We start from the raw sequence: 72,089 nt of genomic DNA, 5'->3' as shown, positions 1-72,089 counted from the left end.
TGCTTGGACCAATTTCCTATTTTGTACTTTGTAATGAAATTTGGAATAAATAAAGGCACACTGCAGTTCCAAATTTGTGACCCTCCCACCTTCCACTGCCTTTTTGGAGCTGTGACTTCAGTAGTCCAAAATAAAAGCTTGAAGAAACACCAATACCAGTGAAAAAAACAGTTGGGTCCAGCTGCTAACCTGAAGGGATAAGAATATCAGATGAAACAAGGCAGAACAAGTTCTGAGTAAGTTTGAAGAGATCAAGCATCTAGGCATTGGGCTGGAACATTGGCTGATGCTAACATTGACTACAAGGAATTCTACTTTACGATACGTGAATCAGAAATATTTTTAAAATAAGAAAGTGCAACAAATCCTTTCTATTTAGCCAATTCTCTTTACCATCTGTTAATTAGTCATATTCTTCCATTATAAAAACTGTATGGAAAGATTTTATATTCGAAAGATGAAATTGTCACATAGAAGAGCATATTAATACTCCAAAGAGACACCAGGGTACATTTTATGAGGCCATTAAAGGATGGCTTGTGCAGCTGAAGGCAGTTGGCAGGACCTAGAGAGTAGGTATTAACAGCCCCTAAACCACGCCCTGGCCTCTCTCGTGTCTTTGGGAACTGGAGATAAAAAAGTTATCACTAGATGAGATCATGCAAAGTCCTGCATCACTCCTTTACAGACATATATGTTAATTCTGAGAAGAAAACACTTGGAAAAGAGTGGATGTTTTTTGTTCTGGGATTTTGCTTTGTTTTTTGTTTTTGTTTTTTTTTTTTCCAATTGATTAAATTGATTTTAAAAAACCTCCACTCCCACACATCAAATTACACACACTACCTTCTACAGCAATGCAACACAAAGGGCCTGCCTGCATTAACAATTCCTGGAAATGTGATAGACTAGAAAAAAAGGGTAGGAGGAATAAGAAGAGTCATTGCTTTTAATCTAAATTTTTTTTTTAAAAATTACACAAGATGACCTGAAGGCATTTTGCTTCTCTTTCAGTTTGTGTTCTTGTCTTTATGGTGGCCCCCCTCTCCTCCACAAGAGACCATCTCTTTGTTCGGTCTGAGGGACTATTAGCTGACAGGGTAAGATTTCTTTTCACAACCCCTAACCAAAACATGTTCTTGTCAGAACTGCTAAACCTCAGGCAATGAAATGTCCATGGGAAAGTTGCTTGGGGCATTACTTTCATTCAGATTGAATCCTGCTTCCAAGCAAGGCAGCCATAAGAGAAACCAGGCACTGACATTCTGCTCCAGATGATTGCCAAAACAGCTCCCCTACCTCATATAATCTGTGTTACTGGTAGGTTTCCCTTTTCAACATAACATGATGTAGAAATGATTGTTGGACACTTAAAAACCAAAAATACCACCCCAAAACTGCTAGTCAGCGCTTTTCTGTTTAGGGATATAATTCATAACACATTCTTTTTTTTTTCTCATTTTATGGTTGCCATTTCCCAGGCTTTTACCCCATACATTCTCTGTTTGGACCCTGATGGTTGTATGAAAGCGATTCAAAAATAAAACTATATTTCTAGTATCTTTATAAGCTATGTGCTAACATGCTTTATACCAGAAGGCACTCTCAGATATTACTATTTTCTTTTTTTCTCAGTATTATATGCTTTAGCGCAAAAACATAACATTGTAAAACTGTGATCCAGTCTTGTCTCTGTAATACAACTGGAGAGTGTGTAATCATCTCCAGCCACAGACAGAAAAGTGTATTTTTGTTGTTGTGGTTGTCAAGGTTATGTGATTGTCTGGTAGCACCGAAGACACCAAATTAATAGAAAGGCTACAGAATGATTTAATCTGAGAGCAGATGCCTCCTATAATGCAAGTTGCCTATAGCAATTTTTCAAGACAGCATCTGAGCAGGAAGGTAATGTTTGAGGATTAGTACTCTCACATTCAAAAAGGCCAGGATCCGGAAACCTGACGTGGATGTACTTGTCAATTAACTGATGCTACTTACTGCAACAATAAAAGCTTTTACACCGCCTTAGAACAAATTCAAAGAGGTGGTCCGGCAAATTTAGTGCTACCTGAAAACTTTCCTCTAAGTGTACCTTGGAAAAGTAAACTTAGACAACTGGCAAAAGCTTCTGAAGTTTTCAGACACTTACTGGCTTGAAAAAATAGTGTCTCACTCATATTATTTCTGTTGGTTCAATTTTGGTGAATTCTTATCAAAGGAGTTAAAAGGTTGCCAGAAACAACTTGTTCCCTCTCTGCCTTCTGCTTTCTCACTAGACAAAACACGGGGTCAAAAGTGCAAGTGCTGCCTATCCAGCAATGGTGGTTCTGCACTTGCTGGTTGGAAGCTGATTGCTTTATTGAAAGGAGAACATTTCTTTCTCATTTTACATTTAACTGTACCTATTGACTGGAGAGAAGAAATTTCATCACTTCTTGTGCTGGTCGTCTGTGAGGAGCAGACAGGGAGGGAAGGACCACAGCTTTTTACCCTCCTCTGTTTCTTCCACTATACCCCTATCAAACTGCTCTTTCCTCGTGTTACTTCTACTCAAAATGTTGCAATACGTACCTGATAGCAAAGATGATGTATGCACAGCCACCTGATCTAACTGAAATAACTACTGTGGGGATGAGCAAAAGGGAGGTGAGGATTCCCAAACATTGGAAATAAATCTGTTTTCAGACAGCTGCTGTTGCACTTGGGTAAATCATCTCTGTGGTTTTGTTTGAAATGCTTCACTTCAGTGCCACTATTACCTGGTTTGGGTTTTTTTCAGTGCCACGCAGTTTTTAAGGAACACATTAAGTGCAGTGTTTGTTTTACTTGTATGCAAGAATGAATATTGCCTTTAAGACTACTAATGTGTCTGGTGAAGCCTTTCAATCATAAAATGCTTTTTTTGTAGATATGGTCAAATTCAACCCTCCCCAAAATTGTAGTAGTATTTCAAATGCTCTTCATGATTCCTATGTTAATGAGACTGAGAAAGACTAAGGGACAAGAGAGGGGAAACAAAATGAGACTAACAGACGTTAACACCTAGCAAGGATCATCCTAGAAATAATTGTTACCAAGCACAACAACATCTGGAAAACTTCACAGTATCAAAAGCAAAGTCAACACATTAAACACTTTGAAAATCTATTTTCAGGTATTGAGCATAAACAGACGCTGGAGAGAAAACAGAGCAGCAGCAGTAGCAGAGATGTCTCTGCAGCAGGTTTGCAGTCCTGAGCCCTGTTTCAGGGGAGGAGGGAAACAGAGGGTGTGATTTTTGGGTCCTTGTCAGTTTGCAATATGCCATTTTGTGTTGAGCACAGATGATCTGCATGCAGCCTTCCCAAGCTGTAGCTAATAATCGCCAGCATCCCAGTTATCTGGAGGAAGCAAAAGAAGACTCCTAGCTGGGAAACACCTAATTGTCCACTCAGATATGTAAAATTAATTAATTATATAAACTTACATTACATTCCAGGGTCATGCCATCTTTCCTTCTGTTATATTTGTTAAAGAATTGTTAGAGATTATTTTACCTGATTTCTTCAAAACCAAAGTGTTTGAGTAAAAATTAATCTTTACCTCATTTCCATTGGCAAGTTTCTGTTTCTTTAAGGCATTTATGCAAAATATGGCTTTAAACAAAGCTAAAAACCTAAAAGAATTTTGGATTAATTATTAATAAGTATGCAAAATGTAAGGCAATGTGACAGTCCAAGCAAGACTGCATGTTAGGCCATGCAAAAGAAGCACAAAGATTTCAGCCAGACAATTTCAGGTTTCTCGACTTTAAGTTTGCTTCCTATTAGAATTCAGAATAAACAGAACGACAAAAGTAGGAAAGTATGTTAAATAGATGTGCAAAATGCATGACAGATGACTCTGATGTGGTAAATAAAATATAATATCCTCAATTGCTACAGATTACTCATTCCATGAATATATGAAATACAAAATGAGAGCAGTGAATAAAACAGAAAAAAAATCCCTTTTCAGAATGATATGCCTTTTATAAAATAACCATTAAAGGTTTGGGCAGGAAGGAAGAGGTTTATGTTACAACAGGAGCCTCTAAAGAAGAGGAGGTTCAACACATGGCTCTGAACTGATCATTTTACCGTTGCATCTTGTGTCATGTAGCAGCCAGTTCCGTGAAATCCCAGAACTGCCCAGGCTGAGAGGGACTTGTGGGGAAGCTCACCCAAACCATGGCAGGTGCAGCCAGAGCAGGTTTCTCAGGCTCTGCTTGGCCACATCTTGAATGCCTCCAAGGACAGAGAGTCCACAGTTTTGCTGGGCAGCCTGGGTGGAGGTGGCAAGGAGGAACAAGGGGTAGGAAGGGAGGAGGGAAGAAGAAAAAAAGGGGGAATGAGAAAGAATCCAAATAATTTCTCAAGGCTAGAGAGTGGTTTGTTTTATGCAGTTGTAACCTGGTAACTTTGCCTGATAGAGGACAAACCAACTCTACACAGACTGATGTACAGTTTTCTTTGATTCCATATTCCTTTTATATAAGGCTAGCAATATCTTACATTTACCTTAACCTACTTGTGCTACAACTAATTTTGTGGCTGACAAACCACCTGGCACTTTGTTTCCTTGGTGACTTTTTAAATCAGGGCATCAAAACATCCTTATTCTGCTCAGTATTTTGTACTAAGGCTAACAGAGTGATCCTTCACTGTGGCTGAAGAACCACTCAGACAGCTCTTTACTTGTGGAAGCGGCAGGTATTGAAGAAAATTTTCCAGAGATTAAAAATAGCAAAGTAGGTTCTCTATCACTGAAATGGCCCAGAAGAAACCTTGTACCATCATTCCTTACTAATCTCCTCTTTATATGAAACCAGCAAAAGCCAAGGCAGGAACTACAGAAACACAAGGATTTGAAGTCAAAAATGATGCAAGTGACCATAACTAGGATAATAAACAAGGGAAAAACAAATCAGTGATGGGAATGAAGTAAAACTGCAGAGAAAGTAGAGAAGGTACTTGGCACTGTAGTCCAGTCTGCAGTCATTCAGTATCTCCTGCTCCTGCAGCCAAGGCAGCAAACTGAAATGCATACCAGATCTGTACTAACTAGTACCTGACATTAAAGTGGACCTGCTCAGGAAATAAAAGTGATCACAAACTCACCATATGTAGTCCTTCTCAACCTGAGCTGGCTACAGACAGAAAATGAAATTAAATCCAATGTCTTGGTTTCTGCCATCAGGGTTCATAATAGACACAGGCCCCAGCACAAAATCATCCAAAGCAGTAGAAAGAACACTGCGATAATCAGTTAACATAGTCCAGCACTGTGATTTTCTCCACAATAAAGCCAAGGTTTATCTTTTGGCAGAGATATAAATCTGGGAAAACTGGGGGTCAAATCCATGAAATAAACTCCCTCATCAAATGAGAAGACCATTCTCCACAAAGACTCTTTCTTGGCTATGTTTTCTCTAACAAATACAAGCAAGGAGACACAGACCAGTTCTAAAGTCTAAACGGAGATATTTTTGCCATACACACTTTCACTGTGGGAAAGGAGTAAGAGAGCAAACAATGCCAGATGTTAGACACACTTGGAAAGTCCTCGGATACTTTGGTGATGAATGACTGTAACCACGTCTTTAGGACACGGCAGACTGTTTATGGCCTGAAGCACAAGATACGGTTCCCCTTTGGTAATGCTTGTGTACTGCACTATCATACCAATGAAGTAACAATAGGGGCATTGTTTACAAAATAATTTTCAAAAAGCTGTGAGATAAAAGATTATTCAGCATATCAGTGAGGGCATTATTTTGCATAGTTTATAAAATGCATAATTGTGCTAACATACCTAATTGTCAAGCCACTCTTTTGGCAAGCTAATGTGCGAGTGGGTGCCAAACAGCAGGGAATACAAAATGGAGTGAGAAAACAGTTGAGATTTTATGGTATTCTGCCTCGCATCAAAAGTGTTCTTCCATGAAAATGTATAAAATATGTATGAGCAAGCATTGTAACTAAGACACTGAGAAGCATTCATAAATCTATTTTTTATATTGTCTCTTCTTTTTCTGGAGTTACTATTAGGAAAAAATGCAATAGCAGGATTTGTTTAGCAGTGTTTCTTCATATTGAGCCAGATTTAGGAACATGGATTCGAAAACCTCAGAGGTTCTTCTAAATCTTCATCCAAGACAGTTGCTACATAATTTCTGTTTTACATTACATATATATGCAGGTTTGGTGTTACGCCTTTATTCTTGCGTGTACAGAGGTTAGTGACAGAGGTAAAAATCTGTGCCTTTGTCAGAAGCACAGCCAAGCCATCTGGATAGTCATATGTTAAGGCAGCCTATTATTTTAAAAGGGGTTGTCTATGGTTCTTAAAACACCTTACTGGAAACATCAAGCCAGGGTTTCTAGTCCTACTTTTTAAGGTTTGTTCATTTTTACTCTACCTCACTAACATGACAGACTCCTCTCTAGCCCTATTCTCTCCCTTTCGGCTCTTTCAATCAGCCCCATTACATCTACACAGGTAAACTGATCCCAACACCCATCAAAAACCCAGGCGCTACCTGGGAGATCAACAACTCCCATCTGCCAGAACCACTCCAAGAAATATGGCAATCTTTAGACAGTGTGGCTGGTCACAGGTTGGTTCAAACCTGTGTGTTTCCCATCTTAGCCATTAAGATGGATTTTGATGTCAAGGCTCTTGACCCTCAATCCAAATGTAACTGGTAGTCTGAAGCCCCACATAAATTTTGTAGATATTTAGTAAAAATGTAGCTAGCATACACATCAGTTGCTGTAGGCCCAGATGCACACGTGTGTGGGTGCTTACATATAGGCATAATGGAGCAGAAGCAGAGAGGTTTTGGAGACAGCCAATAGGACTTGTGAGTCACATATGCCATGACCTCTGGGCCTTGTAAATCCCTGGTAGCACAACAATTGAGACCCTGAGAGGAGAATGAGTGAACACGTGCACTTCCAGTCCCCACCTCTCCCATCAGAGATCATGGAACTCAGACAATTACAAATCTAGTTGGTTCAGCCAAGGTTAAAAGTTTTCTTCATGTCTCGTATGTGTGCAGCATGTATGTGTGTGTTTGCACATGTGTGAGTGAGCAGATACAAGGAGTGAGGACAAGGAAGCAGCTCTTCTCCTCTGTGTGTGTCCTCTGCAGACTCATTTCTGGCCCCCCAGAGCAACTCCCACTGCAGCAGTGCAGCTGTAAAATGCTGTGCTGAGCCAAATTCTCCTAACTGGCCAAATATTCTAGTTCTGTGCCAAAGATGCCCAGACAGTGAAACAACTCCCACCTATTTTAGCATTCTGTTTCCAGAAAAATGGCAGTTCACCCATTTTCAAAGTTTCAAATTCATTACTTGCTGAACACCCTGGTTTTTTATTATTATATAGCCACTGATACAGTAATTTGTTTATAATTCTGGAGAAAAAAATTCTCTCTCTCTCCCTTTAATCCTTTCACCTCCCACAATTCTAACAGATTTCCCTATCTTACTGCCCAAATTTCTGCTAAAACATAGTGACTAGCAAGCAGAAATACATTTTATATCTCAAACTTTTCAGAGATTATGTTTTTAAATATTTTTATTGAAGTATTAGAGAGGAATTGTATTAACGTTATGCTCGCATTCTTTGCAGCATTTTACAAGCGTATAAGCAAGTATACACAGAATTCATTTCTATCAAGAATACAACCTTACATACACAATTGCTGCCATTAGTAAACATTGGTTTACTAGGCAAAGGGTAGAGAAGCTGTTAAATATTGGGGTTTAGTGATATGGCTCAACATTGCTCGGACTGGATCAGTTAGGAATAGGCTGCTTTCTCTGTCTTCTCCCAGAACTTGCAGTTTGAATGGGTTCTGTTAATTACTTATTTAAACATGTACAAGAATCTCTTAGTTCTGTAAAACCACTTCACACATTTTACCTATAACTGGTAGTTGGTGTTACATCAGTTTCTCTTTATGAGCTTCTAGTGCCAGCAGTGCTGTAAAACTGACTGTGTCTCCCAGTTTCTGTGGGCTCTTTCAGGAAGTTTGGGTGGAGGGGTTTCCTAGTTCAGTCCTCCTAGTGCTTATGTAGTAATGCCAGGCTTGCTCAAGTATAAGCTTTAAAAGGCTTGAAACACATGTATGTTCATCACTTAAGTAATAATTTTTGAATCTATTATTTTGAAATTAAATTATAGTATATTACCAGCAGCTTTATTTTTGAACAAGCTACCAAATTCATGAAAGCAGAAAAACAACCTTCCTCCAATCCAGCTAACAGCAAAATGAACATATTCTGCCATAAAATATTTTGCTTCTATTTATAACTTGTGTAAAGAAGTGAAGCAAATCAGAGTACAGGACGAATTTGTCCAGAAGGACTGTTTTTTTTTTTTTTTTTAAACGAGCATAACAACCATGCTATGAGAAATAAACAATCATACCAAATGTTCCACTGGCAACCTGTGTGAATGCATCCCATCAGTCAGCTACTACAGAGCTGTTCGGTTTGATCTCTGCCCAAGCTCGTGCAGCATCTCAGTAACTGACTCTGTCTCCTAGAAAGTAATCCTGAGTCCTGAATAATCACCTCTGAGCCCTGTTAGCGGAAGGGTTGAGTTAAGCACAGCTTCAATTGCAAGCGCAAAAGGAAATCCCCAGAAAAGCTGCTAAGACAGCGGTGAGGCCCTCCAGGCAGAGGAAAGCCTCACGTACCCACTCCAGTGCCTGAATGAGCACTCTTGCCACTGGAGTATTACACGAAAGGAAAACCACTGCTCAACCTGACTCCTTTTCAGTGGAAAGAAAAAGCTGCCAGTGCATGTTGGGATTGGGTTTGATCTCACTGGTATGCCACGGGTGTGCTCCGAGAGCCCCTTCTGGACCTAGGAATCCTTAAGAAGCTTAGACAGAAACATATCTTGTGGGGGGGATTATAATTCAAGCAGACACAATGACCAGAGAGACTTGTTTAAAAAGAAGGTGGCTACTCCTGTAGGAGTTTGGGATCCTACAGACTCAGGTAGTAGGTGAGCAGGATTGTGCTGTCCTAACTTAGCTACTTTTTACCAGAATCCTTTCTATCTGTTTTTCCATAGTCATCCTTAAAGACACAGCTTTGATTATACAAGCGTAAAATCAACACATGCTTCTAACACAACAGAAAAAAGAATTGTTTTTTATCATCATCAACAAAAAATAATTCCCACAGTGCAGTTTAGCAGCTGACTGCAATCTTTAGGTTTACTATTATTGAATTGGAGAAAAGATACCAATGATTTTTCACACTTTCACTAGCATGGAAAAATAAAGCTTTTAAGAGAATCACCCTTCTAATCCTTACCACCACAGATGCAAGAGTTGTTATTTTTATTATAGTTAGTATATTTGTTAAAATATCACATTTCTAACTGTACATTTATATTTGGGAAATGTTTTGTTTTATTTCAATCAATACTCCTCAAGCTCTCTTATTGCACAAATCGACATGCTCTTTTCATAAACTTATTTAGTTCAAAATTTCTAATTGATCGTATCACCCAAAAATAACTGGCATCATACAAAACTGTATTCTAGTAGTCCTTAATTATTTTAACCAAGTTCAGAGTTGTACCTCACTATGGCAAGTGTGTACATCTGCTTTTAGCCACAAGAGTTAAAAATACACTGTGCTATTGCGCTTCAGGGCTTTAGCGACCAAAGCACTGGCATCCTCTGGCTCAGCTGGCCTTTGAAGATCCCTCCATGTTGGTACTATGAGGACAGTCCAGCCAACTCTTTAGGAATAAAGCTTCCTTTGGCAGCAACATAGCTAGGCTCATTTTGAAAAGTATAGTTCTGTTACAACTAAGAACATTACAAGATGCTCAAACAAAAGAAGTTCCTGAATTTTAAGTTAAATCATAATTAAGAGAGAACAGAGCTGGACTAAATGCTTTGGAGAGAATTTAAATTATGAGGTTTGTTGATTTGTTAGGAAAGTTACTGTTTCACTAATAAGAGGGTCCTCTCTGAAGAGGACTGATTTTGAAGCAAGAGGTGGACATCAATGTGTCTCCATTCAGTTGTTGGGGTCTCCTCCCCCGCCATGTAGTCCTGAGGGAGGCATGGGGTTTCCCTGCCCCTGCTCAGCCTCGTTCCCCATTGGTTGGTTTGTGTTCCCCTGCGCGGGCAAAGCAGCTCGGGTGCTGACTGTAGCAGAGTCTCTCGGCAGAGCCCCGGCCATGCGGCTGGGGAAATAAATGTCTCTCTGAAACATCTAGCAAGAATCCGTCCGTATATATTTGTTTTCCACGGGACTCCTGGTTTGATATAGGCGTGTTGCAGTATCCCCACTTCAACATTCAGTGAAGTGAAAACAACACAACACCTTCATCTCTTCCCCTGGTCTACATTATCCACTGTAGTGCAAAACCTTGGCAAGTGTCCATCCTGCAGCATGTTACTCCAAAGTTACCTGAAGGGAAGAGGGAACGCTTTTGTTAAAACATAGACAACTGCTCCCTAGAACAGTAATAGTCAGGAAAACCCTGTGGCAGGAGGAGATCACATACCTGCATCCCAGGAACATCAAGAAAAATAATGTGTATTTATAGGGGAACTTTTTTCCCTTTTACTTCAACCAACCAAGTCTTACACTCTTCAGAACTTCATTTTTGGAACACCAGCTTTCCTCTAGCCCTGAGTAGGAAACAATTGTTCATCATTTTACAGGACTTTCTTCTAAGCAAAGTCAGTGCTGAATCATACTGAAGGCGACACCTTTAAAAGTGGTTTGACTACACATGATTCCTGATGAATTGCTTTCTTTCATGGTGAGCTGAAAGCCAGGCTTTTGAACTGAGTTTCTAGCCATTTGCACACTTCAGGTTCTAAACTGCACAATTTTGCTGCTTTTGACTTAGAAATGGAACAGCAACAGCAAGGCAGACACCTCCATTGCAGGGTCACCTGTCACCCAGCATACCACGCTAACTCTTTTTGGTATCAAGTTATGAGTGTGAGGGGACTCTGTAAAAATAAAGTCTGACAAGTGGAGATGGGAGGGGAAAGTCCACCCAATACGTATTGACAGTTTCTGTTCATTTCCCCTTTTTGTCAGCATGTTTTGTAATACATAATCTTGCAACTGGCAAAGGAATTTTGTTGATGATTGCTATACATATCTCCAATCAATTTGCTTTAAATTGATCTTATCAGCTTACTGATTTGGCTATTTAAAATTTCTAAACCCATCTTATTTCTGAAGTTAAAAATTGGGACCTATGGCAGGTATTAAAAATGGATTACAAGCTTTGAAAGGGACGCTCCTATGGCACTGAGAAAAACAGGATGGACTTTGAGGAAAAAAGAGACTTCTACATTTGAGATTCCAAAACCTTTGAGGAAATCAAAACTCCTCTTTCCCATTCTCATGCCTTTTATTTTTTTTGGCCTATCCCTCTGTATTTACAATATTTAGCATGTGTTAAACATTTATCACAATCATTATAAGAACTATTTTTGTACTTATCTTTTGCAATTCAATGCTTAAGATTTTGTTTGTTTTGTTTTGTTTTAAAAGGTAGAGGATAAGAAAAAAAGAAAAAAATCTTTGCTTGATTTGCTTGGTAAGCATTGTATCTCATACATACATGATATATTTTTACAATTTAGAATAAGATATTTGTTATGAAAACACCCTGAAGGAAAGCAAATAATTGTTCTCTCTGAGAACACAGAAGCCATATGTAAAATCATGCCTCTTGTATGCAACAGAAATGACTGACATATCATCAAAATGAACCAATATATAGATGAAAAAAATCTTCCTCTGGAGATCAACCAGAGGCAAGTACATTAAAGACCTACTTTTTTTCTTTTTTTTCAAACAAAGTCTTTTTTTATTCCAATGGTTACTTAATATTAAAATGGAAGAGAAATTCACTTAAGAGGAACCAGAAATAATAGCTACTTTCCATCAGGCCACATTAATCTTTCATTCTCATCTCCTCAGTAGCAGAGGAAGAGAGAAAAATCCCTTTTGTAGGGATCATCACCATCCCTGTGGATGATGTTTATTGGTACACCCCTAGGAGATGCACATTTAAACACTCTCAGTTTCAAGCTGGGTCTCCCCTTCCAATCAAAGTCCTTTAACTCCTGTGCTGCTCCAAGCACAGGAGGTTAGGTTCCTCCCCCAACTTCAAAACAAAATTGCATAAGAAATCAGATTATCAGTCTGTAGTGGCCATATTTTGAACTTAGTCATCTGCTGGGGTCTCCAGGGGAGATCCAAGCATTACCCTGGCCATTTCCAAATTCTACCCTGAAGTCATAAATACATATGCAAAACTGTGGAGATGTCTCTTTCAATCATGAATTTAGGCATCTAGAGTCACCTTGGCTATTTTCTGAAGGCAGTTTTTGGGGCATTTCTGATTGATTGGCTGGAGTGTGTTGCAGGGGTGGTGGGGAGTTTTTAGTATAACACCATCATTGTTATCCCTTTTCTTTTCTCATCTGAAAATCCACCTATATTTGTTTTGTTTTTCAGACTATTCCAGCTCATTTGGAAGCACTTTCTGAAGTCTCGACTGCTTTTCTGGGACCTCACTGGCAATGTCAAGAAATATCAAGAAGCATAGACCTACACACCTATACCAGTCCAGTCACATGGTCTGTAGGTCCCCCACAGTAAAAGGAGGCCGTAGGCATGCTGGCAGCAAGCATAAAATGAGCAAACATTTCTGTAAGACACAACATTTCTGTAAGACACTACCCCTTAACTGCGAGTTAAGGGGTTTAGATATATTGTTAAGAGTACCATTGCACCACATGCATTCAGTTCTCTAAATGAGTGATGACAGTACACAGAGAACCAGGTATAGACAGATTACACACATAACCTCAACATATGTCGTTACCAGTTACTCTAAAAAAAAGTAATAACAATGAAGAAATACTTGAGCTGATAATTTTTGTGAAAGCTTTAGAAAGCTACAAACTAATAATTTAGGAAAAGTTACCTGTGAAACAGTCCCCACCTTACTTCCAAGCCTAACAGCACTGGGTACACAACTGCAATGCAGAGGGCAGAATGGACACACACCCCCTCCGGAAATGCTTTTCCAATGGCTGAAACACATGCAACACAGTCTGAAGTCAGAGCCTAAACTATGGCCCTTGATTAAAGCCTCAGAGTTTTAATCCACCTCCCAGATCCATATATTGTGCATCTATTCAACCCATCCGTATTTTTCTGAGGGATGTTCATGGTGCTTGGCAAAGGGAGACTTGCTTTCCATAAACCCATTGCATGTGTTCTGGTCTCCCTTAAGTTTACTGTTTTATATAGTATATATATATTTATATATATATTTATATTTATATACTGTAAAGTTGCACATTGTGAAAAATGTCTATTAATTATATTCACAGCACATCAGAAAACTTGGTGAAAGTCACACCTACACACAGCATGGCATGTCTCAAAAAAACGATGAAGAGGACTGAGCTTCACACACATTTAACGAAGGTTTCCTGACATCTTGGGGGAAGACTCCCCAAACAACTCTCGTGCCGAGTGCTTTCAACTCACGTGCAAGTCACAAGGACTTAAAGACCCCTCACAACAGTGCCAAGATCAACACACCAGAAAGCAAATAATCATTTCTTTTGCAGGGATAATTACCAGAAGGAACTGGCATTTAGAGCTGCTCTGTGGAGTCTTTTAGATACAGACTCTGATGTCAAGTTTTCTTCTCACTGAATAATGTCACTGTTAAGCAGACAGAGCCTTTGCTACAGCGTTAGGAAAGATTTGGACCTAAATATAATTTCAACAAGGCTACAGAATTTTGATAGCGACTAATATATGAATTTGATACATTTTCTATGACCCAAAAGAAACATATTTAATTCAGACTGTTTTAATAGCAACATTTGTATGCGATACACTATTTCTAATACATGGAGCAAAAGCAAGAAAAGGCAAGAGCAGCAATACCCAGTGATAAAATCCTCCAACAAATATGTTTAGCAATACTCAGAGCTGAATTACCAAGGTACTAGAATTTAGTAGAATTTAGTAGTACCTGACTAAACTGAGAATTCTTAAGAAATTTTGGGTTATTTGGTTATTTTTTATACACTAGCATAGAGTACATCCTTTCTTCAAAATGCCTCCCTGCAAATGTTTCATCAGATTCCACTTGGAGAACAACAAATTTCACAATTTCTTTGTGTTTACAAGGAACAGCAAATTTAATATGCAATCCTTAAACTGAAATAGAGAAACTTCATTCAGAAGGGGTCAAAGAAGAAAGATTTATATATTTAGTCTATAAGACATTCCTTTCCTCACGGAGAACTCTTTAGCAAAAAAACAAAAACCAAAAAGTGACTGTAAACCAAATCCATACCTGAGATTTAAATCTGTGCCTAGAACTTATCTGTGACTTTTTAGTATCGTTTATGTGGTTTTAATGAGATCACATTTAGGTAACTGATTAAAAAGTAAACAGGAGGAAGTACTGTTAGGTACTCTTAGCATTGTAATGAGGATCTTCTTGAGGCAGCTCCTTGGAGCAGAGGCTCGGAGATAGCTCAGTTAAACATCATTAATCATCTTTCTGTTGGGTTTGGGTGGGTTGCCACAGGGAGGTGATGCAAAAGCCACATCTTCATCCTCACTGAAATAGTAATTAGCCAACTTTAAAACATCTAACTGCTCAGGTAAAATACTTGTACTTTGCAATTACATCAAATCCCTCATCAACAAAGCCTCAGGAAGGTAAATTAACACCTTAGGCTTTTTAGTGAAATTGTTTCTGGAGATGCTTAGTACAAACCAAACCAAAGTCTGTGTGGAGCACTGAGTACCATATTTCCTGATACCTTCAATGCCTTGTAAGCATTTCATACTCAAAAACTTGGTGATGCACCGAACACCCCAAATAACTCAAACTGTAAATGATTAAGGAACTGATGCCCAAATTAAATTCAGTTACCTATGTCTGCAAGAGCCCAAAAGAAAGGAGAGCTATTTTTAAATGTGGGTGTATGTGAAAGACTGACATTTTGCACATTTTCCTAATAATTTTTTAATCCCATCTAGAAGAATAAAGCCCAGAAATTATAGAGAAAAAACTTACTTAAGATGTTTTATTTTTAAACTTAGTAAAGTTTCACCAGAATATGTAGGAGGGGAGGGGGAAAAAAACACCCAGAGAAGTACTTACTTTATTTTCCAAATATTTCTTATAAAATAAGCTGAAACATATGCTAGGTACTTAAATAGCCAAGAAATCAAAAAACACTTCTCACTTATCTTTCTAAAAATGCTGGTCACTGCTTAGGTCCTCATTTCCATTTGTGCAACAAGCCTGAGTGCCAATATAAAAAGTAATACCATATGTCAAAATAAAGCTTTAGAAATAAGGCAAGTAGAGGGGGATATCCTTCATTAATTTCAATTGCGCAGAAACTTTTCTTACATCTACTTGGATAATTATGAACATACCTTACCTGGCCAACAAAAAGATGAAGCAACATCTCAGGTAAATTCTTGAAGCCACAGTAATTTTTAATTGACTCTGGAATTCTATTAAATTCTGACACAAACAAAGAGTGTGTCCAAAAAGAAGTGAAGCACAAAAGGGGTGCTTACCTTCTCAGAATCTTTATCAAAATAAAACGCAAGTTGAGGATTTTTTTTTTTCTGAAGATGCAGACTACAAGAGACAATAATATTTGCAAAATAAAGTAGCTATTTCAAGCTTAGAACAAGGTAATAGTTTCAACAAATGTTTTCAACATCACATTTTATGAAAGTCAATACACTCCTAACAGCTAAATATTTTGATTTTCCTCACTGGACATAGCTATAAGATCACATCCAGTTAAAAAAAACAAACAGTGGGGTGGGGGATTTCACTCAGTGCATTTTATTTCCTGAAGTTTGAGACTATAAGACAATATTGCAACACCTGTGATAAAGTAGCAAATCCCAGCAAACCACTTCCTAGGAAAGGAAGGGGACTTCTTGTCTGAAAACAAAACTGATGTTGCACAACTGACTCTTATAACCAAGCACTCCCAAACACAAGGAGACGTGTCCCCACCTGCTCTGGCTGAGAGCCCAGATGCTCATACCCAAGAAACCCACACTTGCATGAAAAGGAACACAAAGGTGCTGGCACCCAGCTCTGCTTATGACCAACACCTGCAGGTCTGGGGGACTCTCTCTGTACTCTCTTGGAGCCCACTGGAATGACTCTCCTTCCTAAGGCCAAGGATTTCCTTGATATCTCCCTCCTGGGTATCCAGAAAGGCAGCACATGAGGCATGGGCAGTGCTCATGACTGATACTGTCCTGGTAGCTCCTGCCACCCCAACAGCCTCTCTCCAGTGTCTGCTTGTCCTGTGATTCTGCACCTGCCCAGAACCACCACCCCTGCCCTAGCACTCCTGTTAGCACTCTCTGTGAGACTCTTGAAATAAACTAGTGTAAACTCAAGGGTAGGCATTGATGCCCATTTTACCCATCCCTGTTATCCTACTAATGCATGCTATTATCTGGAAACATCTCAGTTTATAGATGAACAGCCTTGATCGAATTGGTACATCTGTTACCATTTTACTTGCAAGCACAAATGTGCACTTTAAAAAGTGTATTTAAATATCACACTCCAGCTCCTCTTTTCCCTCCTGGAAGCACACAAAGCTCCTTTTCTTAGTGTACACAGTTTCAATGATTGCTGCTTTTTTTCTCCACATACTTTTACATACACACGCCCCCTGCAAGGACTGTCAGTGTCTGTAGTTTAATAGTGTTCTGAGACAACTTTACATTTAGAATATGTACTGATACGCTTTTTTCCTTCCAGAGGTAACTTACAATAGGTGAAAAAGCAATATCATTTCATAAAAATAAAAAGAAATTATCTTACTGACCTCAGATCCTGCTGTATTGGCCAACAGGGAAAGACACCTCTGCTGCAGAGCAGTCCCAAGATCCAGCATGTGTGCTGGTCACTTCTCAGCTCATTGTCAGGACACACCCTGGACATTCACCAGCTCTCCTTTTCTGGAAGGGCAACAACATGTGAATGATGGAAAGAAACAACAAGAGGTCCTTTGTTTAAAATGACCAGTGTATGACAACACAGACTTCTCCATGGCTTGCACCTACCCTGAAGCCTTGGTGCCTTGGACTGCTCAACACAACATTCATCATGTTACTGTACCACTGCTGCACTGTGGTACAACCAACCCAGAAAAACTGACAAGAGGCACAGTTCATCTCAGCTGAGCTTCTGCATAGAAAATCCGCTGTTTGATTAGTTTTGTTTCTGTATTATCATTATATTAAACTTTAAGCCTTACAAAAATATATTCTTATTTCATATTGTAATCTTATTAATATCTCTAAATTTCAGTGATACCTAAGAAAACCCAGTAGTTACAAGTGTGACACATTCCTAAAGAATAATTTTGTCTTTTAGTATGGTCTATATTGTCACTTAATATTACCTAAGTTGTTCTATGCCTATGAAAACCACCTGAACACAGTCTTAATAGCTATTCAGTCCTTTTCAAACACAGCAAGAATTCAAGATGTTTGTATTTCTATGAGCGCTTAACTATGATATGTCTACCCTCAAGAAAAATATGCTGGGATAAAATTTGTTTCTTCCATTTTACTTCTAATACACACTCATCACCTAAGTTCTCAGATTTTACTTCCCTTGAACAAGAAGTAATACCATGACATGCTTTTTATTTTTACCTGTTCACTATTTCGGTACCTATAGTGAATAATTGCATCATGCATCTTCTCCTGTTTCTCTTTATATTTACAACCTCAGTAGACTAGAAAGACCAGTAGCATCAACATCTCTACAAAACAAATGTGTACACTGGTATATAGAGAATGTTTCAGCTGTTTACTGTTCTACTGTCTATTTCCAAATGTTGACAGCTTTATTTAGTTCTAACCATTTTTACTGACAAAGGGATCAGAAGAATAATATCTTCCAGGGGAACAAGTATTCCGCAGTTAAATACCTGAGGCGCTTTTTTTTTTCCCCACTTGAACTAAAATTATACAGCCAAAATTTCTAAAGAGTTAGAAGTCTGGCTTTGTTTGGAGGCTGTTTGCCTTTTTTTTGTTTTTTTCTTTTGCTAAAAGTGTCAGTTTGAAAGCAGGGCAGTGGAGCTGCCCGGAGGATCCCTTCTCAGGACACACCAGACTTGTGCTGTTGCCCTGTGAAAGTTCAGCAAAATAGTCAGTTTAAGCAAACAGCATCTTTTAAACATGAATTTTGGGAAGGGAAGTCCTTTGTTTTCTAAGTTATTGCCTTTTACAAAACTATTAACTAAGTAAGAGATTGTGGCTTTCTCACCTGTCCTACAATGATACAAAAAGACCTGCATCCAAAGATCTGGGCAACTTTTCCATAACATTAATAAAAAATAGGTTTGAAACACAGATGCAGTGTGGTTTATTTACATTTATAGGCAGCACCAGATGAATATTTATCCAAATGATTTGGCAGCTCTTCAGTTAAGGGACTATGGGCTTTGAGAGTAGGTTATTTCTATTCAAAAATCTTAATGACAACTGATATTTTTTTACTGTCTCTTCAGTCTTTTTCTTCTGCCAAGGATAGTTTCACTCTGAAATCCTTCATCAATTAATTTGTACTTCATTACATAACATTTCCCTTTGCCATATCCTCTTAAAAAGCCATACCTGTAAAATTCCTTGAGGGATGGTTTTCTGTTTGTCAATTTGGGTTCTTGTAGAATGATTGACATTTGTGTTTTTCTCTAATTCGCTACTGCTTTTGGTCCTTCATTTTCCAAGATTTACAAATCTCTACTGTTCTGTCCAGCCCATATTTCCTTCCAGCTTCCCATTCTTAAACCATTTTTTTCAAGTAAGATAGAAGCAGATTTAGAGATTATTTAGAATCATATATAGATAATTTAGAAATTAATGATTTATTCCCACTTCTGAAATAATGGGTATCTTGGGTATCTTCTCAGAACTTGGTGGATGGCATGGGCTGCTCTATTGTTTAGGGAAAACAGATTGAGAGAATTAAAATAACATTTTAAAAGGAAAGTAAAAGGTAGATCTAACGTATGGCTGTTGCTGGAAGCATCTGTGTTCCTCCCTAATGCATCTCAATAAGTATTTGTGTCTAGTTCAAAGATATTTTCCATGTTGCAGCAACATCTCCATAACCTAATTTACTAACACAGTGTTTTTGAAGCGACTGGTAAAAATAATGTTGCTAAAGGGAATTTTTCGTTTGTTCCAGTACTAAGAATCTCATTCATATTTTCTGTTTTCTTGGATATAGTATCAATCTGTTATTGCTTTACTTAAAAGACAGGCAAAAAGTATTAAATTTCACAGCATATCAGTCTTTCTGAATAAGAGTGAAGAACACACTAACTGTAATAACAAGTGTGCAGGATACAAAAAGAATCTCTGTTATTGTACTGAGGTAAGAATTCTTTTCTGAAAATACTTCAGTAATTTTGCTTCCTGTTACATGAGCCTTATGGTATATGAGGCTTTTCTACTAAAATACTTTTTTTTCTCTTTTATAAACATATTCTCTTGTTTCAGGAGAGTTAATAAAATATTGCCATATGCTTGCAATCACTGAATATATAACTAAGGAAATTTAAATACTGTGCAATATCTGGTACCCCATAAATTTCCCTCCCCGCCCCAACCATTACATGACCTTATCAAAGAGTTCAAGTTACAGAGCTCTTTGAAAGGTACTTATAATTTATACAATTCTGATTACCCTGACAGTGTCAAGAAACAGTTTTGGAAAGTCTGCAATTGCTTAAAGAAATGTCAACAGCTTTGCCTCATGGGAGAAGATTGTCTAAGCTTTGAAAAACAAACAGCAAAACACACTGAAAGAACCGTATAAAACATAAAATAAACTCATTGCACTAAATCAAGCAATGTTTGAGTTTGGCAAGTTCTCCTTCACTTATATATTACTGGAAAATCAAAGTCTAGCAATTGTCAGAAATGCATTTGAGTTTTCTGCATATTACTTAACTGTAATTGTGAAGAGACTCAAATTATCTTGATCACTTTTACACACAGACATAGACATAAATGAAGTGAATAAAAACCAGCACCCAGTGTTGCACAAACAACAAAGAAGGATCTTCCAGTTCACAACAGGAAATATTTGTAGAAATAGAATGGAGGAGAAATATTTCACATCAGTAATAGTGGATTTGTCACATCAATGTTTTTTAGCCTGGCAACAAAACAGTTATTAAATATTTTAGCTACAAAATGGTAATTCTTCATAAACAATCCCTGACTTCTGCCAACACATATGTACAGTGTGAGTGTTTGTGTTCTCACACATATTCAGCTATACATAGTTGTAAATTACTTTAATATAGGTCAGTTTAGTTCCTGACTGCAGCTGATATTTTGGAATATTTTTTTAGTACAAGCAATCACTCTACCAATGCAGGTCTGTCTGCTTTATTCACAAGTCATTTTAGTGACTATCCAGTAAGTATGTTATTGTTCAAAAACCAAAAAGCAAAGGGGATCCAGGAGTGGGTCACATTAAGAAGTAGGTGTGTCAAAAGACGCATTTTGAGGAGCAGGTTGTCTCAGTGTCTCTCCTTTGGTATTCAACCAACCCTGTTCTTCCTGATTACTCAGTGCCAGCTATCCACTGTCATTTAACCAGGTGGCAAACAACTTACCTTGTAATTAATGGAAGTTGTCTGTTTAATTGTAGTGAAGATCTGATTGAAATACAGGCAGGGAATGCTGAACTTTAAGATATGCTGGGAGGATTTCTCCTTGTTAGGTATGCTGATTTGACTTCATCATGCCACCTCCAGGGAACAAATGTCTCAGGTGACAGCAGCCAGTTTCTTGAGCAAGGTGACCAAGTGAGATAACACACTGCTAGATGTTAGGTTACCCCACACACATACTTCAGTCCCCTTGCCCTCAAGGAGGAGTAGAAGCTCAGAGTTGCAGATAGCACAAATCCATGCAGCAACACTGTTTTAGCCTGGATTTAGATTGATGATTTAGCTCAAATTTCTGTGAAAGACCATTTTTTTCCAAACCATAATTAATATAAAATATTTTCTGCTGTTGACAAAGGATTTTTCTTAAGAACTTCAGGAATACAGTAAAGGATGTTTTGGCTGATTCTGCTGTGATTTCATAACTGAGAGATATGTCAAATATGAAAAGTAGAGTTGAAGCAGTAGCTGTAATGTAAGTTTTTCAGGTATTTCCTGTCTCATCCTTGACTAAAAATAAATCATATTAGAGAATGGTATTCTGGGAATCATTCCTTTCCTGAGTACCTGATTAAGAAGGCAGATAAATTCACACCAGCAGGTTGTGTCTGGTATGAACTAGACCAGTTTAGCCGTTGTTCTCCATTCCTTGAAAATTTTTTAAGCCTTCCTGGTTTCATACAGAACCCTCTTCTTCCTGAGAGAATAGTTTAAAAAGCTAGTTAGATGGAAACACTATTAGAAAAGGAGAGATGAATTCCTAGAGCATTTTGTGTGAGTGTTGACATGTTTCATTTGGGTTTGATGATCAGTTACACATAAATAGATGGGAACACTTGCCATGAATCTCTCCTAATTTGTACATGAACACATTCAACCATCACGTGCCTCAGCATCTCAAATACAGAGCTCGTTTTCTAATACAAGGCTCACATTTGCTACAATATAATTGCAGGGGGATATGTGTCTACTTGGAGAACAACACAAACTGCTTTTCCTTGCCTTCATTTTAATAAACCAGAGTGAAATAGACACTGAGATGTCTTAAACACACTGACATTTACCTCATTAGGTCTGGGAAAACTATCTGCTGGGCATGGAAAGGTTTGGAAGGAAGGGAGATGCCAGAAGTAGCATGGGCAACACACAAAGAAAAAATGTGCCATAATTGACAAGCACATGAATAGATGCCTTTAATGGCCACGTGCAACATCAAGCGGCTGTACACAGCTTGGCATTTCTCTGGAGTAATCTACTAGTAGACCAAAGGATAGAAAAAAAAAATCACTGGTAATTTGTTTGGAGAGTATATTTGCAATATAGCAATTCTTTTGGCATACCACTGACACCAATAAATGTTTGTGGAGACAGAGAGAGAAAAAACACCAGTCCATAGCAGAAATAGAATGACAGGGGGAAATGGTAAAGTTTTGTTCATGCTTACATCAGTCAGGTACTAGAAAGGCTCAGAGTAGGATGAGTGTAGGACAAAACACAGATTTTTCAGACAACAGGAAGTTGTCTCAGGACTTCCACTGTTACTGGAAATTGGCATGACTTGCATAGCACTCCAAAGAGCTTTAGGGGAAAGTAATGAAACAGAAGAATAGGCAGAGGCTCAGTTATTTTTTTATACACTATTGCTAAATCTCACATAGAGAGCCAAAATCATATGTAAGATATCACAAACAGAAGGAATATCCAATGAGATAAATTAATGAAGTTTAGGAGTAGATAAGCTCTCTCCCTATTACTGTAAGTATAAATTTACATTACCATTATATCAATTTTTTTTCATTTCTTTTTCCTCAATCAGTTTCAAACCTGTCATTTAAAAGTGTGCAAATCTTTTTACAGAAACAAATTCAGTCCCACTCATGTCCTGCTTAAGTTGCTCATTTGCATAGCATGCTGTTTCGAATGTGATTTATTAGTAAAATACATGCTTTAATGACTTGCCTTGTTTCTTAATTTATAAGCCTGGGTTGATGGACGTTTTTCTCTGTTAAGGTTTTCCAGATCTTATTGCCTTGAATGAGCAAAACAGTGGCCATTAATCAATGCAGTTCTCTTAGTTACACTAAGAACTCCTAGTTGTCCCAGCATTTGGGCAGGCAGCAGCTTTTTAGGACCAGTCTTAGCTGCATGCTGCAGAACTGCACCCAAGATGATGTGAGACTCGTGTCACCCTCATCTCCTCCCATTCAGAGTGAACAATATGATAACAGGGCAGCACGGAACAGATGGACACACAAGTCCGAAAGGTTCAGAGGAGGGTAAGAGGAAGCAGACCCCATTTTCCATGCTCCAGAGGGGTTGTTCTCTCTCTCTGTAATTCTAATTTAAACCATGCCTTTTTATCTTGAATTCAGGGTTGTGGAAGCAGAAGGAAAAGCTCCCCGCCATCTCCCCCACCTCATACACTGGGACAATCTTAATGTTAAACCTGCTTTTACTGCACTGTCAGAACAGCTTTCTGAACCATATCAGCATTTTGCATGCATTGTAAACTCAGGGAAAAGAAAAATAAGTTAATTGAAAATGTGCTGCAGTTTGTGCCAGTCTTGCTCATGTCACCCTGAAAGAATTCCCACCCCTGACACACAGTCCTTCAAGTATTTACAATTTATCTGTGAGACTCAAGAATTTCCATTACATAGAAAGTGTCGTTTCTTTACAAATACATGGAAATCCAAAAATGCCCACTTTTTTTGTTACTGGAATAGGTTTGAAAACCAAGGAAGATGCTTATGAAGTAAAATTTAGATTAAATTAATTAAGATTAGTTTGTCACCTTGTGCAGAGGGGTACAACCAGGTGACATGTCTGAGTACAATAGCAAGAAAAATATTTTTGCTTAACAATTTGCAATTCAACTATTTTCCACTTAGTCAAATTAAAATTGCAGCTTCATTGCTGGACTGGTATTACAGTGGTTACTGATGAAGCACTAACAGAGGGTCTGTTGCACAACCTGCAGAACACTACAGAAGCCTTTCTGACAACTGGTGAACTGTAGTTCAGACATCTAACCTGTGTTACAGAAAAGATAAACAGTGCAATACAACTAAATAAGCCCCTCCAAAACATACTGGCCTTAACCATGAGTGCCCAAGGGACTGGGATTACTGGAAGCACCTCAAACAGCCATAGGTTTCCCCAGCAGTTATTATATCACCAGACATTAACCTGTCATCAATGGATCATAAAGCTCTGCCAACCTTCCTCTTCCTCTTTTACCCACTCCCAAGCACCAAACAAATCCTCTAGTGGGCTTTACTATTCGGAATTTCCCATTCCTTAAAATGAACCAACCAACCAATGATGGCAACAATCCTGTAATTAAATTCAGAAGATGGTACTAAAAGTTTTTTGCTGAAGGAATGCAATCTAAGAGGTTGTTCATACCAAAACCTCTCAGTAAACTATGAACTATTCTGCAGTTATGGTTGGTAGAACTTACCAATCTTCTTTTTAATGCTCCTCCTAGCCATATTGGAACATGAAAATATTGAAATATAAAAAGAACCTATATTAATATAAAGTTTTCCTGATGGGTCTCCAAACAGAAAGATGTCCAGAAAAATTAAAATTAAAAAATAAAAATTAAAAATCACGTGATTGATCTGGAGGATAAAATACCTAGAATTCCAAAATGGACTAACAGTTATCATTAACATTTATAGTCTTCCAACAATCAAGCGGAAAAGATTCACTGCTGAAACCACAAAAGACTACAGTATTTTAATGACTGCAGAATAATTACCCCACGTAAGTATATAACCAAACTTTGCTCATTTACAAATTGGAGAGCAGCAGAGAAAGATGAATGGTGGCCTCACTTCTACTTATTAAAGGCTTTTTTGTGTCAACGTGTCAAAGGCAAAGGAACTAAAATCCAGTAGATGTAGGTCTCCAGGGAACACAGCAAGTCAGGGATTTTCTGATGAAAGTTTTTTCCATAAAAATCGGATTGCCTGAAGGAATGTATGAACCAGTTTAGATGAGAAGACCCTTTCTGGTTCAAAGATGGAAAGGGGGGACAAAAGCCCATTTTCTCCTACCTCTAAATAAGTAAAATCTGTAAAAATTAGAGCACTTAAGTGGAACACAGAACACCTCACCCAACTTCATCCAAGAAATCTCTCCTAGCCATTAAGCTGCAAAGTAAGCTTGATAGGTTTTTTTGGAAAACGGAATTAAAACAAAGAGAAGCGAAGAAAGTAAGAGACATCTAATGAAACCAACTGACTGCTGGTCACTGTGCTCATCTTAGATGTGAAAAATTTTCTTGTACACCTAATCAAGACAGAGTCAGTCCTTTAAAGTTCAAGCAGGTACTCTGCTAGCTTCGGTCGTGACTAGCCGGATAAATATAAGAACTGGACAATTGCTTTGCATGAAAAAGTTTGAAGTTTCCTCAGTGCATAATAGTATAATGAGAGCAACAAAGTCTTGGAAAGCACCAGTAGACAGGAGCACCTAAAGGCTCACTTTTGCACCATCATTGATATGCATACCCAGCATGAGTCATACTAGAGACTGCACAAGTCCTACAAAATTCAAATTAGAGTGGCAATTAGGCTACAAGCTTCAAGGATGATTTTATGCCAGTTCTGGTTTCAGACAAAACTACTTTTGCTGTCATTTTACTTAGTAAGAAGGCAGAGAAAAACAGGACTGAGGCACCAAGGTAAGTATCTGCTGTGCAGAGCAACCCTCCACACATACCCCACTGGTGTCCCCTGCTGAGTCCATGGTCCATTAAGAAATTTTTAAAAAGTCCCCTTATTTCACTAATCCCAGATGCCTGTTTGCTTTTCTTTCACTCAGTGCAGAATACCAACACATGGAGTTGCTTTAAAACATTGCCCCCGTGATTTCATTCTTCCCAAATAGACTGAAACCACTGAAAGCCAAGCCACGGCTGCCTCCACATTGGAGTAAATAGAGAGCAACATCAGAGTAGTGAGAGGAGGTGCTTTAAATTTCAAATAGGCTCAGCTGAAGTAAGACCATCATCCTTAACTAGTCTAATTAGAGAATAGAATTCAATTTGGAAAGTATATTTTTGATAAACATATGTTGAGGTGCATTGCATTCTTCTTGAAAAGGCTTCAGATGTACGATTATGCTTTACAGATCTGTGAAAAAGAACAGATATGCCTCGTCTTTGGAATGGAGTTATGTAAAGTTTCTTTCTTTTCTAGACTAGCACAAACAACAAGATTAAAAGCGTTTCTGAAATAATCCAGTATGGGCACAGTGTTGTCATTTCTATAGCCAGTATCATGTTAAACCTCACCCAGCAAAATAATTAGCTGGGTTTTGTGTTTGTGTGTGTGTGTAGTGTTGGTTGTGGGTCTTTTTAAAAAAACACTTCAATATAGATCAACAGACCTGAAGAAGGACATAAGATGCTGATGATATTAGAGTAGCCACTTTGAATCATGCCTAATAAAAAGAGCTAAGCCTCAAACAGCTTGCAATTGCAAAGAGATTTCAACGTCTATGGAAAGACAGAATGACTGACGATGATCCAGAACTAATTGCAACTTCTTGTCACGACATGCCCTAAGTAGAGCACTAATACCAATAAACCTTTTCCTTTGTTGTACCGTATAAATGAGATTTACTGTTGTGCATACAAAAATCTTCAAGAAAAAACATCTGTCTGAGCAGTTTTTAATTTAATAGGCAAATATAGTGTTTTGTATAAATATTCTTCTCTTTTGACTTTACCCCCAACAGCTCAACCCACCAGAAGACTAACACACCAAAAATGCCCTTTTTTAGAGTGCTTGCTGACATGAACTAAATTGTCAAATTAACAGCAAAACCCATAGGGAACCAAAATCACTACATGGGAGCAATCCCTGTACAAAGAAGCTTTAGCTGAAGACCAAAGCAGTTCATATTACTTAGTAAACTATTAATGTTACAATTTTTAAAATATGTTCAGTACTATGGTATATTATACACATCTCCTTGCAAGAATTTCATCAAGCTGAGTTTTCTCTCATACTGGAACAGTACTTTGGTACTCTTTATCCTCTAGATAGATAGATAGATAGATAAATAAAGTGGAGCATTTCAACCTCCAGAGTCTTTAATTTTAAATAGATGCTTATATTTCACCAGATTAAAGTTGGAGATGAAACATACATAATGAGCTTACTTACTTTAGTCATCATACTTTATTAAGAATATTTAAAAATTCTCAAGGATCGCTGGATGTGGGGACCATTAATTTAGGACAAAAAGCAAAGATTAGATGTGTTCCATTTCAGAATATCTTGATTTTCCTTGGGAGTCAGTGTGAACAATACATTCAACAACAGGTTGAACATCGAGAGAATGAGGGAGGATGCAGTAACATTCACATAAATGCTAGAATTTTACTTTTGACTATTACCAATTTTTTCCAATTATAGTCCTTTAAAACAAAATATACCAAACCACAAACAAATAAATAAACAGAACCCCACCAAAAACCCCAAAACTCTTCCTCCCCTCTTTCTCTGTCTTACTCTGAAATTATCTGATTCATTAATATTTCCAGCTCTAGGTAAAATCCTTGTTAAACACTGAAGGGAATAATGAAACTACTTATTGTAAAATGTCTTTTTCACATTTTAAATTCTTTTGGCATTTACAAGCATGTAAAGTGTTCTTCATTATCCACTGTACAGTACTGGGAAGCTACCAAGATGATAATTTTGATAAAATGTACCAGGTTAAACTGAAGATGAGCATTTTGAAAGAGGAGTTTGGTTCTGCAGTTCTATGGGTAAAGCAGATGCACAAGTAGCAGGACTAAGGGAACCCTTTCATCTCACCTACCTTTCATGTATAATTGACAGTTGTAATTTGGTCTTGGGGATGATAGAAAGGCAGCTGAGACATTCTATGAGATGCCTCATAGTGTACAGAAAAGCAACATATGCTTGATACAAGCTGAAAGGAAAATACAAAGCCAGAGGAATCAGCGTTGCCAAGCACAGCACAGTGGTCAAACACAACAGGGCAGCCCACACAGACCTCACCGCTGCAGCTGTCCTTTGGTTGGGCTCTGGGTCAGTCCTTTTGCCCACACAAGGGAAAAGAAACGTATTATGTTGAGAAACACCCAGAAGCAGGGGAACAGAGACAGGTTTCTTTACAGAAAGCAGAGACAGAGCACAGAGAGGGCACAGCGGGAGAACACTGTATCCTGAGAAACACCAGCTGAATACCCAAATATTTGTTGTTGGTTGAGGGTTTTCGAAAGGGTAAGGAGAAAAGAGAAAGAAGTTTTAATCTAACGGATCTCATGGACGTTCTTCCAAGGCAGTAGGTCTGCTTTGATTCACCCCTGGCTGCTCGTGACGAGCACTGCGAGTCCCACAGGTCATGCAAACAAAGGGCTGGAGCATGAGGCGTGTGAGTTGGGTGTAGGAGAAAGATCCTCTGCTTTCACCTCCTCAGGCCCTTCTGGTTGCACTAGCCCACTGCTGCCTCACCTACTGCTCCAACAGACCTTTGAAACACCACAAAACAGGCTGTAGTGACAGTGGTATGGGAGGCAAAGCTTTAGGTTCAATTAAGATGTAATCACAGAATAATTTTTTTTTGGAAAGACATCTAAGGTCATAAAGTCCAACCATTAATGCAACACTGTCAAGCTCACCACTGAACCATGTTGTTAAGTGCCACATCATGTCTTTTTACATGCTTCCAGGGATGGGAATTCAAGGGCTTCCCTGGGCAGCCTGTTCCCCTGCTTGACCAATTTTTCTGTAAAGAATTTTCCCTAAGAGCCCATCTAACTATCCCCTGACACAGCCTGAGGCTGTTTCCTCTCATTCTATCACTTGTTACTTGGGAGAAGTGGCCAACCCCCACCTGGCTACAACCTCCTTTCAGGGAGCTGTAGAGAGTCAGAAGGTCCCCTCAAGCCTCCTTTTCACCAGGTTAAATAACACCAGCTCCCTCAGCTGCTCCTCATAATTTACAAATTAGAGCCTTTATTCATTCTCCAGCAAGACTAAAAAAAATGTAGAGGTGTTGACATTGGTCATTTAAGGGAGGAGTTAAGACACTGGCACTTTGACATTTTGGTTACAGGGGCTAAAACTCAACTCTCACATGCTTTTGAATAAAAAGTCACCTAAGCAGAAATGGGGAAAAGAGTTAAAAATTTGCTTATGTGCAGGCAAGTTAAAACTGTAATTAAGTTTTAGAGTGAGCACAGACAAAACATTCCCACAATGGGATCACTTCAGTACATCAAACATAGCACAAATCAAGACTTCAAAACACAGATGGGTCCAATTTGCTGCTTTTCTCAATTTGCATAGTTTTTTTGTCTCATAATAAAAGTCTTTAATGCAAGAGTTATTTCTACCATGATTAATTTCTGTTAATCCACACTGTTCATCTCTACTGATTTTCAAGTACCACCTTATGAGAATAGATATTATTATTACAGGTAAGAGAAAAAAAATAAACAACAAACTTTAATTTCCTGTTAAATACTGGCAAAAACTACTCAATAACAAAAAGGTGCCTAAATCCTGAACTTATTGGCAAAGGAACAGGAAAATACTCTAAGTAGTATATAGGGCCAGGGAAAAGCTGTCCTCCAAATCAGGAACCTGTGTGCTTAATCCTGGGGCAATGTGAAGCACGAGGCCTGAAGTCCTGGATGCCTCTTAATTTTCTTGACGTTTCTACAACAAAAGTTTTCCTCTTCATTTCAGAGGCTTAAGTGATTTTTTTTTTTTTCTGGACTTCATTTTATGGTAATATTTCCACACTGTTTTAATTGCTGCTAATTCTTTCTTCTGTTGGGATGTATAGCCCCAGGCAAACTCCAACAAGCCTAAGGTCTTTAGAAAGATATTAAAACTATTTTGTGTGAGCACAAGTTGCCTTGTGGGAGACGTACTCTGTGCCTGTGCACAATAAGCACAAGAAGCAAACCAGCAGACTCCTGCTTCTAGTGCAGAATGCTGGTTTACCCTCACTGGACAAGATTTACCCTATGTCTTTGCCCAGGCTACACTCTGGGGAAAGTCACTTGTGGCCACAACAGAATTTTATTCACGTTACAGTGTTCTGCATCCACAGACAACACAGCAATAGGAAAGGCACTGAGGTATGTGCTTGGGGAAAAAAGGGTTTTAAAATGAGAGCTATGTTGAAAGAAGACCATTAAAAAAGTTTTAAAGCTAAGCAAAGAGAAGAAGATGCATTAAAAATGTCAGACATGGGTAACAGTTGAAAACTGTCTCTCCTCTCTGTGCTGCCACAACAGACATGTGCAAATGACACTGAGTGATATCACATTACAGGCTCAGTTCACTGACCAGGGGTGTGACATCAGCCCAATATTTTGTGATGTCCTGTAAGCAGATTCATGAAACTTGTTTATCCTCAGTAAAGTCAGGTGTCAGGACATATGCAGCACAGGGATTTCTGCTAGCTCCAAAGCAGTTTTAAACCTCAAAATCCACAACATATACAATAAATCTGTAAGACAGATGGCCATAAATCCCTAATGAAGCACTGCCAATGTAAATATTGTAAAAAGGATAAATAGCACTTAATTACACAATTGGCAAGCATTGTTGGTTTTTTTTCCTCATCTTCATTCTGCTGTTCATCAGTTTTCCAGGCTCTCTCAAGCACACAGTGTGCACAGCATGGCTTAGTGGAGGCTCCCCACTCTTCCACTGCATGGCGTTTACTCTCCTACGCCTTTGCTTCTCTTTTTTTCTTATTCTAAAATAACAAAACACAGCATTGTTGAGTTGACCATATGTGGAAGGCACAGTTTTACACATAGAAATAGACAGAAAAGATGAAAAACTAGTAAGGGCAGGAAAAACCGACAAAGATAAACAAGCTACTGAGGTTAAAAGACCCAAAGTAGAAAAATCCCATGGTTATAAGCATGGGTAGGGAATGATTCTCTTTAAAAACCTTTCAGCTCTTTTCAAGGCTGTTCTCATGCTCTACTGCCGAAGACAGCATGTATGTGTTACCTTTCACTTGAGCTAGCCTGTCATATTTAGTCCTGGCTCAGAGTTACAGTTTAACTCATACCTTTTCAGCACTCTGCTATTCCTTAACCAGCTGACTAGCCATGTAGGAAATAGAACTGAAAGCTTTTTCCACCTCTTTTTGGGCTAGGGGAACCCTAAGAGCATTATGTAATCAGTAATAGATTTATTTCTCAAATAAAAAAGAAACTATATTCCAACAAACACCAAAAACAACAACAACAAAATCCCCGCCCACAATTTCGTATTTTTGGTAGTTAGGTTTTTCATTTATCTCTCACTCTTGCACAAACACCTTTGCCTATGAACCAGAAAATCTCCTTGTAATCTCAAGAAACCAGAGATACTACCTTGCCCAGTATGCAGGTAATTTCCAAATTCTCAGTCAGGTGACAAGTCCACAACTTCAATCTAGTAAAATGCCCCTCAGCATCCCCTGGCAGCACATTCAGATTGCTGTATTTAGTGATACTGAACTTCTTTCCTCTTCCCATAGAATATATAACCATTATTTCCTTTCCTTGAAAATCTGCAATTTATTTTAATACACATACCTATCATAGCAAGCTTCCTTTATTTCTAGAGATGTTTTTAAAAAGTTGCTTTGTTTTGAAAAAGAAAAAAATTCTCAATGCTGTAGTAGTAGAAAGGATGATTTTTTTTCTGCTTTTAAACTATATTTTAAACTACCCTACAGCTATTGTAAAGTATAAAATAGCAGGCACCTTGTAAATGCAATATTAAGCATCTTGCTCAGGTGCAGAGGACATACAACTTAGTATTTTCATATGGCATTATATATTGCCTTCAGTGATTTCATATAAATGTGAATATTGGTTTAGTTATAGTTGCCATGTGTGAATGAGCAATATTGTCATTCCTATACCTTTGAGGGAAAATTTCAATTCACTTGATTAAGCCAAAAGAGAATTGTGTTTTGAGGACTAGGCACAGCTGTAAGGTCTTAATTCACAGCAGCTTCAAACAGATGTAGAATCCTCACACTTTTTTACTTTTTCTCTGGAGTTTTCAGCAGTCTTGACCAAGAAACATTGGAAAAAATAAATAATAAAACAAGTGGAAGCTTGGTGATCTTGCTGAGCCCACAGTTGTTTGCTTAGACTTTTGCTTGGCTGAAGGTTGTCTCTAAATAGCCAGGGCACTAATGACTTCATTTAGCTGCTAGATAAATTTTCACTGTTGCTAAACAAAAACGTGAGAGACATGGCTGATTCTCAGAGCATTCAGACAGAGCATTCAAGGCTCAAAGTACAAATATGCGTATGTAACTCTAGAATTGCTCTCTCTGCTTTTATGAGAAAACAAAGAGAATAAGGGAGTGGGTTTTTCCTCAGGGGATTGCTATATTCCAGACCCAGCAGTCATAAAAGTGTTTTACAAATAAAGCAGAAAAAGACCTCCAGATCGCAGCAAGACCATTCACTTTGCATCAGTGCCATTGCATGCAAGTGGAGTTACTGAATCCCCTCGCTCGTGGTGCCTTGTGACACCTCAAGACTGTCCTGTTTCCCTATTCTAAAGAATAGTTTAGATCAAAGACCCTAAAGAGTACTGAAAACATGAAAATCAATTAACACAAACTTCAAAATCACCGGATTTGTTTGTAATTCTTTTAGTCATTATAGATTTGATGCACTTTTTTGCAAAGAGTACCAGAATGGAAGAACACAAACACAATAGTTTGGGTATTAGGGAAAAATTTTTCACCAAAATGGTTGTCAGGGATCAGAATAGGCTGGCCAGGGAAATGGTGGAGTCACCATCCCTGAGGTATTTAAAAGATGTGTGGATGTCATACTTAGGGACAGGGTTCAGTGGTGAACATGACAGGGCTGGGTTAACAGCTGGATTCAATCTTCAAGTTTGGAAAAGACCTCTATGATTCTAAACCACAATTACTAGAAGTAAAAAAAAAATGCCAGGGTATAGTGTTAAAAGATTAAAGAGTAAAGAAACGTGATTTGTCTGCTGTGGAGAGACTATCACTGAAAGATAAGTAAGCAGAAAAGAATGGAAAAGAAACAGTGACATTCAGAAAATTAGTCTCACTGGAAAGTGATTTACTTCTCATTGCTGTAATGACATCAAATTCTGTTTCAGGGGCATTAAATATACATGGCTGTTAGTGTTAGTCATCAAGAGTGAAAGGAGTGACACTACTTATTAATCTTGATAGATTTCAAACTCTGGAAGTGATGATTAAACTTCTTCACAGAGGATGGTAAGAGACCGCTGAAAACTTCGTCCCAGGAATTCTTTCAGTCCAAGTTTTGCACTTCTTTTTTTTTTTTTTTTTTTTTTTTTTTTCTTTTACCACCTGGAAAAAGCAGACAGTAACTTTATCTGCCATTTTAAGTAGCAAAATGTGTCCCAGCAGAGCAGTGCTTTCATCATCTGGCAGTCATGTCCTTAATGAACACACAGTCAATATTGCCACGGTTCTCCAGTGAACACCTTTATGGTTTGTTAGATCTGGTAGCTATTAGTCCTTCTGTCCTCTAGCTATATTTCTCTCTGATCTCCCAAGTTAAGCATGTGTAGGTTGGGTGCGAGTTTTAAAGAAAGTGTTCCTAATTGCCTCCAGTTGCTTCTGGGCTTGGCCTTAGTGATTGAGACTCTTTTTAAAAAGTTGTCTTCAGTAGAAGATAAATTCGCCATTTTCACCTTGGGATAACAAAGATGTAAGATAAATCAAGGAAAGGTAGAAAGAGCACATTGCGATGGAAAGAGCCACCGAACAAAAAAGGCTTCTATCATACCTTCAGATAAATTAGATGAGGTCAGCTTTGTACCTTGCTCCCCCACTGGGAGGGATTTTTGTTTCCTGATTTTTCTACATGTAAAACTAAAGCCTCTTCTCTTCTTTGTACACTTACTTTGCCTTAGGAGAGATAACATATGCTAGTCATCTTAAAATAAAGGGAAAGGTTATGGGGCAGAATTTTTCTTCTTCTTTTTGTTTTATTTTTTTAATGAGTAAGGACTATAAGCTAATAGCGAAGCAATGCCTTCCTGAATTACAAAGAATTTTTTTGATTTTGAAGATATCCTTAATACTCAAGACATCCTTTGAATAAAGACACCTTAAATCTGACAAGATGATACCTCAGCAATTTTCCCAAATATCCACAATACTAAGTCCAGGACATAAAAGGGATCCCCTGTCAAAAACTCCCCAAATTTCTTATGGTTAAAAATTGGCAAGACTGAATGGTATTCCACTTACTCCATCTAAACCTCTATAACATTAATTAAAATAACTAGCTTCTAATAAATTAGTAGCTATTACTTTATAGCCTAGATTTGACCATAAATAATTACTTTCTCCTTATACAAGTAAGAAAATGACACTGCAGCAGCAATTCCCTCTATCACAAACTCATTCCTAGGGCCAGTTCAGGTACCCTTCTCTGCTGCAGTCCTTTCCACGTGCCTTCTCTTTTCCCTTTCCCCCTCCACAGTTCTTAAGAAGGATGAGGCTTAACCACCCACAGGTAGTTTGACAATGGGACAAGAGATACAGAAGGCATGACATTGAAATAGATCCACTTCCCACCACCCCTTCACCAAAGATGAGTTCCTTCCCTCCACTGCTGCCATGCTCTGCTGAACACCTTCCTTTTAACCTAATGTATTATAGAATGGCTTGGGTTGGAGGGGCCTTAAAGATAATCTACTTCCAATCTCTCCTCCATGGGCAAGGACATCTTCCACTCCATTCAGGTCCAAGTACTTATCCTTACCTAAATTGCCATTAAACAAATATATTCACATAAATTTGCCTTAGAACTTAAAGCATAAAATTGGATAAAACTGAGGAGAAAGATCACACACCTGCAGGTTTAAAAGACTAAAAAAATCCCAAACAAACAAAACCCCAAAAGCAACACAAAAGATACCCTTCCTTCACCTTCTCCATTAAAAGTTTATTTCATATTATCACTGAATCTGAATTTGGCAGGAAAAAGCCTAACAGCTACATTATATTTCTTTGCATTTTGTTCTTCTATGCTTTATATATAATGATTTGTAGTACCTGTTAAAAATACAAACATTTGAGGTTGTTTGTAATTAAAAACAACACTGCTGACAGGAATAGTCACTTCCTAATTAAGATGCGCTTTAAAAAGTAATTAAGCGATAAACTGTCTTTTCACACATTAAAGGGACATCCTAACTCTAATCACTTGCAATTAAATCAATCAATCAGAAAGTATTTTTGGAATCCACAATCACAGATACAATCAATCTAATTGCTGAGTTTCCCTAAGAAGTTGCAGTGATCCCACTGACACAGATGAGCAGGAACAATACAAGAATTAAACAATCCATTTGTACAAACTGGTTCTGAAACCGTGTAAAGTTTGGTCAGCATATGAAATACAGCCCATATCAAATCACCTGGGAGTACACTGCTGGAAATCCCCAAAACTTACTTGGCTGGTTTCCTCCAATCCATGAGATCAGAATGGAGAGTGAACCATGGGGAAAATCACTATTCCCCTTCTGGTGAGAGGAGAGTTGCATGAGAAGAGAAGAATCTCAATTTCTTTTTTAACAGCTTTGAGGTTTTTCATTTTTAACAGAATGCATTTATTGTCTGTGCTGTCTGAAATGGAGGAAAAGAGAGGTGCTCCATCCCAGCGAGGACAGGCTGAAAGAGTGGGGTTCAAGCCTGGAGAAGAAAAACCTCTGGAGAAACTCTTCTTTAGTACTTAAACTGGGCTTATAGGAAAGACGGGGACAAACTTTTTAGCAGGGCCTGTAGAGATAGGACAAGGGGTAATGCTTTTAAACTCAAGGAACATTGATTTAAGATAAAATATAAGGAAGAAGTTTTTTTACAGTGAGGGTGGTGAAAAACTGCCTCTGGTTGCCCAGAGGGATATTTCCATTCCTGGAAAAATTCAAGGTCTAGTTGGATGGACCTTTGAGTAACCTGATCTAGTTGATCTATTCCCTGCTCATTGCAAATATGTTGGATTAGATGGCTTTACAGGTCCCTTTCAACCCAAACCATTCCATGATTTTATGAAGTTTGTTTTAGACTAACTTCAAGCCTTACCAGTATTTAATTATTTAGATTTAACTGCTTGGTTTGGTATATGCTTTGTATATATGTATATATGTTTTATATGTATAAAACTTGTCCTATTTCTGCAATGAAAAATTATACTTAGCTACCTTGTACCTTGCTGTCTGCTCAAATAAATTTTTCTTACTTGAGATAGATAGATAGATAGATAGATAGATAGATAGATAGATAGATAGATGGATAGAATGACGATATATGCAGATGAAAACATCTGGTGCTAACGTCAAAGTTGTTTTCATGGCTTATCACAGACAAATTTCATGCATGCCAAAAATAACTATAGCTTGTAGTTAAAAGATAGTCAGTCCTCATGCAACCACCAAGTTAATATTTCTCCAGTATCACTTAGCACAGGTTTATGAACCAAGAACACAGCACGTTGTTCCATGACTTGCATTTGACAAACTGTGTAACTGAAAGAATTCAACTGCTTACTCTCTAAAGCTGCTACTACCAGACCATCTCAATAGTTAAACACCACCCCTAGGCTACACATAAAAGATGATGTTGAGAAAGACAGAAACAGTTTACAGGTATTTCACATGACAGTTGTTTCAGGCTTTCCATAGGCTCATACTGAAAGTCAGTTGCATTTTGCCAGTATTCCAAGAGCTCCAGGAAGGAAATGAAAGAAAAACACTTACTTGGAAAAATGTCTTCAATGCATACTCTTGAAAAAGTAATTTATTGTTTGCTTCAACTGTCACATTTTCTGTGCCAGTGATGAATCCATCTGGCTGAAGTTAAGATTTTTGTACATAAAATTGTTCAGTGTATATTACAGAAATGCTATGCAGCACACAAAATAATGCAGGAATGCATAAGTAGAGGAAACAACAGAGCTAAAAGTTTTCTTCTTCCAGCAAATTTAATGTTTAAGTTCTTCAGCAAGAAAATAAGTATCACATATAACACTTGCCTAACGAAACCAAAATGATTTATGCAATGTTTAAGAAAAATAATTTGCTGGAAGCCTAGCCAGGGAAATATATTTTATGGATCAAGAGTAAAACTAGTTGGTATTCTTAGTGTTCAAACAAAACAGAAGACTGTATATGATGAAATGAGTGTGGCTTTCAGGCACTGGGCAGTTCCTTCAGTGTAGTGGAGTGGATTTCCACTTCATTTCCACAAACAATGGCTCATTTCAGTTCAGGCTTTCTTCCCCAAGGCCTGACCTAGAATGTCACCAAATATGACACACAACAAATGCAAAGCAGAGGAGAGAAAAGACCCAATGATGCAAAGGTTTAAGTCAATTACAGTTTGTTTAATATATAAATCTGGAAAACTAAGCAAAATTTGTTACCTGAGATTTTTTTTTTAATTTTATGAAGGGATTTTATTTTGGGTGTATAAAACATAACCATAAATTGCAAGTAAATGAAATACAGTATTTTCCAAGCTAGTTAACACTCCAATGCATGTGAAAATATTGAATATTTACTCTATATAAAATAAGGACATATTCATATTGAAACACAGAAACTGGGGATGGTAATAAGCTTTAATAGTTTTACTTTAGCAGGGCTGCATGTATATTACAGATTCCCAAAGTGAATTAAGTCTATGAAGAATGGGAAACACTGAAATGTGTCAGAGCATTAGAGAAGGCACAAATACAATCAGTATGCCACAGCTGTCTTTTGGCTCCAAAACCTAAATTTGGTTGCATCCCATCCAGTACATTTGCTGAATGCAAAGTTAGTAGCCTACTCTCTGAAAAAAAAAAAAATTAAAAACATAGAATTTTTCCTTCCACCTGCTTCAGGCACTGAAGAAAAGGGTAAACAAAGGAATGCATTTTGAGCTGTACACCATATATACTTACTCTGCTTAAGATTCCAAAATATATACCCAGTGACTCTGTAAATTAATTACATTTATTGGTTTCTTACTCCTTAGTCCAATAAATTAGCAGCTTAGCTATCTGCTCAAGCAAGTTTTCTTGCCATCTCAATTATAAAATTTAAAAATGTTTTAATAGCAATTTAAAGTAGTTCTAAAGAGATGGTTTGTGCAACTAGCAATATAAGTGTATGAAGAGTGTTATTTAAATAAGTTATGTATCTACTAACAAAAGAAGAGCTCAATATAATACTAGAGTGAATGCCTAGGTTCAGCTTTCTCTCTTTAAAAAAATGTCAAGGCAGATGTGTTGGCTTGTGAATAGCAGAAGGCATAATGGGACAGGGGCTGAGGAGTAAATTTGGCACCTGGATAAACAAATGTGTTATTTAGCCCAGTTAAACACAGTGTAATTTAGTTACACTCTGGAGATAACAGCTAATTGTGGGAATTCAGTACAACCTATGTAATTTTATGAAAAGACTAGAAACTAACACACTTCAGTACTTCTACATATTCCAGCCAAAAGGTCAGTGACTGCCAAAGACATTGGTTCACAGGTGATGTGCTGATTACTATTCACTTTCTTACACATTAGATACCTTTATTATTGTGGAGATACTTAAACTGCATTTTGTGGCTGCATTTGATGTTGCAGGTAATGTTATATAATTGTATTTAATGTAGACATAAACCACAGGATATTCAGTTTACACTTTCTAGCTTATTAAAAATGTTTAAACAATTTTCAATTTTTATTGCGTTCCTATGGAACATTATGGAAAAAATGCTCAGTGACTATCTTTCATAGACCAAGTGCAGATTTATTTCTCCCTAAGGTCCAGCTTCCTGAGACAAAATATACTCACCCTCGCTGCTTTCTCTACTTTTCCACCAAAGCTGCAGCAGAACTGTGTGTTTTTCCTCTCCTCAGCCACCCAAATTTGGAGACAGGTGCCTTAACCCAAGTCAGTTTGGTCACATGCCTCCAAAATAGCTCCACAGACAAACTGATTAACTATTGACAAGGTACACAGACAGTGAGGGCAGGGAATTATTGACTGAACTGCCCTGTACTCAGCCCTGGAGTGTCGGCACCAGAGCTGGCATCCCAGTACAACAGAGACAGACACCCTTATACTGGAGACGAACCAAGAAGCTGGACCATTAAAACCATTCAAGGCTTGTAGCACCTGACAGAGGTGAGGCAGAGAGAAATAGGACTGTTCCCCCTGGGGAAGAGCAAGCTTTGGGGAGATCTTGTCACAGTGCATAAATACTTAACAGAGCTGAGCAAAGACAACAGAGACAGTCTTTTCAGCAGGGCCCAGAGACAGAGCAGGGGCAAAATATTACAGAAATAAAATTCTATGAAAAGTCCAACTTAAGTCATAAGTTATAAAAAAGTTCAGCTCAAACATTGTTTTAATTATTTTTATTGTGGTGTTTGTTTGCTTGGTTTTCAGACTGTTGGGTAGTCAAATGCTGGACCATATTACCTAGAGGTTGCAGAATCTCAGTCTGGATCTCTGGAGAGATCCAAAATGCAACAGCACACAGCTCTTCATAGCCAGAAAGATCTAGAGCAGGCTGTTCACACATCATCTATCATTAGTGGCATTAAAACTGAGGGTTCTTTCTTCATTTTTTAATGGCTTTAGACTTCATATTCCTAAAAACGGCTTCTGGTATTTGATTATGCTACATTTCCTTCTTATCCATTGCTTGCATTCAATAAAGATAACTGGATTTTTTGCTTAAGCATCTGAAAAGCATGAAACAGTAGGTATTTGTAGGATGCTAGTACTGCTTCCAGTTTGTCTCAGCCAAGATCATAACCCAGTTATCTGTAGTCATCACTCACCACTGAAGCCAGCTTGGCAGTTCTTCAGGGTTTCTATTGAAAAAGGACTCTAAAATAAATGAAATGGGAATTTGGGGGAAAAAGAAAAAGAACACTCTGCAATTTTAACAGAGATAAAACCAACTTATTTACTCTTCATTGTTGAAGTGCAGCTGTTACTTCATCTTAGCAGCAAATAGTTATTTTTGAAGAGGTAAAGAAAGAAGTAGATTTCTCATCACATTGTTTCTCCTATTGTATAAATCTGAAATTCATTAAGCCTCCTGAAAACCAGAATAGAAATTACTTTGTAGAAGGAAAACTTGCAAGAAGAGGAGAAACTCTGGATTCTTTTCAAAAGAATATTTCTGCATGAGTTTTCAAAATTTTTCAAATTCTTTTCAGTCTTGATTTATTGGGGGAGGTAGAATTTGCCTTTATTATTGCAGAAACTTTTAATACTGGGAATAGTCACCTTTTGATTATCATTTTAACAAGACCGGCCTAATGAGTCAGGACAGGCATTTGTTATCCAAACTTATTTCATAGCAATTGCCAGAAATTCACCTGGGGAAAAAACTAATGTCTGACTTTTAGACACTGTTTTAGCATCAGGACTGTTTGACCAAGAAAAAAAAGAGTTTTGCTTAAGTGTTACAGGCTTCCTAGAACATGCTTTGATTTTACTTGTGCTCAATGTCATGCTGACCTTGGGAAAGCACAAAATTCATTGAAGAACAGTACTTGTATGTTTATGTTGAGAGAATGTGCTCCCTTTTCTTCCTTGTTTGGGCTCTGCCCTATTATACTCACGTAAGACCAGAAGGAGCTAATTGACAGTCACAACAGACCGGAATTAAAGCCCTTCTAGCCCTTCTTTTTTTCTATGACATTGCAAATCATGTTTTACAGCCTTGGGACACATTCCCAATCTTTTCAATGATTCAACTTCCACTCCACAACTATTTTATTTTTACATAAAGGATTTGAAACTGACAGTGACCTCCATAGGTGGACATTTCAGCTCCAGAATATGCAGGGAGATGGACTGTGCCTCTAACCAGCAGATCACTGCAGAATCTCAGGAGCAGGCTCAAACCATGTGCCACATCCTGCAGACCCACCTAAGAGAAATGCCTGGCCTCCAGAGCCACATTCAAACACAGCAGCCAAGATTTCAAAGAAAAACTATGGAAACTGGTAAAAAAATACACAATTAAATTAATTATTAACAGTAATTATTAAATATTATTTATGTGTAAAATGCTAGATATTATAAGATGGAATATCTCCAGTGGAATATCTCCTCTTACACTTTTTAGAGTGTATTTAGAGTTCCTCCACACTTTTTTAGAGTCAAAGTTAGAAGAATCATTTTATTTTGTTTTAAAGAGATGTTCCATTTCTTAGCCAGAAAAAGCTGTTTGGCAGTGCGTTGGAGCTGTCCCAAAAGCAGCAGAGACTGTTACAACACAGCATTGTGTTGCTTGTATTGTCAGAATGCCATTTGCATTTTACTGCCTGTCATAGACAGGTAATAGGTGCATCAGTGAAAAGAAGCAAACCCTGGGAACAAACCTGAAGCAAATCAGCTGGGAAATTTAGTCTAGTTTAGAATAAGATAAACTACTCTGAGCCAAGTTTTTACTACATCCATTATAATGGTATCTGATACTTTCATACAGAAATCCAAAACATCTGGACATAGTACACCCTTCTGTTTATTAAAAAAATAAACCTTTTAAATTTTTTTTCCTAAAAAAAAAATGGTTTCAGCAGTCTTGCAAAAGGATTTTATGGGGAATCGAGTGAGAGCAGAGACATTTTAGTGGAAGATGAGTTACACTAGAAAAACTGAGGCTCTGGTCTTTGGCATACCTAAGACTATTGCTTAGACCTTGAAGTCTCAGTGATCTTATTTGAATCTGTTTTAATTTTTCAACATTTCATGCTGGTCTCCTTCTCCTTCCCTCCCTTACTGTTGTCCAGCCTCTCTGACCAGTCCTCTCATCTTGTTTCTGGCCAATCACTATCGTGTTATGCAGCTCTACTTCCAAAACTTGCTTTCTTTCTCTTATTTCTTCCCTGATGCTTAGTCACAAACTCCTAGAAACTGCCCAGAACTGCAGACAGAAGGGAAAAAACTCAAAAGCAACAAAATGTCCTCATTTCAGCTGGGACAGAGTTAATTTTCTTCCTACTAGCTGGTTCAGTGCTGTGCTTTGGAGTCAGTATGACAACAATGTTGGTAACACACTGATGTTTCAGTAGTCTCTCAATAGTGCTTACATTAAATCAGGGACATTTCAGCATCCCATGCTCTGCCAGTGAGAAGGTGGACAAGAAGCTGCGAGGGAGCATGGCCAGGACAGCTGACCCAAACAAGCCAAAGGGATATGCTGTAATATAGAATGTCATGCCTAGGATATAAACTGGGGGGAGCTAGCTGGGAGGGGCTGATCACTGCTTGGGGATGGGCTGGGCATCAGTCAATGTGTGGTGAGCAATTGTGTTTTACTTGCTTGTTTTTTCTGGGTTTTATTCCTCCACCTCTCTCCCTTTAACTATTAACATCAACATTTAATTATCATTATTATATTTTATTTTGTTTCAATTATTGAATTGTTTACATCTCAACTCACCAGGTTTATTTTTTCCCCTGTTATTTTCTTCCCCCATGGGTGAGGGGTGTGAGCAAGCAGCTGTTTGATGCTTAGTTGCCAACTGGAGTTAAACCACAACATGTAACAATCCAAAAAGCCACGCACCCTTCAAAACAATAAAAACCCTTAAAAAAAATACACACTCCCCACTCCATTTCAGGGCTCTATGCTTCACCACAGGATAAAAGTCTTAAGATTTCAATGGTGCAGCTCTAAGGCATCTGAGCACATATGAATCCCGCAATTTAAAAAAAAAATTAGCATGGAAGCTCCAAGAAGAGCAAAACCTGTGAGCCAATCCCTCACAGACTTCCTACAAACTACAGCTACTGAAATAATGCAAGAGCCCTGCAGAGCTTTCAGCCAGATGGAAGCGTATGTATTCTGGTTTTGTTTTTAGGAAGATTTTCTGCCTGTTATTTACCAAGAAGGGCTAAAAAAGGTAGGAGAAATCCTTTCTGGCACAGCAGCTTGCACTGAAAGACCTGCAGTTTCATTGCAAAATCACAGCTGAAATCCTCTTGTGTTTAAAAAAACATCAGGCAGTTCTAACACCAAATGCTACCCCTTCCATTTTATCTTTGTTGTTTACTTCAAGGGCTGAGGGCCATAGTTGATATTTAATGAGGACATAACTGAATCAGAAGTCTTTAAAGGAAATTTTTAAGTACATTGATTGATCAGCCCTACCTTAAAAAAAAAAAAAAAATATGAGGAGAGAACAAGAGTACAGAAGTGAACCGTGGGGGTGTACCCTGTGCTCATGCCTCCCTCTTTCACATATCTCTTGATGGAGTTTCCTCCAGAGAAAGGGAAGAGGATTTTGCTGCAGCAGCAATTTTGTAGGGTTTGAGAATTTCCCCACTTAACAGCAAACAAGGTTCACATGTCATCTCTGAAAGAGAAAATTGAGTGGCACCACATCTCTGCAGCTACATAAACATCAGCTCACTTGGAGACTTCCTCAGTTGAGAAAATCAACCTGACTGAAAGATTGCATCCTTTCTGGAGCTCAGGTAAATGTTAGATACATTTAGCCATTTTACTCCATATGTACATGCTCTGAAGGAACAAATTTATGAAAGTTCACTGATTCTAACTGCTGTAAATTAATTAAAAAGCTTACATCTACCATACTTTGTTGGTTGCAATAATTACATATGAAAGATTATGACTTGAAAACTGGAAGTGTAGAAAATGCATTTCTTGAGTTAGTCATCTAAGAGCACCAGTGGATTATTTTGGTCATAGAGTAATTTTAATTTAGAAATTCAGATATTAGTAGAATAAAATAAAACACAATTCACTGAAAAACTTATTTTCTACTGTTGCTGGCAGTTCATGTTAAAATTAAGCTACCCACTTGAGCATTCTCGCTCAAAAATCATCTCACACTGAATAAACTCACATGACCTGAATATGTTGCCTCTGCCAGTAGCCAGTAAGTGCTAAAGGCAGTAGCCTGGAATTACCCAAGGAGCTATAGAAAACAGTTATAAATGAGAAAATATTTTGAATGACATTTAACACAAGTCTAACATGTAAAGCATGCAGGAAAAAGTACGAGCAGTACGAAAAAATAAAAAGGAGTGTTATGTCCATTTATATTCAAGATACAGCCCTTGAGAGTAGCTTGGAACCTCTTGAAAAAAATGACTTTTCTTCCCTTCTCAAGTGAAATATGTAATTTTTTCACTCAGTCAAAACCTTAGATCAAGATAAAATTGCAGATGTTGCTTTACATGATCAGGACATTTTTACCAAGGAAAGAAAAGGCTTCTTTAATTATCCTTCAGTGTATATATACATGAATGTAGTACAAATTAGTTTTCCCACCATTTAAAAATGACAGTTCTTGTTTTTTAACTCCTCACTAGTTTAAGGAAACTCTTCTTTCCAAGCATCACCTCTCCAAAACCAGGAAATTAGGGATAAGTCGAACATGCGATGTTTAAACTTCATTGGGATTCACAAAACTATTAAAGCACATTTCCCTCCTTTCACCAGAGTGGGGATATTAATGACACCACCATTTGCAGCACAAATAGCATACTCTATCACTTGGCAGGCGAACAGAAGTTTGGTAGGGGTGTTTTTTGGCATCACCATACTTATTAGTGGGATCAGTTACAGTGCACCTTGGAACTAGCTATTTCCATGTTATTGACATAAATGATTTTCTAGGAAAAGAGCAAAGAGAGAAAGATATTTTAGTCTGTACGGAAGTTGCAGAGTTGGGTGGAAGCTGCCTTTTTCTGCATCTCTCTTGTTTTTTTAAGACTACTACTAAAAGCAGGTACTTGGTAATTCACCAGTAGGCTGTAGCCAGAGAAAGACAAGGAAAGAACACGAAAAGGGAAGGGGAAAAAAAAAAAAAGAAGGTGGACATAGGGAAAAAAAAGAAGGTGGACATAGGAAAATTTCATCCAGGTTCCTGAGAGAAAGGAGGTAGCTTGGGGACTAGATGCAAGATAAACTTTTTGGCACAAGCATGCAAAACAGTGATAAATGCTAATGGAAGTAAAGCTATTCTTCATCAATCCAGGTGATCAGCAGAGAGCACAAACCACAGAGTCAGCACCAAGGCTGACATATCAGGTGAGGGAACCATGAGCAGCTATGCAAATGCTCATCCATGACTTGACCTCTCTTTATGGAAGGTGACAACAGAGCTCTCCATTTAGAAGGCATTACCTTGCTAAGCTTATCAATTTATAAGCACCAAGGCAGGAGCTGATGTTTAAACAGGACATCTCCTTGGGCCAGAGAAGTACATTTAGCTCATACTAAACCATCAGCTTCTCTGGAACAGGGGCTATTGGCTGCAAGCAGGCTCGGCCGCAAGCTGGACCAGAACAGTTTGGGCTGCAGATTAGCAGCAAATGGTACAAAAATCCTGTGACTTGCCTTTTTGGGCGAAGAGGAGGAGGATGGAAATGGAAAAGAGTAATCCACTGAACATGCATTGTTTCACTTTGGGACAGGATGACACAAATTGCTCTTATATAGAACAACATGTGATTTAAAGTCCACTCCGTCACAACAGATTTCGGTTATAACTCTTAAGTGTTTCCACTAGGAAATGTATTTACTCCAAGATGCTTCAGAAAGAGATGACATCTTACTTGCCTTCTCTGAAGTGGATTTTGGTCTTCAGGTGGTCCAGCCAGCAATTCTCTCACATCTCTCCCCTTTCCATTCAGACAGGTATTTAGTTTTGACTCCCCCTACATCACCTTCTTTTCAGGTCATTTACAGCACACAGGATACACGCTTGTATCTTTGATTTAAAAGCAGCACACCCTTTATGTTCTAGAGGTATTACATATTTAGCACCATTTTCATCAGCAGTATAAACCCTTGCTCTTCTTTACTCAAGCAATATTATTGAATGTTCAGCAGTACTGCAGCAACACAAATTGTAAACAGAAACACATCTTGGAAAAATTCACATACAAAAAGAACAAACACATAGAAAGCACCCAGACTGTCACAATAGCTGTATGGAGACATGTCTGGAAAACTATTTCTCATGGAGGTCTATATAAAAATAAATAAAGCTTTTTCAAACACTTGTGACAGGTAATCAAGGGAAGAAATAAATTACCCAGGCTCCCTTAGGGGTAAATAATCCTGTCCTGGCTCACTAATATAAATCTCAATAAATAAGATAATTTTATGTACTAATTCATATTTACAGATGTGCATCCATTTGTGAGAAGGTGTGTGTATATATATAAATATATATATGTAAAATTTTATTAAAATCTCACATGAAAATACACCTCAGATCGCAAGGAGGAATGCAAAGATAGAAATTCGGGTTTTGTTTAAAGAAAGGTTATCTTCAGGCTTCATCAACCTGTAGCCACACCCCACGTGCAATACACACTACAGTCAGTTTTGCAATCTTTAGGTTACCCCCAGCAAGCATAGCCTGCCAACCTCTGCATCACAACCTGCATGAGCCCAGCTTCATCTTCCACAGATGAGCAAGTACTTTGAACCCTGGAGAAAGGTGGGTAAGGTACCACCCGTACCTCCAGCATATAGCCTGTAACACGGTCTGCTTTTGAAGCTGTGTTTTTATGTCTTCACAGAGCCATAAAATCATTTCCTCTCTAAAGAGAAATCCAAGTCACAATTTATTTTTAGACAAATAGCAGAATGTCATTGCTTCTCTTGACACCTAAATGAAGGGGTAGAAGCAACCTGTCCTGTTGGCGTACAACTAAGCTCCATAATGTTCAGAGATGCTGTAATTTCAGTTGAAGTAATATCCTGGAATTTCTCTTTTCATTTTAGGTACAGTAGATATTGGCCACCTATTTTTACTACCAGGTTTTTGTTTCATTTTGTTGTTTGTTTTTGTTTGTGACTAGGGATTTCTCACAATATATATAATAAAATTAATATTTCCAAAATATTAATTTTAGAGACTTTTTAAAATATGTTTACTTTCAGTGAAATGCATTTTACTAAAAATGCACAACTGTCCTTCTGGGCTTACTGGATTTAGTCTTAAGTGACAAAGCTTGAAACACCACATCAACTGCTTTCCTCAAGCGTGAGAGGATCCATGAGAAAACAGTTTAAAAACATGAGCAGGTTTAGGTTTTTTCTGTTATTCTTTGTAATTGAAACTTATTTGCCCGTATCCATGATGTCTATTCATGGCTGCCCTCCTTCAAAGCTTGAATTAACGTTGATGCCTGAAAAGAATGATTTCTAAGAGGAAAACTCTGTTGCTTTTCAAAAATCTGGTGTTTACTTCCAGTGTCTAAATCTTAACCCTTAATGAGTAGTAATGAGTGTTGGAGAAGGCACAAGGAGAATTTTTGATGTAAGATCAGAGGCAATGCAGAAACTCAAGGACACTTGATAAGTCAGAATTTACCTAATAAATGAGCTGCATTTTTGATGTATTTTGATTATGTTATACTTTGCTTTAGTTCAGACTTTCATGACAGTTGAAAGCAAAGTTACTGTTATCACAGAAACATTTAAAATGAAATAGGTTTGAAAAACAACTATGTATGATATTAAATTGTAAATCATTCTAAAGTTTCTCAAGAACAAAAGGTCAGACACATAGCTCATGTAAATCAGCGTTGCCTTTTTGATGTAAATGGCACTGTATTAGTCTCAAGCCATTTACATTACATTTGGTCTCTAGTGCCCTAAACTTCAAGTATAAAAATACTTTATTGAAAGATTTGCCTTTCTGTAATCCAGATCTGTCACATAAATTTAGCAGGGAAGACACAGATACTAAAACAAGATCAAAGAAAGCAGACCTGTAAATCCAAAAAGAAAATTTCTCCTTTAAACCTTTTTCTTCATCATCTCTCATTTATTATTTCTTCATTTTCATCATTTCTAGCAATCCCCCTTCTGCATACATTCTCCAAAAGTGAATGGAATTCCCAACTATCAACTTTATATTATTACTCCATCACAGTTTACAGGAATTTTTTTACTTTTTCTATTTTTGTTTTTGGTGTTGTTTTTTTTTTTGTTGTTGTTGGTTTTTTTTTTTTTTTTTTTTAAGAAAGTTACTCCCAGAGGCCAGTCACATTGTGAGTAATGCAAAACCTTCTGGAAACTTGACATTAGATATGATATAGACATTAGACACTTTATCAGTATAAAGTGCCACAGACATACAGACCACTTACTTTGAAAGAATTTCTATGTTCAAGAGAGTTGCTTAAAAAAGAGCAGCTGTACATTTATTTGGCATTTGATCTAGTACAGGATATATTGATTGGTAGATAAAATTGTTCCAAGGCTTGCTAAAAAGCTTCATATCTAGAAGCTGTACCACCTTTGACCTAGCATAGTTAAACAGGCTTGCATGCTTCAGTTACTGTATAAAGTATGTAAACATTTCAACAGGAACCACATTCCAGAGGAATTGTCTCAAAGATTTTAATGACAGCAGCTAAATGAAGACTCAAAATGGTATGTCATTTAATAACAGGAAAAGGAGACACAGGGAATAGAAGCTCTTAATGGAAAAAAGAGGAACCAAATCACAAAGCTATTGCCTGTTTTTTCTTATCAAAGGTTTTGAACAAATGCATTCAATGATCTTTTAAAGGAGTGCTTTGCCATACATTTAATAAAAAGACTTCACAAAACCTACCTTCTATATATTAGCCCTTCTAATGCAAAGTTCTGCAAGAGAGAAGAGTATTTCTGATTACTTTGTGTCACCCAAGGCTCACTTTCTCTAGACTCAGCAGACCCACAGATTTTGTATACAGTAAGTATAAGGAAAGAGAGGAAAAGGAGAAAGAAGGATAAGGAAAACAGTTTAAATAGACTGAATTAAATGAAAGTGTGCTGTCCAAGCCTGAATACACTGCTGCATAAAAGGTATGAACAGACAAGAAGGATTACTTGAGAGATGGATGGCATCCTGTTCACTGCTTCCAGTCAGAGGTTTGCATTTTACGAAGACATTTGTCAAGGCAACTCTTATGCTCAGCCTGCAGCCTATTGCTCTTCCCTGCAGCTCTACCTCACTAGCTATTCACACTTCCATTTGATCAGTAGAAACTCAGCTGGAACTACCTTATACTTAAATTGTTGTCAGTTCACATAATATTCTTTTCAGGACACTTCAGCACTTCAGCTATTCTATCTGTACCTGACATTCGTCCTACAACAGCAGTACCTGGCACTTCAGTAGAATAGAAAAATCACCAAGCTTACAAGTTATTAATGAAAGATATTGAACAGAATTGAATCTAGGAAATTCCCATGAAAATCACACCCTATGTACCTTTGAATTTAACAGATAAATACTCTCAGACTGTGCTTCTCCTAATTACTCTTGAACTTACCTATACATAGCTTCCCTAACAAGCTCATGAGAGTATCGCATCAAGTACTCTAAACTTTACAGCTTCTCTTTGATCTGCAGGGCTCATTACTCCAACACAGGAAGAAATTAGATGTACCTGGCATAGTTTAATCTCAGAAACTCCACATTACCTCCTTAGTGCCTAAATTATACGAATATTTCACCAGAAACTGAAGGTGACTTGACTGCAACTCCAAGACCTTTGCTCAAACACACAAAGTACTAATTTTAAAGAAAAGAAAAAAAGACAAAACACACAAACATGAAAAATTCTTCATTTCTTTTTTCTTTCTATTCCACTTGCTACGGTTTGTTTGTGTTGCTAATCATGAAGTGGTTTATCCTCAACATGGAAAGATCCTTCTTGTAACTATTTACAACCCACACCCCACACTCATCCACTAATGTTTCAGGATTCCTGATCAGGCCCTACTCCTTAGCGTAAGTCCAAAACTCTTCAGAGATCCTAAAATTGGACTAACCCAAAACCTCAAAGGGCCACCACACAACTGGATCTTACTGTTTACCAAGATTATAATTGCAAAAACCATCTTCTGGTGTCTGAAAGAAAGCATAACTTCCTCCCTAGACACAAAGAGCATTGCTACTCCTCCAAAGAAGATTAGGCCAAGAAAAAGCCTTGGCATCATGACATTTTCTAAGGTACAATGCACTGGATGTTAAATGTCAGTCCTTCAGGATGAAAACTTGCGGTTCTGACACAAGCTGGCATATATTAGTTCTTCCTTTCCTCCAAGGATCTAATCTGATTTGACTCAAACTTGATTAATTGTTTAAAAATACCTTCAATTTAGTCAGCTATATATTTGTATTAGATGAACAACATACAAAATTCCAGCTAAAATAAAACAACACATGAGATTTCCCGTCCTTTAAAATTTTTCAAAATAACACTTTAGGATCTTTAAAGTAACATACAAACTGGCTACAAGTAAATAATTTACTGCAAAGGGTAAATTAAAGTTTTAATAGCAGAAATAAGCTAGAAAGAGGAGGGGGAGGATAAGAAATAAGCATTTCATTTTTTTCATGCCTGGTAAGAAATTTGGCCATGTAACTGAAGTCATTCATAATCCATATTTCCAACATCACCCATGCTCAGGGCAGCTGTTCTTCAGAACAATTGTTTGAGAATCTCTAAGAAATAGTTATTTTAGCTGAAGAAGTGACCCAAATAATTTTGATGTTAACAGGTACTCTGCCTCCAGAAAATGTCAGAACTGTAGGAGCCTGATTTTTACCTCCTCACTAGTATCAATTTTAGTGCTGGGAGAAGCAAAGTGGGCAGTGTACTTGATAATATCTCCTAATACAAAATTGATCTCAAGGATGGCACTCGTGACACATAGCCAAATTCCCTTCTGAAAAAAAACAAACAGCAAGAATTGCCCCAGTTCCTATACCATTGTTATCATATTGCTGTTCACACATAAGTGACAGAACACATCTGTGGATTAAAAATTATTAATATCATCTATGTGTGTAATAATCTTTAACAGCTTTAACAACTACTAGGTACTGAACTTACTAGACAAATAAGCAGTTTATGAACTTACAGGACAGCAAAGGCCAGAAATTTTGCGGTGCACATATAAAATCTACTTGTCTAAAATAACTGATAATTTTTAAAGACAAGAGAATTGTACCTATGGAACTCTTATTAATAGGCTCCTCTATGATGAAAAACAAACCCAAATCATTGTGGTCTCACAGGCTCAAACTGTTTGCTATTCAGTTCAGACTCAACTTTTTCCTCACATGCTACAAGGCATCAAAGGTAATACGTACACATTTTTTAAACTTGGGGAATTTAAAGACTAATCTAATGATGATTTTGGACAACTGTGTTTATTAGAGAAAAATAAGCATAAAAAATAAATAAAAGCATAAATTAGGTATATTCCTCAATAACTATGCAGATGTTTTAGACACAGCCAAAATTTCAGTTATCTAAGATAGAAAAGAAGTACCACTTCTTTCCTCCTGTGTTTTGTACCTCCTAGCTAATAACTAAATATATTCACTTTTTCGATTATGTCCTTTGAAGAATAAAGACATGTCTGACCTTGTACTGGATCTGCCTATTCAGCTGACAGACCACTAAAATAAAGTAGTGGAAGCCATATATTTTAAGGTCCTGATTTTCAAAGCACACCAAAATGGCTTACTGCATATGTACAAGAGAACTTCTAAGACACATTGAAATCATAAGTTTGAATTCCCTCAATAAATAGATTGGCTTCTGCTTTTGTAGTAAAATGGTTAATCAGCAATAAAAATATTTTTATGGTCAGGAAGCTTACAGATGTGCAAGGTATGTCCATCATAAATACTGTTACTGTGAAAATTCATATTAAAAGCTTTCATATATAGTGTTCCCTTCTTTTAATCCAAGAACACTCAGAAGCTAGATTCTGCTGGCAAACTGATTTCTTATAATTAACAAAACCATGATCTTGATGCACACTGTATCCTGACTTTCCCTTCTACCTTTGTAGCCACATGGGAGGAGTAAGATAAATATCGTACTTTTCTTCTACAGCAATTCAAAAGCTTATTTAGCTGTGATTCTCCCTTCTTATGATGCTCCCTTTCCTTTAGCAAAAGATAAAAAATTATGAGTTTTACACACTTGGATTCTTTTGGAGAGTGGCCCTGCTTAATATTTTTTTCCCCTCTCCAATTCTAGTCGAAGAACAAAAAGAAAGGCTTTAAACTCCAAAGAGACATTTGATAAATATATTTCTGAAAATGTTTTTCTGGAAACTGAAGCTGTGAGGTGGATGCTAGAAGGCCCTTCAAGTTGAAAGCGCAGATGTGATGTAAAGAACTACAATAACATGTCCTACTGTAGGTTGTGTGGTTTACATAAAATAACAGATTTTGAAATCATCCCTTTTGTAATGGGGTAAGGACACAGTTCAGCCATGTTTCCTAGCAAACATCCTCAGTCAGTACCCCAGATTATTCCGTGCTGGCCTTCACTCAGGGCTACAGGTCTGCTCCTCATTTCCCTCAGCTTTCAAGGGAAAGCTCGAGATCACATTCACACTTCCATGATTATCCTTGTCAACAGGATCAGAGGTTGCAAGGCTGACAATGTACAATTATCTTACATAAGAGGAGGCTGAGACAAAGTAAATGGACCATCAAACATCCATATCTGTGTTCTACCTGCTCTCAAGCAGGTACCAAAAACACCCCCACACAGCTTTTTGTGACACTAAAACATATCCCTTGAGTGTGCCACAAAATGTTTGCTTTTCGAGTGCAAAGAAAGCCATACTTTAAAGAGGCAATTTAAACAAAAAGAATCATTTTCAGCATAAACAACAGAATCTAGGAAGCATACACAACATAAGGCAAGATGAAGTGCCCAGTTATACTCTTCCAAACTGTAATGTTTGCTCTCCATTAGCACAGGTACCTTGCAAGACTTCCTGGCTAAAACACTAAAAACATGCTGGCTACACTGTGGAACTCGATGCAGTTTTAATTTGGGTTCAATTTATAATAACTGATTTCTTTGTATAGCCAGAGAAATTTTACCTGGTGAAGCTTCTTATTTTTTGCCCTTAATAAAACTATTATGTCATTGCTGATGTAGGATGGACTAACCCATTCATTTTTGTGGAAGAATATTGCATATTTCTGGCAAGACTACAATGGCAAACATTCACTGAATTTATGTTGCATCTTCTCAGGCAAGTAGTATTCCTCAGGGTTTAGAGGGAGTACATTCCAGACTGTGCTAAAACTTAATTCCAGGCTACATCCTTCTATGTGTCTGCATTAAACTGGCTGTAATCTGGAATTCAGAGGTCTGTATATCAAGCTGGCTAAGCTGGTTTGAAGTGAGTCTCCTTCTCCAAAATGAGCTTAATAATTACAAAAAGTTCTAAAAACATGGAACTATCTTCCATATAAACTGCTGCTCTCTTCAGTGCTACTCCATACTTGAATGGCAGCAGGTTCTAATCTGATATACTGCAGGGATAGGTGCACATCAGACAGTGTATTTGTAAACTAAGAGTACATATATGCACATAGTATAAATGCAAAAAAAAAGTTCCATCCAAAGTACGCACACTTTTAGGGGATCCAAAAAACCCAAACCAAACCACAAAAATTCAAAACCTGGTAACATGATGCAAAATAAGTAGTATCAAACTATTACTGAATTAAGCATTAGTTACACTTGAAAAACTAGTCATTGATGCTGTTACATTTTTATTCTAGTTCACAAAGTATCCTTGCAATTCCAGATTGAGTTCTTCCTTATCCTCCAGTTTAGCATTAAATCAGCATAACAACTGACAGTGATTTCACTACAAATTTCATGATTTTAACTCCTGCTTCATTTCCCCGATTTTCAGTAATCACATATAAACACTGCTTTGTTTAAAGCATCACATCAGATGCTCAAAATTTCTGTAATTTTTCTGGGATTTCCATCAAGTTCCTCTCGAAAGAATCTTTATTTCAGACCAGGCAGCTCTCCCTCATAAACACAAGCTACTTTCTGTATTCCTACACATAAAGCTTAACATTCAGCAGCATTTAAAGAGATTTTCCAATAAGCTCATCTAAGAAATCCCATCTAATTAATTTAGATTATCATTGCCTACATCACCTCAGCTCCCTTTGCAAATGCTTGCAGCAATTATATCACTGAATGAAAATCCTGAATAGCATCAGCACTAAAAATTACTGAAAATACCTACAGTCAGATAAGAACAGTTCCTCGTTGTGGTTTCTTACACTAGAAGTCACATTTAATCAAATCCAGTGAGCTGCAACAGCCAGCCCCACACTAAGGATCTCCTTTGCTGCTCTTAGGAGCTATGATGACAATTTTATATAATTCAAAAGAAATGGTATTTCAAAGCTGAGTTAAAACATGCATCTACCAAATTTATCTGAGGCCTTCCACTCAGTCACACCCCCACACACAGCACTAAGGGCTGCTTTCTCACTAAGGGCACCAACCCTTCACATCACTCTCCCTCTAACAATTTCATCACCTTGGGATTTTAACTCCTAATCAGAACAAAATGCCTCAAGGCCTCCATCACAGATCAGTTCCATTTACTTTTTCATTTTCCCTGTACTTCACTTTAGAGAGAGCCTGCTAAAAACAATAAAAACATCCCACACCACAAAATCCTTTATCTCATTGCCTCCTTCTTCTTTTTTGCAATATTCTTTCTGCCTTTCTTTCCTCTGACAGAAAACCCCTCCGGAATTGCCAGGTGCTCCCTACCATCATCAGTGAACCACTGCTGAAAGCCCCCATCTCTTGCAAGCAAGTGCCAGTAAACAGAAATCTGACTGGTAGCTTAAAGTGTTTTATGATAACTAAATTGACTATGGGTATCCATGGGCTTATTTCTTTTGCTAGTAAGATATGTTTTGAATAAATTAATGTGCATTAGTACATTACTCAATGCAGTTATTTTCAATAAAATTGAACAACAAGAACATCCAGTGCTAATTTCCCATAAAATAAGCCGGATGAATGTGAGTTCCACTACCTACTTTTATGCCTTCATACCTCATATCCCATCAGCAGCAGTTCTATAAGCTCCAAAGCACCAATGACAACTTCCTACAGCTCTCAAAGTCATCCAGGTAATCTTTTTCCAGAAACTTTCACAGTATTACAGACTTACATCACTTTTTGCTGAAACCTCACCTCAACTTCCCAGCCCATAGTTCCTTCATTTGGCCCACCTGCAAAAATGGGGATCATCCAGGTGGACAATCGCTCTTCAGCTCACCTGAATCCCTCCATCACACATACAAGAAAAAAATTCCTCAGCAATCAGGAAGAAAACCTAGTTCATTAAATTTCCTCTTCATTAGTAATCTCCTCTATTTATGTATTAGCTCTAGATTTTACAACTTGTTATTGCCACATATTCGAGGATTTGTTTAATTAAACAACATTTATTTTCTTGAATGAAACTACACCTAGCTTGGACAAACCTGAAAAAATATTCTTATGCATTCAATATACACAGAGTATGCTTATACATTCATTAAGCATTCTTACAGGTGACAACACATGATTTATTTTCAATCAGAGTTTTTTGTTTAGGGTTGTATTCAGCTCTTTTAAATTAGGACATTTCTGCCAATTAATTCACTAGATATTACTTGTGGTTTGATTAAATATATGTGTAGGTTAATATGTGATAAAAAGACTGGAAAATGTTCACCACATAAGTGCTGCTCACATTCATCATAAATATTTCATTTCCATAAAAATATAATGGAAAAATGTTTATTTTATTTCTTAATCTACCTCTGGTTTATGTATTGGAAGGGTCAACTGGTTTATTTATTGGAGAGGTCAAGGAGGGTCAATAAAATTTAAAAAAACATGAAAAAACCTGCTTCTATAAATGTTTTACTAGGAAGGAATTGATCTCTTGTTAAATCTCATTTGGAAAAGAAGTTGGGAAGGAGCTGAGGGAGGCAATGTGAGTGGTTCTTTTAGTTTTTCTTTTACTCAGTTTCCTTCTACACAAACCTGAAGGCTTTTGACTTTGATTGGAACTGCCCCCCCCTTGCTTACTTTTGTACAGGAAAGTAAAAAAACCAATAATGAAACTCAAAGACTTTGAAGAAACATTTTTAAAACAGGGTCATGAAGCTGTATGATGTGCCTTTTAAACAGTATGTGATTACATCATTATTCTATTACAAATGAACACAAAAGGCAAGTGAACAAACAAGCAAATGGACATAAGAAAATAAAATCAGGAGTAAAAGTGTGTTTTCATGTAATTTAATCTGAACTCTCTGATTTTCTCCAGAAGGGACCATCATCAACATTTGAAAATTCAGAGTAGCTAGGCTGTTGATAAAGGAATAAAATAAGCATAACTTCTGAGATAAAGTAATGAAATTACATAGGTTATACAACTGGACACAAGCAGTCTATTTCATCACAAAACACATGTTTTAATAGCATTTTTTGAAATGTGATGAAGTATTTAAGCTTCAACAGTTACTTAAGTGTTCTCAGGTAATACTGGGTCATACCTTTCTCAAATACAAGGTTCCTTTTCACAGCCATGTTAAACCACTTTCTATAAGCAGAGACAGGGATAAGCAGTAGGACAATGATAACTTCGTATCACTTTGGCAAATAAATGGAGAAGGAATGTTTGGCTGGGGGATTCCTGAATCCATCTATTGCGCTTCTACTCTGACACTAAAGTGGAGTCATGCAATTCTCTAGTCACTTAATGTCCACTTCTGTACTTTAAATATGTTATTTCTTATCAGACTGAGCCCTCATGCTCCAATTTGCTCTGAAGAAGCAGAAATTGCATTTGTAAAATAGGATTTTCTTTCCTTTCTTTCTGTTCTTGGCACTCACTATCTTCATTCAACGTATAACATCATTTTGACACAATGCAGCAGGTAATACTGTAAAATCGAATGCAATAAAAGCTACCCAGCATACACATGTATGAGGGGAAAGTCTATCGTCACAAAATTACTGTTCAATTTCCATTGGCTGCAGTTCAATTTCAAACTATTCACCCAGCTTCAGTAAGTCCTCTCAGATCCCAGCTCCAGAGGAGGCTGCTTATTTCTATGCACCACAAAACCACATTATTTCCTTGCTGACCATGATCAAGTAGCATTTTAGCCTAAAATTAATACTTTGTCTGAAGAAGAAAGTTTCTGTTTTATCATCAAGAAATCTCTGTGCCGATGTATCGTTCTAGGAAGGCTTGCACGGGCAAATGCCTCACCAGAGCACAGTGAGGCTTTGATGCAGCCAGATTGCTTTGAAAGGGACATGAAGCACCAAGAAAACATTCTTTGGAGGAACAGTTTACTTCTTCAAAAAGCTGTACAATCTACAAGGAAAACAGGAGAGTGTAGGATATTTTCCTGTGCCAGTCATATATAGTCAGCTCTGTCCCTTTGTGCAATTTACTCCTCATAGTACCAGCAGGTAACAGCCACTGTACTATAAAATTTATTTTGGAAAACCATTGTGATAAAATGCAAAAACTCCTTCCTTGTCCTAATGCCATTTCTTTTATTGACTCAAACTCTGAATGCACTGGCGTATAAAAAAATAAAACATAATTTCAGGCAGAAAAAATACTTCCTCTTCCTTTCTGAATTTTGGCATTTCTTTATTCTAGGAGAAATGGAAGAGGTTCAACATGCAGACATTTACATAATTTGACAAAAATTCAGAAATCAAGTCAGTTTGCTATAATCTTCATCCTCCCATAAACAGAGCAGCAAAGTATAATTCAGCTGAAGAGATGGGATGAGATAGCTTTACAAGCACAAACAAAGGGAATGGAACAGGAGAGCTGAAGTGAAACTGCAGCATAGTTGAAGGGACAAACTATTATTAGGTGACAATTTGAGAAGAAAAAGAATCACAGTTTTTTCTGTTGAAAAACACCGTAATTAAATAAATTAATGTCCCTGGTGTTGTTTTTGTACTGTAGAAAGAATTTTCCAGCAACCAGCCAGAAGAGTGGTAACAAATTTATCATGTAATGAATTTTGTTTTGTGGTGAGGAATACAGGAAAATAAGCAATGATTAAGCACCAGTTTAATGTAGTGTATTTGTCACTCTGCATGAATTAAAAAGCTAGAGGGACACTGTATAGTATTTGCTGTCTGTGTTTTGATTCATTGTGTTGTTGCCTTTCTCAGAACTATTAATGATAATGCCCACTAACTTTTGAAACTGGAAGAGCTAGTTAGGGTATTTTCAACTACAAGCATCTTTAAAGTAGATTTCTGGAAGGTTCAGTATGTTCAGCATAACCTTGGATCACAAAGACTGAATACTTCTATCAGCATCATATAACAGTAACAATCTTAACATTATTTATGTATACGGCTAGATTTTTATTTTCATAGCTAAAGTCAGTGCCTGCAATGTCACTGGCGATAATGCATTACCATTTTTTATCTATGGAAATGGGAGGAAAATCACATTTACTTAATAGGAAATATTATGGTAATCCCTATATATCAGTTAAGATAACTGTATTTCAGCAGGGCATAAATTGCCACAAGCTTCTTCTGTATTCAGACAACTGTGAAACTTAAAAGCAAATACAGATATGTTTCCCTTTTCCTTGAGTCCATCAGCACACTATACTGTGAGATTCAACCAGTGAAGAGGAAGGAGACATATGTGGGTCGCAAGGAGTACAGAGTGACTGAAAGACACCATCACTGAGGATAATAAGTAATGTTGCCCAAATTGTGTAAAAATGGTGCCTGGTGGCGGTACTACTCCATTTATCAGGCAGAAAAATCTAAGGGGAAAAATTTAACTGAGGATTATAAGCTCATATGAACAAAGATTTGGTGGGGCAGTTATCTTTGCTATTAACTTTACTAAAATCAAAAGTACAAAACCGATCTACAGCCTAAGGCATTATTTCATGTCAACAGTAAAATATCTGCCTATGCCCCTTCAGCAATGTACAAACATACATACACACATATGAAATATGTTATGGTATGTATATTCACTGCCTCAACTATGATAACTGCAAGGTTGGAAACAATTTTAGTGAGAATGATAGAAGATGAAGGCTGTAAGTCAAAGTTCCTGAAGACGGCTTTCCTACACAGAAGGGGGGGGAGCATGGCATTGCCCCATGGGAGCACTGGGGCCCTTCAGCCTTGACTTCAGGTTAAGGGCACATTGGGTTACACTGTGCAAATTTCTGAACAAAAAAAAAATGGTTTTACCCAGAAAATAAAGTCAAAGGCAGCCACATCAGCCTAGAAAAATATGGCAAAAGCTCAAGGAAGTGATGGATGATGTACAGCCCAAAACTCCTGGCAGCTTCATTGGAGTCAACATGGTGAAAGGGGGGGCAAGAGAGCAGGAGTGGCTGGGACAGTGCTGATACCATGGGTGCAAGGATCCTAGCACCATATTCCAGAGGAATGTTGGGTACCAGATCATCCATGCAGCCTCATCAGGGTGCCACAATTCTTCATCTTGTGATTCTATGCCTCTCGTTTGCTCTCCCCATCTGTGTGACAAATCATCTTATCTTGTACACACCCATCTGAAGGAAGGGGCCAATCACCAAAACTCTCAGACTCAACTGAGCATAGCAGAGCACATGTGGGATGGGGCAGGAGATGCAGGTTGCCATGGAAACCCATCATTCTGCTTCTTGTCTCTGCCTAAACTTTTATACCAGACTTAGATAGCCTGGTCTAACTTTTATTGCCAATGACAGAGAGTTTAGCCATGGTGTCCTAACTCTTAAGTCTTTTGAATATTTGCTTTGCCTTTTAACAAATGGTAAAAAGTTTCACTCTTAAAGAAAAAACAAAGTTATATAAAAAAAAAAAGTTATATAAAAAACCTCCAATTTTAAGTCTAAAACTCTAAAATTGGAATCAGTTGTAAGAGCAAATTGTAGGATTTTGTCGTTGTTGTTGTTGGGATTTTTGGTAGGGGTTGATTTGTTTTGTTTGGGTTTCCTTCTGCTAAGCAGCAGTCTGATATACGAGAGAATTAAAAAGACTTCAAGATATTTTATTTATCAGCCATTGCTTCCTTCATTTAATAGTGCAGCCTAACCAGTACAACACACAAAGAAAGAATTAGAGATCTCAGAGCTGTTCCACACTAAACTCCCTTTTGTCAATGTTTGGGGACCAGCTGTAGGTCCTTGATGAAAGCCAACTTAGATTTCTAACTAAAGAAAAAATGATAGGAAGGGCAGAAAGAGAGGTCAAAGACTATTTTGAAAGCCATCACTAAATATGCAATTTTTTTGGCTAAATATCATAAAATTGATGTAAGGAAAATATCCTTTAAGTATGAATGATGTTTTACACCTTTATGTATGAATATATGTAACCATGTTGGACTACATATGACATGTATTATGTAAGTATAAATCTACAAAAATACTAAGCTTAAAAAACCAGACAAAAATGTTTTGATTACCTGTGTGAAGTCAATTTACAAACAACTTCCTTCAGGGTTTTTTGCATTGTTTCTGTGAGTTCACTCCTAAGTGTCTTTTCCTTTCTTCTCACTGGCCGGCCTGTGCTCTTTCACCTTGTCTTTCTGGTGGGCTTGAAAAGAGCCATTTTTTTAGTGAGGTTCATATTTCAAGTACTCTCAAGCATGAGTGAATAATACTTGGCCAATTTCACAGGTTTCCACTTGACAGCAGTAAGGTTTAAGTCCTTTGTTGACTCCAGATGCTTGTGCCTGGAGAGCAATCGGAAATGTCTTATACACAAAACACACCTTTTTTGGACTGCTAGAAAACAGATGATAATAACAGCAAACTGAATTATGCACAAAAAAGAAGAAAAAATAGTTTATCCAAAAATGTTTGCTTTAAGAATTAAGTCAGACATCATCAACAAATTATACACTGTGTTGAATTAACTTGTTTCTGTTTCCACGAAATCACTTCAATACCTGAGACAGTTACATGGCCAAAAGCAGAATTTACAAAGCAAAGGCTTCTTTACAACACAAACCCAACAGAACTGATCTGCAGGCCCCTCTTTACGGTGAAGTTTGTGCATCATCTAAGGGGTGCCACTAAAATTCAGGTAAGAACATATGATGTATTTTAACAGCATTCATAAAAATTAAAACAAGAAACAAAATTAACCTTGTGCTGTGTGCTAGTCCAACAGAAAGCCCGGAGGTCTAGCCATGGACCCGTCCACACTACAGCAGGCACACACACACACAAATATACGCAGGCAGACAGGGTATGCTCCTCACCCAAAAGAGCTTCCCCTTGAACTGTTGTGGGCGCACGCAATAACAGAGGCTAAGAAGTAAAGAAAGGGGACTCTTCATACATGCTCCATGCAGAAGGTTATCCCCATGAACTGACAAGGACAAAGAGCTGAAGTGGTAAGAGGGTCCAGGGATTTTATACTAGGGATGGAAAGGCGGGGAAAGGGATCACATCCAATGGGATAGGTACAGATAGGTGGGGTCAACAGTAAGGGAACCAATGGGAACAACACATAGGAGAGACTTGGGGAAGGATCCAATGGGGGCATCGAGGAACCAAGAGCTTTCTAGAACATATGCATATTAAACAAAGGAAATGAATACACATAACTTCACACATAAAACTGGGAGGGGAAAACATTAACCTATCAGGGGAAAACATGCAAATATCAGAACAAAGGACTCACGGGTTCTCACCGTAACTGCAAAGTGATATACTAAACTTGGGTTGCTGACCACCACAAGGGGTTGTCTGAATTCTCATCAGGAGTCGAGTAGCTGGAGGCACTTGCACCGCCACACAAAATTAGTTTAGTTACCAGCCATAATGTCCTGAATCTGTGTTAGGCCATGGATAACACAAGCTTTAAGTTCTATAACTTTAGGAGTGACTTCCATTATATCTGTTCTGAAGAAGCATACTGCTCTCTGATGCAGAGCAGATTTCCTTTTCCGTAAGTGCCACTAAGATAACATGTCAGCTCTCCAGTTCTGATTGCTCCAGATACAGTGTGGACTGACAATCCTGTCCAGATGAAAGTATTCCAAAATATTCTGCAAAGGCTGTGCTGAGTGTCCGTGCATGGGAAATGCTGCCACTGCTGCTACTTCCCTGCTGGCGGTCCCCACAAGCATCTGCTAGTCTGCAAAGCACTTGCAGCTGGACAGAAGGAGAGCTGGTGGCACAAGTGGCCCCCATACTGCCTGATTTCCAGCTGAGGGAAGCAGAACAGATTGCTGGGAAGGGAGACAGGATAAAGAGCAAACATCCACAGAGTAGTGAACAATTTCCTTGGACTAAATGCAAACATCTATCCAGCAGATCGGAATTCCAGCTTTATATTGGAATACAACTAGATACAACTGCAATAATAGAAGGAATGTAAAAATAGGTGAAAAACCATTCACAACAAATCAGAGTAAATAAAATCAGTCATGTCCTATTTCCATGTAATTGGTGGTTTTAATCACAAGAGGATTATTCCGTGATTGGAAATGGGTGGGAGAATGCACAAGACTGATGGTTCACATTACCATGAATAGGAAGGGAAATGCCATCGCCTGCCTTATTTACCATCCCACACTTTCTACTGTGCAAGGAATACAGGCGACTAGAGTACCACTTCACAGGTCTTCCTTTGAAAGGGATATCCCCCTATGTGACCTCACATCCAAATAAATTAGCCTAATTTAGCTGCAGCTATGACTTTGTTTCTCCAAGCCTTGTATACCTTGTTTCTCCAAGCTTTAAGCTGGATTGTGCGATTTTCCATATTTGTATCCCAGGTCTCAGCTTCCCATTACCTTCCCTTAGATTTGCTCATCAATGGTAATGTTTCCAAAAACTTTTACAAAATTTTATTTTCCCCTTTTGTCATAACAAACTTATTTTTCCTATGAAAAACTGAAGGTCACTGACCTGCATTAGCAGGCCGTGGCTGATTTTCTGCCCCTTCCAGAGCTGCTCAGGTCTTCCACCATCATCTTTTTGGCTCTGTGGAAGCCGAACAGTAGAAGTGTTACGGTGTGTACAGATAGTACATTGCTTAAAAACAGGTGCAGCTCTGTTTAGACTACTGCACCAATGCTAAGCTGTCTTTCACAAATAGAAACACAGTATTTTTTGTAGGACCTTCAATCCACCATATGCTGTGGTGGAATCTCTCATCCCTGTAAGTACTGACTCCCCTTGGAATCCCTCAAATTTATAAAGTCTTTAATTGGTATATATGGGGCAAGGAGTGTCTGTCAGCAAGTCTGTGTCCTGTGATCTCAGGATTCTTGGAACATTTATTATTAGCAGGTCAAAAGGGAGTATCAATATAGAGAACATTGATATGCCTTAGTTCCACAATCTGAGATGGAAACATTCCCTTTAAAATACTCAGCATCCTTTCTCCAATAATTTCATTAAACATAGTAAGACACAACAGCCTGTTCTACGGATGGGGAATTGACAGGGGGAGATATAAAACAATTTGGTCTTCCAGCTTCTTTGTGGGAAACAGCACCACAGCAATGGCTGTAGTTGATGGCAGATAAGTGGGGCTGCCACTGTGACTGTTCTGAGGTCTTTACCAGCATTCATATGTGAACACAATATCCCCTCTTTTTATCCCCATGCATTGGATGGGGGGAAAATGGAGAAGAGTAAAGGCAAACCACAGATCTGACACGGGATGAATGTTTCCAGAAAGAATAGGCAGCAGCAATGCCTTTGGGATAGGTAGCTGCAAGAGTGGTACAGGAGCGTGAGCACAGTCAGAGTTTTCTAGACAATTCTGTGGGTCCAGTCTCCAACCTTTTACCTAATGTTAGGATAAACATGATTTTTCAAGCTTATTAGATAAAATATCAAACTGCATTGAGATTTAAAAATTTTCATATTTTCTTTTCTTTTCATTCCTTGAGGTACGATGGGGGAAAAAATGTGTACAAGCCTGAGATTTTAATCTCCAAGTGGTTATCTTGATAAGTAATAAATCTAACCTTTCCAAGCAGACATATGAAGTTAAGGGGACTAATTGATCATGTTGGCACAAAGGTGTTGTTCATTCTGCAAAGGCCAAGTTAATCCACATTGATGTGATTCAAATTAACCTTAATCAGCTAGTAGGCTGACTGTGATTTCATTACTGGATATGCTACAATTAGACATCTCCTGTCTTTAAATGCCCCTCAGCTTTATTGCAGCATTTTTTTTTTTTTTTTAATAATAACCACCCATTTACACATCAAATACTATTAGTGTAATTGGCTTTAAAATTGACTTTTTTGTGTAGTCACTTTTTGGTTCTGTTTATTCTGAAAAGGTCAAGTAATACAGATTGATGTGATCTAAATTAACCTCAAACAGTTACTTCTCCTCTCAGAATGATATGCTGTCATGGTAGGGAAGGATCAGAAAGTTGCCTTCTCTTTCCTGTTTTTTTTTTCCCCTTCCAGATACATAAATCATATGTATTTCATACCTGGAGGCAGGTGCAAAACACTTAGAACCCTATAAATCATCCTCATAATAGAATTCAAAAGCAGTTGACTATTCATCAGAAAACTTTAATTCTTTATCCCCGTTGAGGCTGTGCAGGTATGCCACACACTTTATGAAAAAATTACACTTTTCAAAAACTAGTTTTACTTTGTTGTAACTAAAACCTGATCAAAAGCCCACTTTTGTAAAGCTTTCTGCTCTTGTATTCCATACCTCAAGTAGTAGACAGTGTGAACACAATAGTCAACTGTAAATTCATGGGCAGTGTGTTTGATTGTGGCACTGAACAAGAGAAGCAAGTTCCCACACTTTATTTTGTTTCTTGAGGAAAACAATTGTAATTTCTCTGCCTCTCTTCTCCTTCAATTCTCTCTGGCTAAGAGTATTGCCTCTTTACCCTGATCAAATGGAAAAGTACAGCAAGTGAAACACTCAAGGAGGGCCATAAGAAACACAAAACAAAAATGACAAATTTTCTTCAAAGGGAGTGAATTAGATGAGGAAGGTGAGGGCGGAAATGAAAACTTAAAACCAGCTCTTTACCCTGTCTACCATTTAGACTCTCTAAAGAAATTTAGCTTCCCCAAAGGCAGGAGGAAATGAGGAAACATCTTGAAAACCCCTGTCCATGCTGCAGGAAGGATGTGCTCACCTTCCAGGGGTTCCCTTTGGGTACCCCTGGCCCATCTGCTCCCCTGATCTCTCCTGGCTTCCCTCTGAACCCAGTGGTGGGAAACTGCCCTGGAAAGGATCCAGGGTGAAACACCTGTGAAGGCAAGGAGGGACAGGAAGCCAGGCAAATTGTCCTCCTATCTTAGGTACCAACATGTCTCCCACAGCTCTCAACCCCGGCTACCTACTTGGGACACAGATATATGGAAATCCAACTTGACGTAGGGAATAGCCACAACTGTCACATCATTTATTGATCAGAATAAATGTTTAATTTTGCATTTAGTTGAAGGCTGCACTGTAATCAATAATTAATTTGCCAGTTGTGGTTATCTTACATGTCCAGTCACCTTTCCACATGCCAAATAACCAGAACAAGCATATTATTTGTTCATTCAACTTTGAACCTGAATCTGAATAGTCTGCACTAAGAGACTTCCCTTTTTTTTTTGACTTTGTTCTGTTGAAATGCTCAAATTTGAAATTCAGCTCTGAACAGTAGGTAAGGACTGTGCTTGGTGCCCAAAAAAAAATAAAAGGAGCATTTTTTCATCCTGCCAAATCTTCTAAAAGACACCGGAAGGATTGCAAAGAGAAACAATTACATATACAGAAGATAAAATGATTCTGATGGTAAAGATGACTTCTTAAAATGATTATTGGATCTCTACCAGTATGGAAAACCCAGACTCTCTTTCTGAATAATGCAACAGCTTAAATAAAGAATTTAAAGAAGCTGAAGTTACTCTGAAAGATTTTCCCAATTCTTCCAGCTTTAGGGGCTGCAAAGGACAGCAGAGGCAGCTGTATCTTTGTAAAGTTCACACAGCTCTAGGGTTGCTCCCTTAAAAAAATCCTGAAGGAAAAAATACAGAAAAGCACATAATAATTCTTTGCAAAATTTCAGGGTAACTGGTGCTGAACATAATTTGTACACACAGGGAGGTTCAACTTTTTCTGCCACTGCATTTTTTCAAGTGTGCAAAATCTGTACAGATCTATTGATTTTTTTCCCCTTGTTGCTCAGTATGAAATAGAAAGAGTATGAGATAGGTAATTGCTGATCCCATCCACTCTACAGCTAGGGACAAACCTATTTTTCTTGGGATAATGGTTATGTTGAGTCTCACCATATAAGCAATATTTGAGATGTATTAAAGCCACTTACCCACAAAGAAGTTGTATGCTTCAGCAACCAAATATGTATGAGAGACTTTACTTAATATTGACATATATTTCTAACATAAACACTGAGACTAATTATGAAATCAACCCTAGTCAAAGCCAATTATACTGTGGGCTAGTAAGTACATTCACAACTGCTATTTGCAGTGACAGAAATACCATAAATATATATGAAGACTATATGAGGATGGTGAAAAAGATTATGCTTGGCAAAACTCAAAGAGACAAATTAAAATGGATGTCTGTAAACAAACCAGAGAAAGTAATATTACATCACAAAAAATGAGACTGATCTACTCTTTCACTTAAATCCAAACTGTATCTGACGTGACTGGAGCAGCTTTACTTATGTATGTATAAGTCAGTGTGGATTTCTGGACGTAACTGCAGTACAACTGCCATGTTTTTTAAATTTGGATGACAACAGACTAAAACACTGTTTGTTTCTTGGCATACATGCCTTTGGTCCTTCCGGGAAATATGAAATATTAGTACTCATACAGAGTAAATTGATTCAAAGTGCTTTTAATAAAGTTTAGTATATGTTTGGCAAAAAGCAAACCTTTTTACTACACAAGAATAACCAGAAATATGCAGACTCACACCAAACAGATAAATGGCTTCATATACATTAGGATGTTATCAAGTCTGAATTTTTCCATTTAGAAATTTTATTATGCCTTCTTACATTTTTGTCCCCCATTATGAACTGAGATTAATTTAGCACCATCAATTTATAAGCAGCAAGATGTGTAGAGTCAGTTATCATGTTAACGTTGACTTCTGCTGTCTGTCATCCTAGATTGTCATTTACAGACATTTACTTTTACAAGAGCATAAAATGATCCCAAAGTAGTCTGTTACTGCAAAGCAATACAATATACTGTGTCTCTCATTACTCTGGTTCCCTAAATAAGTTCCAGTAAAACTTAAATGAGCATGTTATGGATTGATGTCAGTGGTTTGCTGTTGTTAAATTTTTGTTTATGATTGTGTATCTATATTTATTTGTCAGACCCAAAGTATTTTCCTAGCTGTCCTCTGACAGTTGTTTCACCCAACCATCTCATCCAGCAGCACTTCAAAAACGTACAAGAAAGGTTTTAGTTTCATTTTAAAATTTCTAATTTAGGGTTGGAATGTAAGGTGGAAGAAAACCTTGGAGGGAGCCAAGGTACCTTGTGAACACAAGAGCTATGCTAGAGATAAACCCTAGTGTTTGTCTCTGAAGGCACGCTGCCTGCTAAGTTCTCTTGAGAGTGTTCAAACCATGCAGAAAGATCTAAAGCCGGAAAAATTATATCCATGAGAATGGTAAATGAAGGTGCATTGATGGCATATATTCACTGTAATAAACATGTTGTCAGCTGCTATAAGACGGGATAAAGAGCCATTATCATTAAAAAATTATTTTTGAATCCACTCTGCCACAGAAAGTAACAGTCGAATGTCATGAAGAAAATGGTAAAAATCTGTTTGATTCCCTCATGTCTAACGGTCCTCAGAAAACTGGGAACATTCCAGAGGTTTAGAGAGTTACCAATCCTTGAAAATTCTGAAAGAATTGAAAGAATAACTAGGAACAACAGACCGGTCAATCTGATCTTTATTTGATTACAAGTGTTAAGTAGTGCCCATCAGCTGGGCTTCAAAGAGGGTAGAGAGTGTCTTTGATGGGATTATGGATCTGAGCACTAAATTATATAGCATAGTGGGATTTTTCCGAGGTGCTTGCTTTAGTGTTTACAAAGTGATTTACAGAAAAGGTTAGACCCATGTGTAACTAATAATAACCAAGGATTAAATGGGAAATTCATAGAACTAGTTTTAAAAGAACAACTGATATTATTACCAACATAGCTATGAATGTCTGAGGTCACTTTTAGCAACATCACTACTGAATGAACTTCTTGGCAAACATTATTTCCTACAGTGATCTTTAGGATATAAAATCCTTCTTATAAAAGCCCAAGAAAAACACTGACAAGGTATAAGCCTTGCAGAAGAGAAGGCTAAGAGCTCTAATGGCTCCTTATGATCCTAACTTGCATGCAATTTAGAAACAACTATTTTGTCTGAATAAGGTCTCTGCATCTGACATTTGAAAATATTTTTTTTTCCTTTTTTTGGCCAAAAACCATTAGGCATCTGCCACTGCTTCCCTGGTATTAGAAAGGTCATTATACCATAGGCAGCAGGAACTGCTGAACTTCAGAAATCTTTGGCACTCACTAATAGGAATCTGAAAAAATATCTAAGATCTTGCCAAACATGGTCTTTTCAGAATAACAGGCTGGAAAAATAAGAAAACCATAGCCTCAGAAGGGGATCATGTGAAACAGGCAGGTTGGTTTATTGGTCTTGTAGCGAAGAACTTTCTTACTTCCATAACCAACAACCATAACTTTGTCGAGGGGCTGACTGCATTGGTTGTGTTCACTTAACTGTCGGTCATTACTAATGGCAGGAGGGCTTATTACACATTTTGTTCACCCATGAGTCAAGCTTAATCCAATGCCACTTTTAACCTCAGGAAAGGAGTTGAAGCAACCTCACACCCGCTAAGTCATACTATATACAAACTCTTGGAAGGCTCTTGATGACATTTTTCTTCCCTGCCTCATGTCCTTGGACACACCATCCAATTTAAAATCTAACTCTGATTCAAAAGAAGCATTCAAGATCATGATATTTTTTAAAATATAAAAAATAGACATATGTCATGCATTTTATATTTCCATATAAATATTTGCATATATGTATTTGCAAAACACAAAATCAGAGAGAACTCGAATAGAAAGACTACAGCCAATTTGGTCCACTGTAGCCATTCAATTTCTGGAAATCAAAGTATTATCACATAGCTGAATTCTGCTTTTTAAGCAGGATGAGAAGTAAAACAAATACCAAGTATTTGATAATATATGTGATTAAATTTGTGTCTGCATTCTCAGTTGTGAAATATTTCCAGGAGATATCTCTATGTGTCTAAAAATGGCTGTTGAAGTGCGATTTTTACATTTCAGTAAAAATTGCCTAAAGGTGCTGCGCAAATTCCAAGTCTGACTACGTCACGGTTTAACCCCAGACAACAACAAAGGCCCAGGCAGCCTTTTGCTCAATCCCCCACCTGCAGGATCCTGGAGGGACAATGGGAACGGTAAAAGTGAGACAACACATCAGCTGAGATAAAGAGAGTTTAATAGCGAAAACAAAAGCCACGCACACAAGCAAAGCAAACCAAGGCATTAATTCACTGCTTCCCATGGGCAGGCAGGTGCTCAGCCATCTCCAGGAGAGCAGGGCCCCATCACACCTAATGCTGACTTGGGGAGACAAACACCACCACCCCAAATGTTCCCCCACTTCCTCCTTCTTCCCCCTGCTGTATACACTGATATATAATGGCATCGTATGGTCTGGAATATCCCTTTGGTCAGTTGGGGTCACCTGTCCTGGCTGTGTTTCCTCCCACCCTCCCAGGCACCCCCAGCTTCCTCACCAGCATGGCCAGTCCAAGAAGCAGAAAAGGCCTTGGCTCTGTGCAAGCCCTGCTCAGCAATAACAAAAACATCTCTGTATTATCAACCCTGTGTTCAGCACAAATCCAAAACACAGCCCCAGTCCAGCCACTGGGAAGGAAACCAACTCTACCCCAGCCAAAACCAGCACAAGACCACTATTAACTTGTTCATTTACTTAATAAGATGCTCATATGCTTGGACAATGTGATGTACATCAGATATACACTAGTTCTCTCTAGCTGCATCCTTGACAAAACTTCCTTTCTTATGAGTACTCTCTTTTTCCCTTTTTCGTTTCCTTCCTTAAAAATTTGGATGCCCATTGCTTACATTGCCCTATTTAGGAACGGCATTCTCCACTTCAGTACTCCTGCTGAAACCAGATGCCACTTCCCCTCCCTCCCACAGCTGGGGACACAAAAGGAAAAGAACCCAAGTTGAGATAAAAACAATTTACTGGAAATATCAATGAGATAAGAGAAGGAACAGTAACAGCAACAATACTACTACTAATAAAAGGTGTACAAAAGAGAGCAGGATTCACATGCAAATAAAAAAAAAAAAAAAAAAAATGCTCCGAGGCCACAACCTGACCCCAAACACGTGGCCCACTGCTCCCTCCGCATCAGGACCGGCACCACGCTCAACTGGAAAAAAAAAACATTCCACCTGGAAGAAAGTCCCTTCTCCCTCCTCCCTTCCCTTTTCCCTTTTCCCTTTTCCCTTTTCCTTTTTCCCTTTTTCCCGTTTTCCCCTTTCTCCTTTCTCCTTTCCCCCTTCTCCCTTTCCCCCTTCCCCTCCCCCCCCCGCTAACACCAATGATGTGAGGTCCTATAAAAACCTCCAGGTTCTGACCCTGCCCCTTCCTGCCTACTGCAAAGTTAACCCTGTCCTGGATGGAACCAGGACACCCGTCTGCTTCTATCTAAAATTTTTTGAGTAGACAAAGCCTTTATTAACTCTGTTTCTTAATTGTTATCAGTTTCAGAACATATTGTCTTTTCTGGCTATCATAACTCATTTATGTGCCTGAGAAATTAAAAAATACATTCTGCCAAGACATAAATATTCTTCTTTACTTATAGAGAAATTGATACATTTAATATTACACAGAGTTTTTAACTGATACTTTAATCTAATTAAATAAGCACTGCTCCTTTTTATTATTTGAGACTGACAAGAATTGTCTTAACTACCCCTTGCAGAGATGAGTCATGAAATTTGTTGCCATATCATTATTTCTATAGGCTTGCATTTATTTATCAATGGTAGATCTAAATAAGCCCAGTAGGATAGGGATTGGGGAAAGAGGAATGAGAGGGAGTGGGCAAAACACCTTGTTTCTTAAAATTTTCTATGTACTCTTATTTTTTTCCCTTAGATATTACTTTAAAAAAAAATAATCTTTTTTTTTCAGAAGTACAATGAAATTAAGTGCTTTCACTTCATGAACTAGACATATAGATTGAATATTTGATTCAAATAAAATCCATAATATTGTATTAATGATTTAGTAATTAATGTGATTGTGAGCAGAGATGAATGGAGAATGAGTTGCAGTGGTTCTGCTGAAAACCCGCCCTGTAAGGCAGTATAGCGTTAAGCATTAAGGTAGCATTTCTCCTTAGTCCCTTTTATTTTAGGTGACAGTCCAAAAAGCTAACAGGTTACCCATATATCAACACTGTTTTATGGATTCTTCCTCTCCCATTTTCTGTAGCCTGTTCGATGTCTTTTCCCAATAACACACATAGGTGCCTTGCTACTGAGAAACACTCAGGTGACAGGAGAAAGCCCACCCTGACAGATGCCATTTCTTCATGGCCTCTTTCTGCACCAAATAATGGTTTCTCTGTAATTGCTCTGCAGTTTTACAGAGGGGCTTGTTTGGAGCTGAAGACCACAGCAAAAAATTATCCCTCTGCATTCATACAGTTTTCAGCCTTTTCTATAATTCAGCTCCTGGATGCTGTTAGAGCCTAGGTATGGAGTTAGATGTCTCCCTTGGCCCACCCAGGATGGCAGCTTTGCTTTTGTGGCCTTAGTGCTTTGGTGCAGAATAGGAGCTTGAGCAAATGCAAGTTGCAGACAGCCCTGCATAAAAAATCTTCTCTTTTGCTCAAAATGAGAGCATAAACCCAAAAGACAAGTTAGCCCTGACTGCAGAATCTCTTCATGAGGCAAATTCCCAAAAACAAGTATGAAAATTAATCAGGGTTCTGAAGGCACCTAATATCACTGCAGTCATTGAGAATGATTTTTATTGTCCCTAATGAGCATTTTATAGATACTCATATTTGAGCAGTGCCTGAATCTTTCAAAATAAGAACCAGCGTTTTCCCTGGAGAAGAAGCATATTGCTGAATGCAATCTGTCAGCACGTTGGGGCTGCTCAGACTCCTACACTGTAGTAACAGATGATCAAGTCCTCTTCCATGTTTCATGAATTGAAGGTGTAAATCAGTTTAGC

The 72,089-nt window shown here is 37.9% G+C and overlaps 1 long non-coding RNA gene across 3 annotated transcripts; it reads right to left on the bottom strand.

The window, feature by feature from the left end:
• Window positions 1-29,635: 29,635 nt before the first annotated feature.
• On the bottom strand, window positions 29,636-61,118 carry LOC138108940 (uncharacterized). Of its 3 annotated transcripts, none has more exons than XR_011150144.1 (3): window positions 61,010-61,118; window positions 60,209-60,478; window positions 29,636-30,583 (listed from the first exon to the last, which is right to left on the bottom strand). It is a non-coding gene; the product is annotated as an uncharacterized lncRNA (long non-coding RNA). The 3 variants fall into 3 exon arrangements; XR_011150143.1 differs by lacking the exon at window positions 29,636-30,583 and adding an exon at window positions 36,741-37,158 and having other exon boundaries at window positions 60,894-61,118; XR_011150142.1 differs by lacking the exon at window positions 29,636-30,583 and adding an exon at window positions 36,741-37,158.
• Between the last annotated feature and the right edge of the window lie 10,971 nt (window positions 61,119-72,089).

Source organism: Aphelocoma coerulescens, chromosome 4, assembly GCF_041296385.1.
Source record: "Aphelocoma coerulescens isolate FSJ_1873_10779 chromosome 4, UR_Acoe_1.0, whole genome shotgun sequence".
Taxonomy (NCBI): domain Eukaryota; kingdom Metazoa; phylum Chordata; class Aves; order Passeriformes; family Corvidae; genus Aphelocoma; species Aphelocoma coerulescens.
The sequence above is the reverse complement of the archived record's forward strand: the minus strand, read 5'-3'. Positions and strand labels throughout refer to the sequence as shown.